Raw genomic sequence first — 72,089 nt, 5'->3', positions numbered from 1 at the left:
AAAAATGGAAATCAAAATTATGGCAACCAGGAAGCATACCACTCACAACTATAAAGATGGAAGTGTTGTTGCCCCTAGTCTTCCACAACCTATAAGGTTGACACCACAACAATTGGAAGAAAAAAGAGCAAAATGGCTTTGTTACAGTTGTGATAGCAAATACTCTAAAGGTCATAAGTGTTCTGAGAAGAAATTATTCTACATAGATTGTGAAGAGGAAGAAGAAAAGGAGCAAGAAAGGTCAAAAGAAGAGGATATACTCTAGGAATAAAGCCTAGATAAAGAAGAAATGAATCCGACCATATCTTGTAATGCATTGGCTGGAATTACCACTCCTTAAACCATCAAGATAAAATGACAAATCAAGAAGAAAAAGGTAATAGTGTTGATTGATTCAGGAAGTACACACAATTGTATTCATTGTAAGGTAGCAAAAGAATTGAATTGCTTCCTATATCCAACACCAGAGTGTCAAGTGATGGTTGCAAATGGAGGAACAATAAATTGCTCTAGAAAGTTCCATAATATAAAGCTATCCATGGGAGAATATGTATTGACTAGCCCAATGCTTTCCATTCCAATGGGAGGTGCTAATGTTGTACCAGGAGTCCAATGGCAACAATCCTTGGGTACAATAGCTTTTAATTTTCAAGAACTTTTCATGAAATTTTCTGTGGAAGGTAAGGAAGTTGAATTAAGGGGTATTTTAGGGAAACTAGGAAAGATAATCATTTCTAACAGTATGACAAAGCTTCTAAAAAAGGAACAAAGAGGTGTAATTGCACAATTATGTTCCCTAGATGTTTCCACATTGATATCATCTATTTCTCCAGATCTCCAAAAATTCTTCGACAACCATTCCAAGGTATTTGAGAATCCCAAAGGTCTCCCATCTATTTGTGATCATGATCATGCTATTCATCTGATTCCAGGAAGTGTTCCTCCAAACATCAGGTCTTACAGATATCCTTATGCCCAAAAGAGTGAAATTGAACATATGGTTGCAAAAATGCTAGAGGCTGGTATAAGTCAACCTAGTCAAAGCTCTTTCTCTACTCCAATAGCATTGGTGCACAAGAAGGATGGATCATGGCACGTGTCCAGATTATAGGGAGCTCAACAAGCTCACTATTAAAGATAAGTTTCCCATTCCTGTCATTGATGACTTACTGGATGAATTTCATGTATCAATTTACTTTACCAAGTTGGGTCTTCGTTCAAGATATCATCAAATTAGAAGGAAGACTGAAGATATTTCGAAAACAGCATTTAGAACTCATGAGGGTCATTATGAATTTTTGGTCATGCCTTTTGGCCTTACCAATGCACCTTCTACATTTAGAGGTTCGATGAATTCCATTTTCAAACCCTTCCTTAGAAAATTTGTGTTAGTATTTTTTGATGATATACTAATCTACAATAAGTCTTGGAAGGATCATGTTGAACATGTTGACAGGGTGCTACAACTATTGGAGGAGAAACAATTATATGCAAAAAGATCCAAATGTTTCTTTGTAGTATAAGAGGTGGAGTATCCAGGTCATATTGTATCCCATGAAGGAGTTAAGGTAGACCCTAGAAAATTTAAAGCCATTAAGGAATGGAAAATCCCCACATCCATAAAGCATCTGCGAGGATTTCTCCAGTTCACAGGGTATTATCACAAGTTTGTTAAGAATTATGGGAGAATAGCAGCACCTCTAACAACATTGTTGAAGAAAGATGCAATTTCATGGACTCCAGAAGCAACAAAGGCCTTCAAGCATCTTAAAGAGGCAATGTGCCAAGCACTGGTCTTAGCTACACTGGACTTCACAAAAACCTTTATTGTGGAATGTGATGCTTCAGGAAATGGAATTGGTGTTGTTTTAATGCAATATGAAAGACCCATTGCTTTTGAAAGTTGTCCAATCAAGGGAAAGTTTTAACATAAAACTATTTATGAGAAGGAAATGTTGGCAATACTACATGCACTTAAGAAATGGTGACCCTACCTAATGGGAAGACACTTCAAGGTAAAAACGGATCATGATAGCCTTAAATACTTTTTAGAGCAAAGATTAACCTCTGAAGAACAACAAAAGTGGGTCACAAAGATGTTGGGTTATGACTTTGAAATCATCTACAAGAAATGGAAGCAAAATGTGGTGGCAGATGCACTCTCAAGAAAGGATGAGGATGTGGAAGCATTGTTGTGCACCATTTCTATTATCCAACCAGATTGGATAAATGAAGCAAGGGAGGAATGGAAGAATGATGAAGAAGTGTGGGCACTTATTCGAAAGTTACAACAAGATTCCAGTACATCTGATACATTTAGCTGGCAAAATGATTCGTTATGGTACAAAGATCGCTTATACCTCTGTATGAATTCCCAACTCAAGCAAAAGATTCTTATGGAATTGCACACTTCTCCCTTAGGAGGGCAGTCAGGATTTTTAAAAACTTACCATAAGGTTAAAAGGAATTTTTTTGGGATGGCCTTAAATCGGATATTCAAAAGTTTGTGGTGGAATGTTTGGTTTTCCAACAGAATAAAGTTGAAACAATTTATACCCTGGGTCTATTACAACCTTTATCCATTCCAAGCCAATGTTAGGAGGAGGTTTCAATGGATTTTATCATAGGTTTACCCAAGTTTGAGGGAAAGAGTGTCATCATGGTGGTAGTTGACAGACTTACCAAGTATGCACACTTTTATGCATTATCACATCCACTTAAAGCTAGTACAGTTTCTACTGCATTTATGGAAACAATTCAAAAGCTACATGGAAACCCAAAGATTATTGTAAGTGACAAAGATCCCATTTTCACTGGAAATTTTTGGACATAATTATTTTCTTGTCATGGTACTCAGTTAGCTCATAGCTCATCTTATCATCCTCAATCTGATGGGAAAACTGAGATAGTAAACAAATGTTTGGAAGGATATCTTTGTTGCTTTGTATCTGATAAATAGACACAATGGATCAAATGGTTGCCTTTGGCTGGATGGTGGTATAACACGTCCTTCCATACAGCAACAAAAATGACCCTATTTATGGCACTTTATGGATATCAACCACCATCCATCACATCATATTTAAAAAAAAATTCTAAGGTTCAAGCAGTGGAACATCACATCGAGCATCAACAAGTCCTCCAACTCTTAAAGGATAACCTCGTGTTGGCGCAAAATAGAATGAAACAACAGGCAAATCAACATTGCAGTGAAAGAAGTTTTGATGTAGGTGATTGGGTATTCCTACAGCTACAACCAGATAAACAAATGTCCCTCAAGCAAGCTAAGAAGGATAATAAATTAACACCAAAGTATTATGGTCCATACAAGGTGTTGCAAAAGATTGGTACTATGGCATACAAGTTGGAGCTTCCTACAGCTTCTCGAGTGCACCCAGTTTTCCATGTTTCATGTTTAAATAAGGTTATAGGTGACAAGCTCCCAGTTCAAACAATATTGCTAGAACTTGATGAGGAAGGAAAAATTATATTGGAACTGGAAGCAGTCACAGAAGCAACAACTCGACAGCTACGAAATCGATCAATTTCAGAGCATCTCATTAAGTGGAAGAACTTATCCACTGAATATTCCACATGGGAGGATGAGAATTTTATACCAAAGCATCTAGAACTACTCAAGCGTTGAGGACAAAACTTTTTTGAAGGGGAGGGGCATGTTACGTCCCTATAATACTGGTGATTACCCCATTACTATTGTAGTTTAATCCCTTATTAATATTTTTGTGCCCCTATTGTCCCCATATTGTTATTACTATGCCCCATAGAATCCCTCTATTGTTTTTTTTGTGCCTTTATATTATTATTGTTAGGTCAGCTGGGTTATATTATGACTCCTTAGACTTATATATATAGAAAGGAGGTTTTTTCATTTGAATCATCAAGGAATCATTCATTTGTGTAATGTAAAGGAGGTTCCCCCCTCGAAGAGGCTGAATTCTAAGGCATTGATCTATCTTTTCTATCTTTTTGTGAGCTAGTTTCATAACGCCTAATCATCAGGATTGGGTGAATAACTGAAAATGATGTAAATAAATAATAGAGAATATGAATAGTCACCGAGAGATGAAATGAATAGTCTCTCCCTCATGTATATAATAAACACCAACCTAAATGAAATCAAGGAATTGTTTTGGGGAGTTACTACCTAGTCTGACATTTTAGTTATCCACGTTCTAACTCTCCTCTTTCTTGGATAGAATTCAGATAAATAGGGTTTCTTATTTCTAGTGTGGCCATTCAAGTCCAGGTTACACTTGCGAGTTTGGCATGGGTAATAAGTTTTTCCTTTCTAGCCTTCTACAGTTATTTATTTTCTTTTACTTATCTAGTGTTGGCAACAGTTGGTCCAATTCTATATCATGGCAACCTTTTGATTTACCTATTAATTGTGGTTTTCTTTTCAGGTATTGTCCAAGAAAATCATGGCTTTGTTCTCGATAGAGGTAAACCAGTGATTCCATTTAATTTTAATATGAATAATGACCAAATAATTTTCCATTATCAGTTTATTTTCTTGAATTTCATCTTACAAGTTTCTCTTATCTTCAACATCCTCATCACTCGCAGGTATGGAGAATGTTCTCTTGCTTTCATTCCTCCCTCTGTTCACCAATGTGCTAGTCTTCAACTTCTAATAGTCTAATACACTACCACTTATCAGTTGCACACCCCTACCTTCGTGAAGGAACATCCAAGTGTATTCTTATTGGGATTCTTCTTTAATGATTGGGATTCAATTATGATTGTATTTTAAGGCTTATGCCGACAAAATAATTTATGATCAATGAACATTAACCTTCCTATTCAATATTGTATTCCAATGTCGTGCACTATTTAACTTAGCATGATTTTTCTTGTCTAGCACAGCGCATTCATGAAGTTTTTGTTTTCCGAGGTCGTTGGTTAATATGTGTATTCATATCCTATTTTAATTAAAATTCTTGTTGCAAGATTCTAAATTATGGCCTTGTTTATATCGATAGTTGTTTGATATTTTTCTTAGTTTGAATTCCTTATAATTCCTACTATTTACTGCTCTTCACAGTGAATGTATTATCTCTAATAATAGGTTATGGCTTTTCTGTCTATCATAATATGGAAATGTGAACTTTTGTTTAAAAAATTGTATCAAAGAATACATAACACAATTAATGAGAACATGTAAAATTTAAATTAACTACAATGTTTCCTTGTGCATATTTTCTTATTTATCGTTGACTTTGTCTTACGTTTTTACCAAACAAATAACAGTCATTTTCGTCCATAAATTAAGTTTTGCGGTATAACTTCCTTTTGGATTGTGTATAATCCATTTTTGTAATAATTAATCATATAATGATCCAACACTAGTAAGAGTGGAAAAAGATCACTTAAGTTTATGTTTCATGACCTGAAATTTGTATAAGGTAGTTTACTATAAAACTTTGTTTTTGTTTTATATTAATTATTGGTCATTTTTGTATGATTGGAATTTGGAGCAAAGTCTCCTGATTTAGGACTTCTGGTTTCCCAATGTCTTCCTAGATTTCATCTTTATTGCTTGTGACTGGTGATATAGAACACTTTCCTAGATTATAACTTATCACTCGTCATTAATTCAAACACGTCATAATTATATTCCTTTTTCAACACGATCAAGTTTAGGTCATATTATTTTACACACTCTTTTTTATTGTAATGGATATACTGCACATTTTTCCTCTTACAGTAAGCATATAAGAAATTAAGTTAATTACATCTTGACCCTCCTTATGATTTGTTGTACAAGTAAAGTATAACTCGTCGGTAATCACCTGACAACTATTAATAAATGTATAGCTATGCGGTGAAGACTTAACATGACCATAAACAATAATTTCATATAGCAGAACATTTCTGCAACTCATTTCTAATTTCTTTTAGCACTTAATCAAACTTTATCAATTTTGAGCGTAGGATTCTCAATCCTACCTATCTATTATTCAATACTCTATTTGCGTAATTCAGTTAATACATGATCCACATAACTAGAAATCTATTGGATCTAAATGATTCAATACGAACAAACTCCATAAAATCTACAGTTATACTTCTTAAAAACTAATCTAAATATTTGAGCAATTTGCATGTATAACTTAATAAAAGCACTATCCATTCAAGAGACAAATATGACTCAATAATAACAATATTCACAACTAGAATTGTATAGAATAACATTCTCATCACATCAACTACAACAATAAGATTTCAGAGATATTAAACACCCCTCAAACAGAAATTATGATCGTAAGCAACCATATTAAATTGGAAATAACAACTTGCCACCTAACCATGAAGCATTACCTCTAGTTCTCCCCAAACTTGAGATATTTTTTCTCCTAGAATCAACTACCTATTGTAATTCTTAGTCAAGGTATTTATGCCTTGCTTTCCTAACAAACTTTCCTTAACATCGTCCTGCTTTTTAGGGTGTGCCAATCCCATAAGCTAGGATTTTTCCTTATTTTTTGAAAAAGTATCCTCCTTTTTCATTAAGTCCCACCTTTTTCTCTCGTGGTGCTTTATTCACCATTACTTAGTGCTCTTTCCTCACCAAGTGATTTAATAGATTTTTCTCTTCCAATCATATTAAATCTTAACAAACAACCCCCCTCAGATTTTTAGGAGTAGATTAAGGTAAGTATTGTTCAATTCTATCCATCCACATTAGATTCTAGATAGGAATAATAATATCATTAATTCAAACATTATTTTCCAAGTAAATCTTTCTTTTTATTATTATCAAATCTATTTATTTCATCATCATAGTTACTCCAAAGGTTCTACTATGGATTTCTTGCCATTCCTAAAAATAGTTCATTCTAATTAAAGAATATTTACATGAATATAGAGGGGTATTAAATCTCCCCCCTCTAAAAACGAACATCGTCCTCAGTGTTTATTCTTCTATCATCTCATCTAGGAATAGTGCTAGGTAGGTCTCTTTCATAATATCCTCACGTTCCCAAGTAGCCTCACCAGGTGTAAAGTTCCTCCAATGCACTTTAACACAATGAACGACTTGATATCAGAGCACAATCTCTTTCTGATCCAAGATAGAAAGTGGCTTTGGTAGAAAGTATCCTTCGAGCTCCACCTATATCAAATTTGAGTGAACTACATGAGAAGGATCATGAATACATTTTTTTAATAATGATACATGAAATAAATTATGAACTTTAATATGAATGGGTAGAGCCAGCTGATATGCCATTGGATCAACTCAGTCCAAAATTTGAAAAGGCCAACAAAATCATGTTGCGAGTTTGGCACAATCATCGGTTCTTAGAGTACTTTTCCTCAATTCTACTTGCAAGTACACATGATTCCCAACTTTGAATTATTCATTAGTCGTCTTCCTATTCGCATAACTATTTTTCCGGTCTTGTGCCATTTTAATGTTTTGTCTTATATTTAACACTATTATTTCCATTTCCTACAAAGCTTCAGGTCCCAATATTAACTTCTCTTTTGGTTTTCCATAGTTGAGTGGTGTATAATAGTTTCTGCAATATAATGATTCAAAAGGACTCCTTTTGATGGAGGCTTGGTAGTTATTATTATAGGAAAATTATGCTAAATGTAGAAAATCCTCCCACTTGGTAGGTCTATCCATGACATACATCCAAAGCATATATTCTAGGATATGATTTACCCTTTCATTTTGTCCATCCATTTGGGGATGGTAAGTAGTACTGAAATTTAATTGAGTCCCCAAATCCCCAAACAAAGCTCTCCAAAAATTTGAGGTAAATTTAGCATCTCTATCTGACACTATCATTTTTGGTATACTATGCAGTCGGAAAATATCTTTCATGAAAATGTTGGCAATATCTGTAGTTCCAAAAGTAGTTTGTACTGGTATAAAGTGTTATTCTTTAGTCAATTTGTCTATCACAACCATGATGGAATCATGTTGATACTTTTTTCTTGGTAAACCTATTATAAAATCTAGTGAGATCACCTCCAACTTCCATTCAGGAATGGGTAATGGATTTAGAAATCCTACAGGATGTTTGTGCTCCACTTTTACTTGTTGACACTCTAAGCATTTTCTTGAATATTCAACTACATGATTCTTCATACGTGTCCAAAACAATTTTTTCCTTAGTGTCGTTATCATGTTCTGCTATCATGGGTGACCAACATATGTTCTCTTATGGTATTCATCCAGTATCATTTGTTTCAACATAATCACATTAGGGATATACAATTTGTTTCACTAAGTTAATAATCCTTCCAAATTTTCGACATATCCGAGAACTTCCCTTTTATGTATTTGCAGTTGCATTTCCTAATATTTATGACCTTCTTGCAGTTCTTGTTTAACATCCTCCCCAAAATCTATTTTCATAATGCTTCGAGCACTTCCTAACAAGGAATGAGAATGTCTACTTAGTGCATCAACAATTTTTTTTCTTTTCCTTTTATGTGTTTTATATCAAATTAAAATTCACTAAGAAAGGCTAACCACCATGTTTGTCTAGCATTTAAGGTAGGATGACTAAAGACATATTTCAAACTGATATGATTGTTTACCAAGATGAATTTCTTTCCTAGTAAATAGTGCCTCCACATTTTTAGACTGCATATAAATGCTGCCAATTCTAGATCATATACATCATAATTTTGATCATGTTTTTCCAACATTTTTGATTCATAAGTTATTACAACATTTTCCTGCATCAACACATCCACAAGTCCTTCCAATCTAGTATCATTACACACAGTAAATTCCTTATTTGGATTTGAAATTTTTAAGATAGGGGTTGTTGTCAACAATTGCTTCAACCTTTCAAGGCTTTCTTGCCATTTAGCTATCCATTCAAACTTTATTCCCTTTTTCTGCAAGGAGGTAATGCGGTAATCTAATTTTGAAAATCATTCTACAAATCTTCGATAATATCTAGAAATCCCCATAAATGAGTGAACTGGTGATACATCTTTTGGTATAGGCCAATTCATGATAGAATTAACTTTTTCAGGGTCCAAGGCTAATCCTTCTTTGCAAATCATGTGGCCTAAATACTGAATTTTGTTTTTATAAAATTCGCATTTGCCAAATTTTGCATAAATCTGATGTTCTCTTAATGTTTGCAATATCAATTTGAGATGTTCGAAATGATACTCTTCAATTTTAGAGTACACTAGGATGTCATCTATGAATACTAACACAAATTTATCAAGATATTTGTGAAGGACACTATTCATTAGACACATGAAGGTTGCGGGTGCATTAGTGAGACTAAAGGGTAACACCATGAACTCATAATGTCCATATTGAGTTCTAAAGGTTGTCTTGTGGATATCTTCATCTTTTATTCGTAACTGATGATAACCAACCCTTAAATCAATTTTTGAAAAGACAATTTCTTCCCTTACTTGATCAAACAGGTCATCGATCCGGGGTAGTGGATATTTATTTTTAATAGTTAACTTATTCAACTACCTATATCCAATGCACATTCTTAATGTTCCATACCTTTTCTTGACAAATAACACTAAAGTTCCCCATAGAGATACACTCATTCTGATATAACCTTTTATCTAGTAGCTCTTGTAGTTGCATTTTTAACTCTAATAGATTTGGTATACTCATTCGATATAGGGATCTAGACACAAGGGTAGTACCTAGTACCAAATCAATCGATAAATCTATGCCTCTAAGAGGGGATAACTTGGGAATTTTCTCCTGGAAATTTTTCTTGAAACTCTCTTATCACTGATAAGGTTTGTAGTCTTTCTTTTTCTATTTGTTTCACATCCCTTTCCAAATGAACCATGTACACTTGACATCCTTTCCTTGAAGTTGTTTTTAGCTGTAAAGATGATATTTACCTGACTGAGACTGGTTTTGGATTTCCTCTAATTAATGTAGATTGTCCATTTTAATCTATACAACTTACAGTTTTCTATAAACAATTTATAACAACTCTATGCTTTTCTAACCAATCCATACCAATTAATATATCATGTGATTCCAAAGGAATGATGTTTAATTTTAGTTATGTGGAATGCCCATTCAATTCTGCATGACACTATCTTAATTTATGTGTTACTTTTTGTTTGGTACCATTGGCTAACTGTACCAACCATGCATTCTGAAATTTTTCTCACTGCAAGTTACATTTGTCCACAATTTGGGGGCTAGTATAGCTTAAACTAGCCCGAGGATCAATTAAGACAGACACATAATTGTTTTGGATAGTACCTTCGATCTCAGTCATAGTAGATCGATGCTCAGACCGCTGGTTGTTGTTCAGTATTAAGCACCTTTAATTGACTAACACTGCAACCATTTAATTATCAACCCAAGGTAGGTATGTTTATTTAAAAGGATTCTACACTATCTGTGCCGATACAAAACAACTAAGGATGAAAATGGAAAATACTAAAGAATTTCGTTGAATGAACCCTAGAAATTAACATTCATGCAGAAATTAAAAACACTCTACAAGAATGGAATCACACTTTGCATCTACCAGAACAAAGTCATGCCACACACTATACTGATAACTACACCAACTGGTCAACTACCATACTTCTTACCAAATTTATGTAACAATGTATCATAAATATAGAATTGAAGCAGATCTATTCTACAAATTATATAGCAACAACAAAAACTGTGCATATGCTCAAAGAAAGGAATAATAATATACAACTACTCTACCACTGTAGTCCCTGCTAAAGAGGAGGGCCCTTCCTCCCTATCAAGGCGCAGAAATGAACACAGACTTTGTTAAGAATTCAACTCATTACAATAACAACATCACCACAACATCTTGATATTAAAAATAATTAAAAATTAGAGGATTAGAGTAGCAATTCTCTCAGTGCCATCCCCCATACCCAAGGGATTTAGTTTCTCTTATATAAATTACATACCCAAAAATTAGGAACAGATCAGTCATGAGAATCTCATGATTCTGATGTTGATCAATAAAATAGAAATTGTTATAACAAGTTCCTAAATACAAGTTCTATTCAAATAAATTAGTTCGAATCATAACCACTTAGATCTGTCACTTTCTAAATAGGTAATTCGTCACTCTCCAACAATTGTCACGTGGAATATTACCCACAGCTTGCTAGCTATGATGTAACAGCATCTGGTGGTAAAAGAATAGTTTAGGATGTAGCAACAACATTTGGTAACAACAATGACTTGTAATGCCACCTAGAATATAACGACAACAATCTGTAAGAACAATGCGGTGTAACAACAAAGTTTGTGACAACAAAGTCTATGAAAACACACAAAGTGTAATAGAAATCAGTTTCATCATTCTCATAAATCAATCGATGTAGTTGTGCATTTCATAACCTTGCTCTCATGGGTAGCACCTAAAAAATAGGAAAGGAACCAAAAGACTTCTTCGAAGTTTGCCCCAGTTATCCAAAGAAAGGAATATTGCATCATTATATCTAGCAAAAATGGGAAAATAACATGATGGAAAAATATGTTGTTCATAATAAAGAAAGAGGCAATTAATATGAAACGTTTTGTAGGTTTAGGGGGAGAAATGTCAAAAACAGGGAAAGAAAGTATAGAAGATAGGTACAAAAGCTACACTCAACATCCCCCTCCCAATTGAAGTAATTAAATGTCCTGATGCAAAGCCTTAGTTTCCACTGCTATATCTCTGATGCAGATCTATAAATTTATAAGCACCGACAGTGTCTCCATTAGTAGACCTGTATCTCTGAGTAGCCATCAACTTTCATGGCCAAGGCTCCTCTTCATAATCCCACAAGTGGTAATGAGACTGGTACTCTCGCAGTGGCAACCAAATCATAGTGTATCTGAACCTAAGCCCGATCCAGAAGGCTCCTAGTGTTTTCACCACCTGGAATATTCTAGTACTCATGTAATAACAGTAAAAAAATCTCGGAACTCGAAAGCATCCCCTTCTTGTAATCTGGCACTGTGGGTTCTGTGCATTTGACGTGCCCTATTAGCATTCGACTTTTCATTTGTGCATAAATATTAAAGAAAAACCCCACAATCTTCTTTCTGTAGGTAGCTACCTAGTCCCTAATGTGTGGAGTACTTAAGATTAATTTGAACTCACGCCTCAATTCAGTGGCCATTCCCAGTTCTTCCCTAATCCACAATGTTTCTTTTTCCTCATTGGTTTCAACCAACTTCATGGCCAAGTTCCATTCAATTTGATTTCTCATAAAATAAATAAAGGCTCGCAACTACAAATCCCCCATATAAGAGAAAATAATTTCCACCATATTTATATTATCATATTCACAAATCATATTATGTAAAAAAAACTCACAGAGTAAGCTTTGTTCATCAAAGTTACAGGCACAAAAAATTTCTAGGAAAGTGCAGGTAGAAGTACCCATATATGGTTTGTTTTCAAGAACTGCTCTTAATTGAAACAAATAATATCGTTCCCATAGGAAAACTAGATATGATGGGGAAGGCATCCTGCAACCTAACAAGTTCAGGGCAAGCTCATAGATAATTTTCTTATCGTTTGTTAGGTCTAGAACCTGCCACTGTAGAAACTGAAATTTTTCTTCTTTCTTATTCATAACTTCATTAGTCCTCCATTCTTCCCATTCTTTCTCAATCTCCTTCTCGACCCACTTCTCCCAAAGTGAATTCATCATTTTTTGATGTGCCCTAAGTGAGATCACTCCCTCCTGTAGATTGAGTGCCTGTTGTTTCCACTTTTGCAATTTCGATATGAACAAAACTCTTTCCGAACACCATCCTTCATCGTGACCATGTGTTCTCTCGCATGGAATATCAACTAAATGTGTAATAGCCTCTTGAGGGTGGAGCTACTCAATTTGGGCTGCTAGTTCTTATGCAACATATTCTTCCTTTTCTCCTTAGTTAGCTTCTGCTTCTACTGCTGGTTCTTTTGTAACAACAGTGTCATCCACAAGTTCTTGTGTATCACCTACCAAGTTAATCTCTATGGAATGCTTCATTTCAGCTGCTAGTTCTTGTGTATCAATAACATCTTCACTGAGGTCTTGTGTGTTAGCTTCCGAGGGCTCAGTTTGTGTTTCCTTCGAAAATGTGCTCACCACACAGACTCGGTACCATGTTGCTGCTAGCCCTTTAGCACAGATTGTGCACATAGAACCCGAAACATTTTCCTCCCTAACCCTATTTACAACCTCAACCAAGGTATCTCACCCTAAGGCCCTTCCTTCCACCTTACTCTCTTCTAACTGTTGTCTTAACTTTTCATTTTCTCTCTCTAAATTTTCAATTTTAAGCAGCAACGATTGGGTCTCATCCTTACCTAGTGAGGGGGATCCCTCTGGCCAAGCCTAATCTTCTTCTTTATGCTTTTTTGCTTCCTTGCTCTTCTTAGATGCAGATGGGGGTTTTGGATTTCCACTAACCTTCACTCTATGCTTTAGCCACTTATCACCCATCGTCTTGTCAACTGGTCTCTTTTCACCCTTTACTTTCGAAGGGTGGGCCTATTCCTTAGTTCCCCCCTAATCTTCCTCAGAAGTCTCAGCTTTCTTTCTTTGGGAAGTCCTGGCCTTATTCCTTATGAACTCATCCCAGTTATTCCCTTGTTGACTCAAGGAATCTAGAACAATTAGCTTAAAAAGAATGTGGTTTGTGATGCAGTTCTTTGTATGTGTAGTTGTTTTCACCGCCGCAACCATATGCCTGATGTTCCCCAACATAAAATACGAGAGGTTTATCATTTGTTGATGTCAGACGAGATTCAACAATAGGAAGTGATAATTATGTATAGTTGTTGCCCTTCCCTCATAGGTGATGTACTTAATAAGGTAAAAGGAAACATATTCCCATGGCTGGGGAAGTGATAACCTATCAATTCTTCTTCCTCTCTTTTCCAGTCATTCTTCCCCTCAGAGAAAGTCCTTCAAACATGGTTCATTGATCTTTCTATTGAACTACCTCTTTCCTGCTATTGGCAATGTTGTCACATGAGAAATTACCTCCTCTATGATTTCTAGTTGTAACACCCTGACCTTCATTTGATACTCATTCAAATTCTTGGTAAATTCCATAGAAATGTCTTCAACCGATCCCTCCAGCCTTTGGAAAAATCCAAAACAACCTACATACTTGAAGAGTTGGCATGCTTTAGGACAATTTTCCAATGCCTTGGTTGAGTCTAGTTCATGTCAAATTGTCGCCCCACCCATCTCTGCACTGTTACAACGCATTGTTCTTATCCCTTATTTTATTTGAGAAAATATGAAGTAACGAGACAATTCTTTTTTGTTCTAGCTCTGCAAACTATTCCCCTCCACTTTTTTATGAGAGTTATGAATGAGAATACAACACTTTAGTGGCGGGTGATAGTAGGGTGACACAGTGAGGTTAAAGGCAGGAATTTCAAATCAGGGTTCGTACTGTGCAATATTACTTCCCTATTAATGCTGAGATATAGAGGATTTTTTCTAAGGTACAATTCCCTTTTCGACATGATTAGTCATAAAAGTTTATAATGGTGGTTATAAATGATAATGATTATGAAATCATCATTCTTTAAGTTTTAAAATTTGCAGGTCAAGCATAGGGCGTGATGTAATTCACCCTCCCCCCAGCTCAAGTGTGACGGTTGTCCTTGACCATAAAAAAATATCATGCTAAATTTCCATAATTGCTAAATAAAAGAGGATAGTGATATTACCACTCCATGACATACCTAGTACGACGTGGAAACAAGAAATTGGTGACGAGGTGCACTTAATTAATTTCAGCGATCATGAAAATTACTCTTGAATCATGGTGATGAATGTTGTATATTACGATGGATAGATTCACTTGGATCACAGTTTCTAAGTTGTTGGTTGTTACAGATGTAACATCCAAGTGAACTAGTGCACTCCTTTCCAAAAATTTATTATTAGTTTCCACAAAGATAAAAAAAATAAAGAACTAAAAATAGGCTTGTAACATCATTATTGTAAGATACGCATGAAATGACAAATGATGTTTCAATGAAAGTGTGTAACAATCGCCACAAAGTGGTTTTCAACTGTCATAAAAAATTGTCTGCCTGCACACCTAAAAAGAGGTTTTCATAGTGAGATTATTATTATTATTATTATTATTATTATTATTGTTCTTTTTTTCTAAACAGGTATAACACCTGCCAACTGAGGTTGGTTTTCAACTGTTACAGTTATTGGAAAATTTAAAATTTTGGCAGCACAGGGGGTTTTCCCCTACTCTTGTAATTTGAAGGTCCGAATCTATGAGAATGTTAACAAATGAATCCCTTGAAGCATGTTTATGATATAATCAAAGACGGTTCCCGTTAGGAAGTAATGGCATCCTCACACTATCAATGGTAACCAAATTCACATTCCCATCGTCAAAGACTACATCAAATTCCTAGGGACCTATCCATATAGTGCAGAGCTTACCCCTGAAATCCTAGAATCGAAAATCATATAAGAGAGCCCAATCTCCTTTCTGAAATTTCTTCTTTTTGATAAACTTGTCATACCACTTACCTCTCTATCGCTGGATAATCTATGTTTGCTGGATAACAGCCAGTCGTTTCTCCTCCAATTCATTTAGTTGGTTCAACTATTGTTTTTATGCTATAGCAAGATCCATATTTACCTACAATGTTGTTCTCAATGTCTTTATTTTGGACTCTATTATGAATAAGGAAATTTTACCATACACAAGTTCATATGGTTAGAATCTCGTAGTATTCCTCCATGTAGTTCTATGTGCCCACAACACTTTTGGGAGTTTATCAACCCAATTCATTCGGTGGCTAGCCACAGTCTTGGTAAGAATCCCCTCAATGACTTTTTTGGTGCTTTCCACTTGGCCCTTTTCTTGTGGGTCATAAGGTGAAGTGATTCTATGATGGATTTTATACTTTTCAACCAACTTCTGGATCAAGTGAGATGTAAATTGGGGCCCTCCATCTGTCACTATCTCCCCGGGTATTCCAAAATGGAAAAGGATATCTTCAAAGAAGAAGTTTGAAATAGCTTGCTCCATGGCTTTGGTTAGTGCTTTTGCCTCAACCCATTTTGTGACATAGTCTGTGCAGACTAAGATGTAGGAATTCTGTCAAGATGAAGGATTAATTGGTCCCATGAAATCCAAGGCCCATTTCTCAAATGGTTTTAGTAATATTTGAGGTTGCAATGTCATCTCATCTGATTGTAGCAGTTGGCCCATTCTTTGGCAGTTATCACACCCTTTCACAAACTTTCTAGCATCCTGAAATATTGTTGGCCAATAATATCCTATCGAGAGGACTTTGTATCTTGTTCGCTTGACTGTGAAGTTCCCTCCACAAGGTTCCTTGTGGAAAGCTTTAAGGATATCAAAAATCTCATCTTCGCTAACACAACGTCTGATCTAAAAATCTGGTCCAATGTGATAGTGATTCCCCTCTATGCGAGAATAAGTAGCACTTTGTTTTATGATCTTTCTCTTTTCCTTGGAGGATAAGTATTGTGGGAAATTTTCTATAGCAAGATAATTTGTTATGTCTACATACCATGGTAAGTGAGTAGAAATAACAAAAATATACTCATCAGGAAAAGAATCCTCAGTAGGAATGGAATCGACATTAATAGTTAACCTAGAAATAAAATCAACTACTACATTACATTTTCTAGTTTTTTCTAAGATTGCGATATCAAATTCCTGTAACATAAATAACCAGTGTGTAATCCTACCATTGGTATTTGACTTATTCATTAAAAGACAAATGGTAGAGTGGTCAATGTGTACAAATACTTGATACCCGGTGACGTAATGTCAAAAGTTGTTGATGGCATAAACTACTGCTAGGAATTCTTTCTCGGTCACTCTATAATTGAGCTCAGCTGGAGTCATGTTCTTGCTTATATAATAAATAGCGTAGGGTTTCCTATCTTCCAGATGGACCAAAACAACACCCACACCAATGTCAGTTGCATCTGTAGCTATGTGAAACGACTGTTTCCAATTTGCTGCATGCAAAATAGGGGATGCTGATACACAATATTTTAGCTTCAAAAAGGCCTGCTCATACTTTCTTGTCCACACAAATTCCACATATTTCATAAGTAAGGAGAACATAGGTGATGCAATTTTTGAAAAATTCTTTATAAACCTTCTATAATAGCCCGCATGCCCCAAGAAACTACGTACCTATTTTTTTGTCTTGGGTGTTAGGATTTTCAAGATTACCTCTATCTTAGCAGGGTCTACCTTGATCGTATCAATAGATATGAAGTGTCTCAGCACGATCCCCTCATTAATCATCATGTGACACTTTTCGATGCTCAAAGCAATTTTAGTCTATACACAAGGTTCCAATACTTTTTCTAGATTAACTAATGTTGTTTCAAATGCATCACCATAAGGTGTAAATTCATCCATGAATATTTCAAGATATTCATTCAATAGATCTGAGAAGATTCCTAGTATTTCGCTCTAGAAAGTTGTTGATGCATTGCAGAGTCCAAAAGGGAGAACTATGTATGAGAAAATTCCTTAAGGGAAAGTAAAGGTCGTTTTATCATGATCCTTTGGGGCAATCTGTATCTGATTGTAACCACTAAACCATCTAAGAATGAAAAAAATTTCTTCCCAGAGAGGGTTTCAAGGAACTGACCTATAAATGGTAGAGGAAAATGGTACTTTTAGGTGGCTTTGTTAAGTTCTCTATAATCCACACAGACTCTCCACTTGCCATTCTTCTTGGGAATGATGACAAGCAGAGACGCCCACTAACTGTAGGATATCAGATAAATGAAATTTGAATTTAGGAGTTTCTACAATTCTTCTTTCACTACCACCTTTAGTGTAGGTTTCATGCAGCGTTGTGGTTGTCGAACTAGATTACAACCATCTTTCAAATAAATGTGGTGAGTGTACAGGCCAGGATGAATCCCTTTCATATTTGTGTCGTCCCATGCAAATTCCTTTTTGTATTTATGTAACAGTGGTAATACCAGTTTATTTTTCTGAACAGTCAAGTTGGGATTGGTATTCAAATACTTCCCTAGTTCTATTTCAACTCGACTACTATCATTATGCGGGGTGGTTCTCATTTGTTCAAATATTACATAATCTACCACGTCTTCCTCCCTTGATTCTTTAATAGAAGTGATAGAAATTCAATTACTAATAAAGCCATTAATGATATCATCCTCTCTCATCCTTAAAATACTGGGATTTTCCAAGGGTAAGGAGTGGTAGGGAAAGATCTCACTTGGGTTCAAATTCATCCAACTAGGGATTGCTAAAATCCATAGTTGGTTTTATCGAAGGGTAAAGATTAAGGTTTTGTGTAGCCTGACCATATGAAATCATCATAAATCCATATTTGTACCCTATAAATCCATTTGTATTAGCTATAAAAGGCCTCCCTAAACTCAAAGGATGTCAGCCCTATTATCACTCCAAAATTCCTTTAGAGTTGTTGTGAAAGAAATGATAGAGTTAACCACAAACCTACTTTGGAGATTAGGATCTAGCCTTCCTAATGCTTAAAGAGGACTCTATCTTTATGATTTAACTTTTTTTAGTTAATTGATTTTGAGCTAGTTATGATTGTACTTGAGTTTTGATTTCGATTTGGTGGTGAGATCACTGGCTTAGATGGATAGAGTGATGTCTTTTACCATTGGGCTATTGGGTCAAGTGTCAAGAAAACAGGACTAGATCAAGTTCTACAGATAGTGTTTACAGGGCAAGGTAGCTGAGTAAATTCATATCTTAAGTCTGGGTGGTGAAGTGGTTTGCAATTGGATCCAGCGAGCAATTAAGGATTCCTTTAACCCAATAATGAAGGAAATGGTAGGGGTCAATCGAAAGTAAGGAGAAATGAAGGGTTCCTTAATATGGATATCAAAAGAAAACATTAAAATGATTAACTATTCAAGATAGAGTGTACTTAAGAAAATTTTGTAATATAATTCTAGTTAATTCATTCAATTTAGATAACATGCAAGTTTGTGAAACACTTAAGAAAATAACAAATTTGACAAAGAAATACTCCACTGAAGTAGCTCAACACATGAATCCTGTGATGCAATCTCTTTATTACTTAGTCCAGTCTGTTAACTTGAAAACTTGGTACAATGAACCCTCAGTTACGTATCAATACAACTATAGAAATGTATATAAATCCACCTTAATACTTCAAAAGCAAAAGTATTTATACAAAATCTACAAATTTTTTACAATAAATGCTATCTCTAATAGACATGACATTTTTACACTATAGATGAAGTAAAAAGCTCTAACTGTTGCAGATTAATAGTTCTGGTGGAATATGTTGTTCAAATGTTACTGTTGTGAAAGTCGGAGTAGGTAGGATGTGGACCCAAATTTGTGGTTGTGATGGCAGATGAACTAGAAGATGCAGATGTATCTCTCTTTTTCTTAGTAATTCACTGAATTGTTTGCTGATCCTTTCACTTGATAATTTGAGACTTCCCTCACTGATAGCTGCTCATATGACTGCCCTATTGTTTTATCATCCATTAGTGTCACAAAATATTTTGGAAAAAATATAATAATATATATATTTGAATAATATTTCCAAAATATTTTAAATGAAATTTATAATTAAATTTCTACAAAACCATGTGTTGTTTCCAATCTATGGTTTTGTTTTCTCTTTCCATGAATTCACAATACCATGTCTAGTTTTGCTCCTATTACTCCTTCCTCTGTAAATTCATTTTGTTTGTATGTAAATTCCTTTTACCCTTGTAGAATACCTGGATGGTTTTGCAAAACGATGTGTTGATTTGTATGGCTAGAAGTTTATTCTCACTTTACTCTTTTATTTTTACCTGCAACATGTTTTTACACGTGTAAATTGATTTCACCTTGTCTGTAAATTGATTTCATGTGAAATTTTCACTTTTATTTTCATTGGTAAATTCATGGCATCCGTGAATTTTATTTCATGTGTTGCTATAAAACCATTTTACCTTTGAATCTCATTCCATAACCTTTGTCTCATATTTCCTGTAGCTATGTAATTTTACCTCAAGTATGGTTTCACCCTTAGCTATGAAATATTACACTTAATCCACCCTATATTCCCATAACATTTATAAGATTTAAAACAAAAACAATTAATGGTTTATCGCACCACTTTTGAGTGGTAGGTGGTATTTTATTATAATGTGGGGCTGCCACGTAGTAAAAAGATGGGTTGGGATAACAACTAATATCGCGTGCTTTTTGAGTGTTAAGTGTTGGATGAGCTGAGCGTGCCATATGGAATTTTAACCACTCATTTATTTTTACCAATGTCTAAGGAAAATAAAAATGAAGGAGGTTTAATTCTCAGCGTGGAGTGGGCCATTGGTTGACTTTGCAGGGGGAAGAGGTAGTATGGACTTGCAGGGGGAAGAGGTAGTATAGGCTTGCAGGGAGAAATTAATATAAAGTCCAAATATATTAATAGGGTTTTGTGAAGTAAGAGGTGAAAATATGGATTCTACATGCATATTTTTGCTTTATACTTTATGGGATTTATCTCTGTTTTAACCATTACTACCTCTTGTAAATGATTTCTTCTTGCTTTGTGATAATTGTCTTTTCCTTCTGAATAAAGTGTTTGAATACATTTCCTTGCGAATATTGGAGTAAATAGGTTTTGGAACTAGTATCAAAATTGTTTGTCCAAGCTCCCATTCTGCTAATCAGCTGCAAAATAAAACAATCATTAATAAAGAATAGGTCTGCGGGGAAGGCAATCAATGGCTTTATTGAATTGCGATGTTTGTGGATAGAGTCAGATTGTGGATGGCTCGATTTTGTTTGAAAAAGGCTTTTCATTTATTCATTTTAAGCAGAGGTAAGTGAATGGTGGAATTTCATAGTGTAAAAACTATGTGATTTTTCAAATTGTGTAGGTGCGGTTAGATGGTTTACCGCACAAAAATGGATGATAGGGCCTCCGTGGATACACAGTGAAGCAGTCGGAGGAGGCTTTTAGGTAGGACGAGACAGTTGGAGGTCGGTCTTCTGAGGGGGCTGTCATGGAACGGGAGGTGGCTTTGTGTCATATCGCACCACTTTTGAGTGGAGGGTGGTACTTTTTTAGAGCATGCGATATAACGTGGGGTTGCCACGTAGCAAAAGGGTGCTCATGAAAAACCATGAATCTTGCATGCTTCTGGAATTTTAAATCTCGAATGATGGGACTGCGCGATATGGATATGGTCCATTTGATCTGGAGGTGGGAGATCAAAGGGTTATCGCGTGGTGGAGTTGCAAGGGCTGAGTCAGGGTGTGGTTGGCATGGCCCAGGGATAAATAATGTGGTTGTTTTAAATATATTTCAAAGGTTTAGTGAGGGTGGGGTTTTATAAAGTGGGCGGGGGTTTAAATATATAAATAAGAATTATTGTATGAATAATGTAAGGGTTAAGTTAAAAAGGGTATCGGGGAGGGTTTTTTGAATGGGATCCGGTACATTATTCACACTTAGGTTAAGGGGTTTTAGTGGGTTTTAAGGGAAAATGGAAACTAATAAGGGGGGAATAGTAAAATGAAGGGGTAGGGGTGATTTTTCAAGGGAAAATGAGTTTGGAAGGAATTTAGTGATATGAAAAGAGCCAATTCATGCTCTCCATGCTTTGTGAAAACTGCTTCTGCCTACCCATCATTTACTCTAACATTTTTTCTTCATTTATTGGGTGCATTTGAGCTTGCTAACCATCTTATTTTTCTCTGATAAGCTAACTATCTAATTCTAATCTTATAACATCTAATGGCCCAAATTAAACTGATGAGCACATTTATTCTCTACCTAACTAATGATCTACTAAGATTAGATGGTTTAGTTAGATCTTTATTCACTGTCTATCGACATGAAATTTAAAGCATGAATGAATCAAGATTAAACCGTTTGATCATCATGGATTGTGGCATTTTGACAAGCTGCACACAATCTTATTTGCAAAAAGTAAACTAAGAGTAGTGGCATTTGTATGTGCACACATTCATGATCTTTTTTATCCCTTTTTGGTGGGGTTCATATTTAATATTCTTTTTTGATCTTTGATTCCTTTTGTCCTCTGATTTTTCTTTTAGGACATACCGTCTTTTCACTTTTTAAATATGGGATAACATTTGCTGACCGCAAAGACATATATAAGATTACAAGATATACATGGTCCATTCAAAATTATGAACCCTATTATTATAGGAAACTAATAGTGGCTCCACTTGGGGATGGCATCTCTTTGTGAGATGTCAAGAACACCATTGACTAGTGGCCTGATCAGTTGGGCTGATCCCAAGCCTGCCTGCTTTGTTATATAATCTTTGTGACTAAAAATCTTGAACTGAAATCTTAACCTTTTCCGCAAACTGAAATCTGACACATGTTGTACTGAAATCGGATCTGAAATAAACTTGCTGCTGAAAAAATGAATTTAATCAAACTGAAATCCTACCTACTTACTCTAATCAATTGCCCAATTGTTGGTTAGGTAAAATGAAACATCCAATGCAACCATTCAACCATGATATACATTGGTGGATTTTGTTGCATTAGCTTGTTTGTGATCAAAACTGAGATTATAATACCCAATAGAAATTTGTCAACAAATGAAAAGATATGGAAATACTTGATTTCCTTTGTTGAATCTAAAAATTATACAAAAGGCTCTTCCAAAATATATACACTATTGTTCAACTAATTTAAGAAACTGTACAATTGTTCTGGATGGCCTCCATGCCATGAAACTAAAATATCATTTTTATCTTTATCCCCCTGCAAATTTTCAAACAAGCTTTGTGATGATATTTCTACTAATTGAAACATTTGATTGATGAAACTTTTATCATCTTGATCCTTAATCTCATAGTTAGTTAATGAAAAAATATTCTAATTGCATTCATTATCCAACATATCAGCTATTGGACCATAAAAAACTTGGAAGGATTGTTGCAACTTATTGCATATAGGTTTGAATGGAACTTCATAGATTTCTACAAGTTGCTCATCCTTTTCTTTAGAGATTTTATACCACATTTCCTTTAAAAACTGAAATGATTCAAAACATAGTGGTATAGAACTTTCATGTGTCATTTGATTAGGTGTTTCAATGAAATTTGATAACTGTAGTTGTGAAACTGAAGAATCTTGATCAAGAGTTTCATTGTCTTCTTTGTTATTAGTAACAATACCAAAAGACTACTGATTTTTTATTGCTTTAAAGTTTTCTCTGATGAACTGAAATGAAGCAAAACAAAGAGGCAAAGAACCTTCACTTATTTCCAAATTTTCTGCACTTCCTTTCTCATTCTCATATCTGATATGTATAGGCTGATCACTATATTTAATTTGCTGAAACTGATTTTCCTCATCCTCCAAACCAGTTATGATTTCTCTATAAAGCTATCTTGAGTTCGAATAACATAATTATCATCATACTGATCATACTTAGGCAAATCATTAAAAGAAGGAATGTCATAAAAAATACACATTAAATCAGTAGATTCCTCTTCCACATATTGATCTATAAATCCATGTTTTGATCTATGGTAGTTAGAATTTGTTCATGGCTATCAACCTCTTCTTTTTGTGAAATAAATGTGTCATGGTGATCTTGCACAAAACAATTATCTTGCCTAGTGATCTTCTGTATCATTTCCTTTGTTTTTCTTACCAAAATGTCGAGTTTTATCTCTGCAATGTTGTTCTTCTCTGCTTCTACTTTCAACTTTTGATTTTTAATCAACAAATGAACTTCTACATTTACTGCAATGTTTTTCATCTTTTCAACAGTTGTTGGGTTTATTTCTCTTAGCTAAAAGTATATTTCTAGATCAAATGCTTTTGGATAATGCAAGAGACATGAATTAGGAGGACGTCTTATATTTTCCGGCATTGAATAATAAACTTGATTAAATTTTCTAGAAAGTTGGTGTACTGTTTCATTTAGCTATCTTTTCAACTAATTATATTCTTCTATGATCTGAAAAAGATTGACTTTGATTATCCATCTATTAAGGAAAAATTTGACAAACTGTTGGAAATTTGAGATGCTTGTAATAGGTAAGTTCTTGAACCAACTCTTTACTTTATTTTGCAAAGAAAGAGCAAAAAGTCTGATTCTAACATCATCTTCATCAATCTCAAATAGGTCCAGATAATTCTCAAAGCCTTCAATATGTTTTTGGGTAGTGATACCATTCTATCCATCAAAATTGAGGAGATATTTGAAATAGTTATGAGGAAAATCATGGAGTATAGGAGTAACATGAGGGGCTTATATCTATCAAGAACTTTACAAGGTACAAGAATATGTACAGGGATTGTAAGATTAGTCTTGATTTCTTGAGGCTTCTCAATTGGAAAATGATCTTCAAAAGATTCAGAAAAAAGCTGCTTAAATGGATAAGGAGAATATATATTTACAATCTTCAAAGGAAATAATAATTTACAATCTAAAATACAATATGCATTGAAAAACCTTCTTAATCAGAAATAACATGATGTATTGGATAACAATCTAAGTTATAATCCCGATCTTCCCATATTTTTCTTTCAGGTTCATTTCTCCAGCGGAGTCTTGATTGTGAAATTGATTTGGAGCTGGAGTTGCCAGGTGGATTATTTTAACATTTGTGTGTCTGATCACTGTCCACCATCATAGATCAGATTTGATCTTTGTATAATCTTTTTGAGGAAATTTTTCTCTCCCAAGTATGGTCACCAGTATGTTATCACTCCAAAATTCCTCTAGAGTTGCTGTGAAAGAAATGACAGAGGTAACCACAAACCTAGTTTGAGATTAGGATCTAGCCTTCCTAATGATCAGAGAAGGCTCTCTCTTTATGATTTAACTTTGTTTAGTTAATTGATTTTAGGCTAGTTATGATTGTACCTAGATTTTGATTTTGATTTGGTGGTGGGACCACTGACTTAGATGGATAGAGTGATGTATTTTACCATTGGGCTATGGGGTCAAGTGTTAAGAAAACATGACTGGATCAACTTCTATAGATATTGTTTACAAGGCAAGGTAGCTGAGTAAATTTATATCTTAAGGCTGGATGGTGAAGTGGTTTTCAATCTGATACAAGGAGCAATTAAGGGTTCCTTAAACTAGATAATGAAGGAAATGGTAGGGGTCAATCAAAACTAAGGAGCAATGAAGGGTTCCCTAATCTGGATATTAGAAGAAAACACTAAAATGATTAACTGTTCAAGATAGAGTATACTTAAACAAATTATGTAATATAATTCCAGTTAATACATTCAATTTAGATAACATGCAAGTTTTGGAAACACATAATAAAATAACAAATTTGACAAAGAAATACTCCACTGAGGTAGCTCAACACATGAATCTTGCAATGTAATCTGTTTATTACCCAGTCTAGTTTGTCGACTTGAAAACTTAGTACAATGAACCCTCAGGTTACAGATTAATACAACTATAGAAATGTCTAGAAATCCACCTTAATACTTCAAAATCAGAAGTATTTATACAAAATTTACAAATTGTTTACATTAAATGTTTCTCTAACAGACAAGACATTTTTGGACTATAGATGAACTAAAAAGCTTTAACTGTTGTAGATTAATAGCGCTGGTGGAATGTGTTGTGAAAATGTTGCTGATGTGGAAGTGGGAGAAGGTAGGATGTGGACCCAAATTTGTGGCTATGCTGGCAGATGAACTAGCAGATGCAGATGTATCTCTCTTTTTCTTAGTAATTCTCTCAATTGTTTGCTGATTCTCTAACTTGATAATATGAGACTTCCGTCACTCATAGTTGATCCTGTGATTTCCCTGCTGTTTTATCACCCATTGGTGTCACAAAATATTTTGGAAAATATATAATAATATATATATTTGAATAATATTTCCAAAATATTTAAAATGAAATTAATAGTTAAATTTCTACAAAACCATGTGTTGTTTCCAATCTGTGGTTTTGTTTTCTCTTTCCATGAATTCACAAAACCATGTGTAGTTTTGTTCCTATTACTCCTTCCTCTGTAAATTCATTTTATTTGTATGTAAATTCCTTTTACCCTTGTAGAATATCTGGATGGTTTTGGAAAGCCATGTGTTGATTTGTATGGTTGGAAGAGTATTCTCACTTTATGTTGCAGGTAAAAGTAAAAGAGTAAAGTGAGAATATGAGAGAAAATAAAATGGGCGGGTGGTTTAAATATATAAAGCAGGATTATTGTATGAATAATATAAGGGTTAGTTTAGAAAAGGTATCAGGGAGGGTTTTTTGAATGGGACCCGATACATTATTCAAACTTAGGATAAGGGGTTTTAGTTGGTTTTAAGGGAAAATGGAAACTAATAAGGGGGAAATAGTAAAATGAAGCGGTAGGGGTGATTTTTCAATGGAACATGAGTTTGGAAGGAAGTTAGTGATATGAAATGAGCGAATTGATGCTCTCCATGCTTTGTGAAAACCGCTTTTGCCTACCCATCATTTACCGTAACATTTTTCTTCATTTATTAGGTGCATTTGAGCTTGTTGACCCTCTTAATTTTATTTGATAAGAAAACTATCTAACTCTAATCTTATAACATTCAATGGCCCAAATTGAATTGATGAGCACATTTATTCTCTACCTAACTAATGATATGATAATATTAAATGGTTTAGTGAGATCTTTATTCACTATCTATCAGCATGAAATTTAAAGCATGAATGAATCAAGATTAAACTATTTGATCATCATGGATTGTGAAATTTTGGCAAGCTGCACAAAATCTTATTTGCAAAAAGTAAACTAAGAGTAGTGGCATTTGAATGTGCACACTTTCATGATATTTTTTATCTCTTTTTGGTGGAGTTCATATTTAATATTCTTTTTTGATCTTTGTTTCTTTTTGTCCTTTTATTTTTCTTTTAGGACAGACCCTCTATTCATTTTCTAAATATGGGAAAACATTTACAGAAATCAAAGGTATGCATAATATTACAGGATATACATGGTCAATTCAAAATTATGAACCCTTTTATTATAGGAACCAAACAAGCCTAGGTTGGATTTGGTTTCCAAGATAAGAAGGTCAGCCAGATACTTCTAGGAATATACTGTGATGACTATGTCCTCCAATATCCCCTGGGGTTTAACATGAGACTGATCTACTAATTCAAGCATGGTAAGCGTATGTCTAAGCACATGTACCCCGAAGGTGGTAAAATGTCCTTTGTCATTACATTAACGGCCTCCCCTAGATCAATCAGTGTACTAGTCACGGGCTGGTCATTAATATAAATTGTAACTCTAGGGTTCCTTGGATCATTATTGTTGGCCGCGGGATGCCACAAGGACAATTTCGGGGCTAAGAGCCCAGATTTTGGTCCAATTTTGTAATTCCAATGTAAAGAGTCATAGGGTTATCTATCCAATTTTGTGGGCGCGAAGCACGTAGTTGGTAAAGAGTCATAGGGTTATCTGTCCTTATTTTGATAATGTAATGTTGGTTGTAGAAGACCTACCCATGGTATGCAGACCATGGGATTGTATAAACAGAGCTAAGCTCTAAGTAGTTTGATGACATGGGAATCTAAGATTGAATAATGAAGATGTATGCAAGATAGCTCTGAAGTGTAAGTCTATGTTTTAGGTTGTAGCATAGGTAGAGGCTCTGCAACTAAGTGCGCAGAGGCCTAGAATTCTGGAGCTGAGTGCGCGGACCACTGTAGCTGAGTGCGCAGGGCGAGTCGAGTATGTAATCATATGGAAGTATTAATAAAGAGAAGTTTTCAATCATTTTTGCGTATTTGTTTCCTGTTTATGCATCCATTATATTCAGTATGAATTTCACTTTTAATGCTTATATGATGCCCGAATGTGTATAACAATATTCGTTAAGTGAATGCAAGGAAGAATATCTATTTACATGAAGATAATTAAGATCTATCAATAAGATTAGTAAGATACTTATAATATTTTGGGAAATATCATAGTTCATTGCCCTAGTGGCATGAAAGCATCTTAGCCTCTGGTTAGGGCTGTGCGAAAGCTGATTATAACAAATTGCGAAGGTACTGAAGCGTGGAGTAGAGCCTGAAGTGACTTGCATGAAGGCAGGAATATTTGGAGTAAACCAACATCACAACCATCTCAAGGGTGTGAAACTGTTATGAAACCAGCTCACAAAAAGATAGAAAAGAGAGATCCACGCCTTAGAATTCAGCCCCTTCGAGGGGGCAACCTCCTTTACATTACATACATGAACAATTCTTGGATGATACAAATGAAAATACCTCCTTTCTATATATAGGAGTCTAAGTGGTCCCAATACAATCAAAGCCTACATAACAATAATATTGTAGGGCACAACAATAACAATAGTGGGCTTCTATATGGCACAATAGTAACAATATGGGCACTACATGGGTACATCAATATAAATAAGGGGTATAACTACAATAGTAATGGGGTAATCACTAGTATTATAGGGACCCAACATGCCCCTCTCCTTCAAAAAAGTGTTGTCCTCAACGCTTGAGTAGTTCAGGATACTTCTGCATAAAATTCTCATCCTCCCATGTGGAATCTTCAGCGGATAAGTTCTTCCACTTGATAAGGTACTCTGAAATTGATCGATTTCGTAGCTGTCGAGTTCTTGTTTCTATAACTGCTTCCGGTTCCAATATAATTTTTCCTTCTTCGTCAAGTTCTGGCAATATTGTTTGAATTGGGAGCTTGTCGCCTATAACCTTCTTTAAGCATGAAACATGGAAAACTGGGTGCAATCGAGAAGCTGCAGGAAGCTCCAATTTGTATGCCATAGTACCAATCTTTTGCAACACCTTGTACGGACCATAATACTTTGGTGATAATTTATTATCCTTCTTAGCTTGCTTGAGGGACATTTGCTTATATGGTTGTAGCCGTAGGAATACCCAATCACCTACATCAAAACTTCTTTCACTGCGATGTTGATCTGCCTGTTGTTTCATTCTATTCTGTGCCAACACGAGGTTATCCTTTAAGAGTTGGAGGACTTGTTGTTGATGTTCGATGTGATGTTCCACTGCCTGAACCTTAGAATTTTCTCTTAAATATGATGTGATGGATGGTGGTTGATACCCATAAAGTGCCATAAATGGGGTCATTTTTGTTGCTGTATGAAAGGAAGTGTTATACCACCATTCAGCCAGAGGCAACCATTTGACCCATTGTGTCTGTTTATCAGATACAAAGCAACGAAGATATCCTTCCAAACATTTGTTTACTATCTCAGTTTGCCCATCAGATTGAGGATGATAAGATGAGCTATGAGCTAACTGAGTACCAAGACAAGAAAATAATTCTGTCCAAAAATTTCCAGTGAAAATGGGATCTCTGTCACTTACAATAATCTTTGGGTTTCCATGTAGCTTTTGAATTGTTTCCATAAATGCAGTAGAAACTGTACTGGCTTTAAATGGATGTGATAATGCACAAAAGTGTGCATACTTGGTAAGTCTGTCAACTACCACCATGATGACACTCTTTCCCTCAGACTTGGGTAAACCTGTGATAAAATCCATTGAAACCTCCTCCCAACGTTGGCTTGGAATGGATAAAGGTTGTAATAGACCCGGTGTCTTAATTGTTTCAACTTTATTTTGTTGGCAAACCAAACATTCTGCCACAAACTTTTGAATATCTGATTTAAGGCCATCCCAAAAAAATTCCTTCTTAACCCTGTGGTAAGTTTTTAAAAATCCTGAGTGCCCTCCTAAGGGAGAAGTGTGCAATTCCATAAGAATCTTTTGTTTTAGCTGGGAATTCTTACAGAGGTATAAGCGATCTTTGTACCATAACGAATCATTTTTCCAGCTAAATGTATCAGACGTACTGGAATCTTGTTGTAGCTTTCGAATAAGTGCCCACACTTCTTCGTCATTCTTCCATTCCTCCCTTGCTTCATTTATCCAATCTGGTTGGATAATAGAAATGGCGCACAACAATGCTTCCACATCCTCATCCTTTCTTGAGAGTGCATCTGCCACCACATTTTGCTTCCCTTTTTTGTAGATGATTTCAAAGTCATAACCCAACATCTTTGTGACCCACTTTTGTTGCTCTTCAGAGGATAATCTTTGTTCTAAAAAGTATTTAAGGCTATCATGATCCGTTTTTACCTTGAAGTGTCTTCCCATTAGGTAGGGTCGCCATTTCTTAAGTGCATGGAGTATTGCCAACATTTCCTTCTCATAAATAGCTTTTCTTAAAAACTTTCCCTTGATTGGACGACTTTCAAAAGCAATGGGTCTTTCATCTTGCATTAGAACAGCACCAATTCCATTTCCTGAAGCATCACATTCCACAATAAAGGTTTTTGTGAAGTCCGGTGTAGCTAAGACCGGTGCTTGGCACATTGCCTCTTTAAGATGTTCAAAGGCCTTTGTTGCTTCCGGAGTCCATGAAAATGCATCTTTCTTCAATAATGTTGTTAGAGGTGCTGCTATTCTCCCATAATTCTTAACAAACTTGCGATAATACCCTGTCAACCCAAGAAATCCTCGCAGATGCTTTATGGATGTGGGGATTTTCCATTCCTTAATGGCTTTAATTTTGCTAGGGTCTACCTTAACTCCTTCATGAGATACAATATGACCCAAATATTCCACCTCCTGGACTCCAAAGAAACATTTGGATCTTTTTGCATATAATTGTTTCTCCTCCAATAGTTGTAGCACCCTGTCAACATGTTCAACATGATCCTTCCAAGACTTGCTGTAGATTAGTATATCATCAAAAAATACTAACACAAATTTTCTAAGGAATGGTTTGAAAATTGAATTCATCAAACCTTGAAATGTTGAAGGTGCATTGGTAAGGCCAAAAGGCATGACCAAAAATTCATAATGACCCTCATGAGTTCTAAATGCTGTTTTCGGAATGTCTTCAATCTTCATTCTGATTTGATGATATCCTGAACGAAGATCCAACTTGGTGAAGTAAATTGATCCATGCAATTCATCCAGTAATTCATCAATGACAGGAATGGGGAACTTATCTTTAATAGTGAGCTTGTTGAGCTCCCTATAATCCGGACACATGCGCCATGATCCATCCTTCTTGTGCACCAATACTACTGGAGCAGAGAAAGAACTTTGACTCGGTTGAATTATACCAGCCTCTAGCATTTCTGCAACCATACGTTCAATTTCACTTTTTTGGACATAGGGATATCTGTACGGCCTGATGTTTGGAGGAACACTTCCTGGAATCAGATGAATAGCATGATCATGATCACGCATAGGTGGGAGACCTTTGGGAGTCTCAAATACCTTGGAATGATTGTCCAGGACTTTTTGGAGATCTGGAGAAATAGATGATTCCAATGTGGAAACATCTAGCGAACATAATTGTGCAATTACACCTCTTTGCTCCTTTTTTAGAAGCTTTGTCATACCATTAGAGCTGATTATCTTTCCTGGTTTCCCTGCAATACCCCTTAATTCAACTTCCTTTCCTTCCACAGAAAATTTCATGAAAAGTTCTTGAAAATTAAAAGCTATTGTACCCAAGGATTGTAGCCATTGGACTCCTAGTACAACATCAGCACCTCCCATTGGAATGGAAAGCATTGGGCTAGTCAATACATATTCTCCCATGGATAGCTTGATATTATGGCACTTTCCAGAGCAATTTATTGTTCCTCCATTTGCAATCATCACTTGACACTCTGGTGCTGGATATAGGAAGCAATTCAATTCTTTTGCTACCCTACAATGAATAAAATTGTGGGTGCTTCCTGAATCAATCAACACTATTACCTTTTTCTTCTTGATTTGTCCTTCTATCTTGATGGTTTGAGGAGTGGTAATTCCCGCCAATGCATTACAAGATATGGTCGGATTTATTTGTTCTTCATCTAGGCTTTGTTCCTGGAGTATATCCTCTTCTTTTGACCTTTCTTGCTCCTTTTCTTCTTCCTCTTCACAATCTATGTAGAATAATTTCTTCTCAGCACACTTATGACCCTTTGTGTATTTGCTATCACAATTGTAACAAAGCCCTTTTGCTCTTTTTTCTTCCAATTGTTGTGGTGTCAACCTTGTAGGTTGTGGAAGACTATGGGCAACAACACTTCCATCTTTATAGTTGTGAATGGTATGCTTCCTAGTTGCCATAATTTTGCTTTCCATTTTTCTTGCTAACCTGAATGCCTTCTCTAATGAATCAGGTTCCCAAAGGCGAACATCATGTTGGATATTATCCTTTAAAGACCCTATGAACACATCAATCCTATGCTCCTCTGGAATATCTTTTACCCTTATGTTCAATTTTTGGAACTCCTCAATGTGCTCCATTATTGAACCCTTTTGTTTGAGACTTATCAATTGGCTAAAAAAAGTGTTGCTTTTTGTATCCTCATAATGTGCTATCAATTCTTCCGTAAAAATTGCCCAAGTGATAAATTGTTTACGAGAGCAAAGCCATTGATACCATACAAACTGATTTGGTTCCAAATATAAAGTTGCCATACGTACCTTTTGTGTGTTTTGCACATTATTGAGATCGAAGAATTGCTCCATCTGTAATATCCATGTGGCGGGATCCTTGCCATCAAACTTCCTCATATCGATTTTTGGAATATGGTGGGTCTTCGATCCAACATTAGAGTCTATGGAATCATGATTAACATTTCTTTTGTTCACATCATGAGTTTCCTTTACAACCTTTTCACCATTAGTAAGTATCTCTTGTAGAAAATTTGTCAAATCTATCTTCATATCTGCCATGTCTATCTTCAAATCTGTCTTCAAACTTGCCATGTATTTCTTCAAATATGTCTTCAAATCAGTCTTCAAATCATCCATCTTAGATTCCATGCCCTTTATCTTAGCATCTGTTAGCTTTTGTGAGCGTGACATTTGTTGCACTTGTTCTTGTAATTTTGATATATCATGTAGCATTTCTTCCTCTTCTTCATGAGTCATGCTAGAGCTTTCAGGTTCCTTACTAGGTGTTTGCATTTTCTTTCCTCGGGGCATCGATTACCGATAATAATGCTTTACTATGCCCTTTGAATTCCTTCAAACCAAGCTTATGCAAAAATAAAAAAAAAAACTACACACCTTTTTTTTACTTTGTAGAAGCCTGATATTGAATCTGATGTACCTCTGTAATTTCGAATCATCCAATTCTGAAATTGTGATCTGTAGTAGCTTTCTGTGTCCTCTTTCCAATGCCACTAGTCTGAACCAAATTGGATTCTCCAAGAAAGAGTTATGCACAATCTCCCACAGTGACCTGATTATAGACTGTTTCAGTAGAGCGAACTTGTATGAAGTGCCACGTGTCACTGTTTCAACCTTTGACTCTGAAAAATATATAAACGAAAACTAAAGTTCGTCCTCTTTCTGTACCTTCTTACGAAATTTCAATCCGATGCTCAGAAAGAAAGTTATGACGATTTTCCCCAGGTCACCTGTTTTGAATGTAATTCAGGAGTCTGCAAAAAGACCAACTTCCTCAGATCATATCTCCGAAAATATTGCGCGAAAAGATCTGAAATTCAGACCCAAGGTTCAGCGCCAATTCTTCTCAAATGGGTTTTTTTTTGCGACTTCTGAAACGTCACAGAAAAAAAGTTATAGCGAAAATGTCACGATGACCTGTTTGGAGCAGCGAAACCCTAGAATCCAAAGCTCTGATACCAAATGTTATGAAACCAGCTCACAAAAAGATAGAAAAGAGAGATCCACGCCTTAGAATTCAGCCTCTTCGAGGGGGAAACCTCCTTTACATTACATAAATGAACAATTCTTGGATGATACAAATGAAAATACCTCCTTTCTATATATAGGAGTCTAAGTGGTCCCAATACAATCAAAGCCTACATAACAATAATATTGTAGGGCACAACAATAACAATAGTGGGCTTCTATGTGGCACAATAGTAACAATATGGGCACTACATGGGTACATCAATATAAATAAGGGGTATAACTACAATAGTAATGGGGTAATCACTAGTATTATAGGGACCCAACAGAAACTTGGTTCCAGTATCCTCCCATACTGCTTCGGGTGAGACTTCAGCCCGCGCTCCGCGGGTTGATGCCTAAAGGGTGAGTGGTATAGGGATTTGTTTTACTAACTAACGCTGAACCTGGGTCAAGCCTCCATAAGCCAACAAATGGTTTTGTTTCCGGGACCGGAATCTACATAGAGATGTGTGATTTTGTATCATTGGAATCCAACTAAGAATGAAATTGAAGGCTAGTTGGACAAAATAATTCACGAGTTCACGGCGCAGGAGAACATAAACTCATGATTGTCAAAAGAAGAGTGGTTAGACAGCTACATGTATACAGAGATCCATGAAATATTTTTTGCATCCTTCCCTACTGAGTTATATGAGTGGATTGGGAAGCTAGAAGATAGCTAAGGAAGGTGGAAACTTGATGGTCTTATTGTGTGGACCCTAGAGCTAGTGTGAAGATTGGGAGCATCGAAGGATAATATCATGCATCCCATCGATCATTAGCTTAATTTCATTATAGGAGGATTTGTTACTGAGTTCGCGGTCGACACCTTAGTTAGCTACAGCGAGCCAGAGCAATTCTTTCTCAAAGGACCGCGAGGTAAGTACGTAAAATCTTTGAATAGATGGATTAAAATGATGTTGTGAAAAAAGTGGGTTATGTAGTTACCTTGATGTTCAGGGCTATGCAAAGTGGAAAGTTTTACAGGAATGAAGGAAATAAGGGTCTAGAAAATATCCCCCTTGATTTCACCTCCACGAAGAGAGGAGGAAGAGCTTGCGAAGGTCTCTCCATGAAGTGTTATTCATTTGATAAGACAAATAATTCTGTGAATCCCACCTCTGCCCACACCACCACTCACATCACTACCATCACCTCCATCTTTTCCTGTACCAACTCCACCACCACTATGACTCAGTATGGAAAACACAGTATGTTTCTTGTGTTCAAAGGTTTGGGAAGTCAAGATCAAGGCTAGGTCTGGTTCATTGTAAGGGTTGTATGGGAAGCACAAGGTGTTACAAATGACCATATAAAGAAAGTGACATTGGTTAGTGCCCTACAAGATCGCTCGCTGACCTGGTATATTAAGTGCTCCAATGATAATCCGAATGTGAGAGTCGCAGATATCCAAATAGCACTAATTAGAGAATTTAACAAGCCTAAATCTGAAGTGCAGTCGATCATTGGATTTTGTAATATCCCTCCCCTTATTAATAAATTATAAATAATAAATAATATAAATAATAAATAATAATATAAATAATATATCACTTAAATAATAAAAATAATAAATCATAAATGATATTAAAAATATATACAAAATAATAAAAAAAAAGTTAATAATAATAATAAAAATAAAAATGGTTATTCTCTAAATAAGAATAAATAGAAATAACACAAGAAAAGCGGGAAAAAGAAGAAAATAAAACAAGAAAGCTAAAGAAAAGGAAATAAATAAAACAAGAAAAATAAAACATCAAAAGAAGAGTAAAGAAAGCTAAAAATCAAAGTCACATGTAGACACATGGAGTGTGTGCATGTGGTTCCCCATCAAATGTTTGCTCTATTTATTAGAGGGTGAGGAGGATGGGAGGCATGCCATATTTCCAATTTTCTATCTTTCATTCTCTTGGGAGAATGGCTTTCTAAGACCTAGGAGTCACTGGTAGTAGTACATTGTTTGAGGGCTCAGCGGTGGCCAGTTGTAGCAAATCCTTGCACAATTGAGCCTACGGTTGGGTGGAGAGTCGTCCCCAAAACCTTGTTGTCATCTGGAAGACTTCGATCACAGGTAATATAGGTATGTGCTTATTTGTTTGATTATGATTTTAATTAGGAAATTAACTTTATATTTACTTTGGAATATTACATATGGTATCAGAGCAGGGCTCAACCCTTAGGGCCTATGGGCATCTAAAAGAAAAATTTATTTTTTCGGAATATTTAACTTGACTTGTTTTTTTTGAAAGTCACAGGATGCTTATTTTCCTATGAGTAATTTCCACGGCAACTGAACTTTGGAATCAAGGTTTCTAGATTTCCGCAATTTTGATTTGTTTTCATTAATTCGTTAGCCATTGTTTGCAGGCTCATTTTTGTCCGGGAATTTTTTTTATTTTGTTTGTTTGTCAAGAATCCTGTTCAGTCTCTCCCTCAAATTCTTATAAGGAAGAGTAGAGTTTGGATGAATGGGCTAGTCCGAGTCACACAACCACTGCCTTGCATGATGTACACAAATCTGAAAGGCATCCTTGTGTGAAATAGTTGCATTAGGTGGCCTCGATGTCATAAATGATCCAATCATTGATTATGCATCAATATCTTCTTCTCGGTGATGATCTGTAGCATCCTCCATGACATTGAATAATTTTGAAAAATACAAAACCTTCAAGAGGTATACAATGGTAATTATATCGAGAGAGCCATAATTATTTCCTGTCCCATGAGCTCCTCATGTAATGTGAGACCAAAAACACCAAGTCTCTGAACACTCACACTAAGTGCATCTAACTCTTAATCTTGTTCTTTTATGAGAAAAACTTATATATCTGATTCTGATGTAAGAAATTCATCATTATATGAGGTCATAACTCGATTTGGTTTTGCACCCGGATGATCATCTGACAACCTTAGAAGCTTCTGGCACATGCCATTCAAACTGATATTAGTTTGAACATATTTTCTCAGTGTCCCAATATATGTTTGGATCCGCTCGGTATTATAATTACACAAAAGACATTACTCCACTGCAGAACTCTCCTCGTGGCCCTTTCTTGACTCTTCGAAGCATCCATTTGTCATAATTCCTTTTCCGTTAGAATACTCATTATTTAAGCCTCCATCATTGGGGAAGCTGTGTTCTTTATCAGTTATAGAACTATATTCCTTACCATTTGTAGAGCCATCATCTTCATTTGGTCTCTTGAGAACAGAATCCATGAATCCCCTCTCCTGTTCTACAAGCTCTTCCCTGAGAGCATTACTCAAAGGTTGTTTCAACTTCTCCAATTGATCAATAAGAACTACTATCCTTGTAGCTTTAAAGAAATGAATGAACTGGTTTTGTATTCACACCCAAATTTCAATTGTCTTTGATGATGGTCTTCAATACTTTAGAGTGGCTTTGACGATGGAGCGCGTCTATCGCCTTTTGGGTCTTCTAGCGAGCGAGACAAAAAAGAAAGTGAAAAATGTGATATGTAATGTGTGCATCCGTATCTGATTACAATGACTTCATCACTCTGGAAAATACCATTAAGACTATAGAAATGCTTCCGTCCATTTTTTCGTTCTGGTATGGCGATGTTAGAAGATTTGTTATTACTTTCCCTCGGCCTACAATCATATTGAAATTATTTGAGTTTTCCCCTTTCACGTAAGGTCTGTATCCATATTTGTTGTAGACCTCCCACACATTATGCTATCTTGATCAATAAACATTGGCCATCGTTGTGCAATATGACCCCTAATTCTATGCTTTCAATCGAGCATTTCTCATTCAGGCGAGCATCGTGTTCGTTTATGAGATATTAGAAGTTGGCAGATATACCAGGTGTATCAACTATAGTAGCAGATATGTTGCACCCTTGTCTGCGTTTAATATAATGTATTGGGTTTCTGTACACATGCAAGCAATTTTATGTCTTAGCCAAGAAATTAATATGGCTAAATGAATTGTAATTTAAGGGATTTGATATGGTGTTGCCTTTGCGGGTGCACTTGCAGGCAAGCCATATAATTAATAAAATGATTTTATTTTGTGTTGGGGAGGGATAACCTTCCCAGTCATCCGATCTAGTTCTGGGTCGGGTGGCAGTGTCTCTTCTTGTTATGGTGTGGAATATTTCTTTGATGGTTTGATTTCATAAATTTTCTTAGAATAGTCATAAGAATCTCAAGATACACTTGTTTAACAATTTATTTTAAAACAATCCATTTTTTTTTTTACATAAGTAATGATTGCATAAATAGATACTTAACACAACATTTCAATTTATCTTTATCCTTAAAGTCATGAATCTGTAGAATTAATATTATTGTGACATATAATGTTTCTTTCCAAAATTCAATACCTTCTTAACACAATAATGCCACCAATATTCTTAAGCTTTACTCATTCGAATTTTGTTTTATTTTACATTGATCCAATTCTCTAAGTTTTATTCTGACAATATTATTTCTTTCTAACTCATGTTTCTATACTACGAAATTTGTGATAATTTATGGTTTAAGTATTGTAATTCAATTGAGTAACTAAATGTATATTTTAAATTTGGACATATTCTAAATTTATTGTAGCTTTTGGCATATGAGTAAGAAGGTAATGTATAATTTAATTGAATATCACAGGGTAGGTCATGGCTCCTAAATGTCGAAGACGAACCCGAAACAACCCTGAGGTGGAAACGCCACCTCTCGCCACTTCAGAGATAGGAACCCTAGCTAAGCAAGCTATATTACATTCCCTTGGGGAAATGACCAATATCTTTAAGGATTGGGTCTCAAGCCAAGGACAAGATCAAGGAATTGTGTAAAGCGAATTGGAACAAAAACAGAGACAAGACCTAAATTCTCAATTCAATGCCAAATATGGACAAGCAACACTTGATATTATGAAAGAAGTCCAAAAATCAAAATTACCAGAGTTTACGGTCTAGAATAGGGTTCAAAAGTAGAAGCATGGGTAATGGGTGTCAAAAGAGCACTTAGTTTTAAGGCATACACTTCTAGGGAAAAGGCCTAGATATCAATGATTCTACTAAAAGGAGATGCCTTATTGTGGTGGGTAAATGAAGAAATGAAGATGCAAGTCGCCCCAGTGCAAATTACTTGGGAAATTTTTGAGGAAGCCTTCTGAACTAGGTACCTATAAGAAGAGTACAAACACCAACATGTAGGTGCTTTCCATGAAATACGACAAAATGGTAGATCTATCGAGGACTATGAAGCTGAATTTTATTCGTTGGTCCATCATGTGGACTATATGGTTGATGATGAACGTCAAGTTGAAAGATTCTTGCATGGACTTGACCCCTTAGTCCGAGCAGAAGTCACCATGTGAAAACCCACCACTCTGGCAACAACCACTAGTTTAGCCAAACAAGTCCTGAGGAAGATAAATATGAAGAAGCAAGTGGTGGTTGATGAAAATTCAGGAAAGGAACATTCCACAATGAGGCTAAATAAACCTAGGGGGCAACCATATAGATTCCAGGGAAGACAAAACACTATTTCTCGAATCGCTAACGCAACTTCTCGACTGCCTCCAGGAAGACATAAGGGTCAGCCTTACTTGAATAGTGGGTGGGGTAGAAGATTTGGTGGCCAAGGACAAGTACAACGTAAGAAGCAAGAACAAGTAGAATGTTGGCAATGTAAAGGTCCACATTATAGAAAATATTGTCCAAGCTATCAAACAGGGATTAAACAACAAGAATACAAAGCAAGAAGAGGAAGACAACAAAACCCACATCGAATTCTTGTAGCCACAAACCATCGCCATGCTGAGTACCAAGCCATTGTAGTAGAGTCTACAGGTATGATCAATAACATCCCTCTATCTGTGTTAATTGATCCAGGTGCCACTAATAGTTTTATTTCACCTTCAACAATACTTAGATGTGGATTGACAGCTCATGAGCAAAGTAACTTTAGAATGGTAGAAATGGCATCAGGCTCTTAGCAATCAGTAGGGTCAATGGTAAGAGATTGTAGTGTTAACATTGGGGGGTGTGATACCAAGATGAACCTATATAGTACGACTCTAGGGACGTATGACTTAATTGTGGGAATGGATTAGCTTGAATCCCATCAAGCTATACTAGATTGCTATAATAAGATATTTCTCATAAAAAATCACCAAGGAGAAACCAAAGTAATGAACGGGATTAGACATGATGTTATGTTGTGCCTCATATCAGCCACGAAATTTAATAAGTGTATGAGGAAAGGGTGCAAGATTTATGTGGTAGAAATGGTTCCTACCAACGAGAAGTCCTCGGATAAGTTGCACCCACTACTTTCTGAATTTGCAGATGTATTCCCTCTAGAGCTACTAGGTTTTCCTCCAATTCGAGAAATTGATTTCTCCATAACTTTGAAACCAGAAGTGGAACCCATATCCAAAACACCTTATCGAATGACTGTTCGAGAGCTTAATGAATTGAGTATACAACTCAAAGAACTTCTTGATCAAGGTTTTATACGACCCAATGTGTCACCTTGGGGTACACCAATGATCTTTGTAAAGAAGAAGGATGGAACTCTTAGGTTATGTATTGATTACCGAGATCTAAACAAGGCCACCATTCGGAACAAGTACCCCATCCCTCAAATAGATGACCTCTTTGACCAACTAAAAGGAGCTTCAATATTCTCCAAGAAAGACTTACGGTCAGGTTATCATCAACTAAGAATCAAAGAGGAAGACATACCTAGGATGACATTTAGAATGAGATATGGACACTATGAGTTTATTGTTATGCCATTTGGTTTGACCAATGCCCCTGAAACCTTCATGAACTTGATGAATAGTGCGTTCCAAAAATATCTGGTCCGCTTTGTTCAAGTGTTCTTGGATGACATCCTCATTTATTCCCGCAATGAGAAAGAGCATCTAGAACACTTGAGATTGGTACTACAATGCCTTAGAGAACATAAGCTATATGGAAAACTTTCTAAATGTTCCTTCTTTGAGAAAGAAATTCAATATCTAGGCCATACCATTAGTGGGAAAGGCAATGCAGTGGATTACAATAAGATTGAAACTATAATATCTTGGCCCACTCCTTCGAGTGTCAAAGAAGTACGTAGCTTTATGGGATTGGCAGGCTACTATAGAAGGTTTGTAGAAAGGTTCTCGCAGATATCTAATCCCATCACCCACCCCCAAAGGAAAGGCGTTAACTTTGAATGGACAAGTGAGTGTGAGAAAGCATTTAATGAGCTAAAACATTGACTAACAATGGCTCCAATATTAAAAGTACTCAACATGGACAAAGAATTTCTTGTATGCACGAATGCATTAGAAGAAGGATTAGGTGCAGTCTTGATGCAAGATGAAGGGATTATCACTTATGCTTCAAAAAAACTCAAGAACCATGAAATCAATTACGTGACTCATGATCTGGAATTAGCGGCAATTGTAATGGCCTTGAAATTGTGGAGACATTCTCTAGTGGGGTGTCAATTTGAATTAAGAACATATCATAAAAGTTTTGAGTATATCTTCACACAAAAGGACCTTAATGCTCGACAACGATGCTAGAGTGAGCTATTTAGTGATTATGATTTCAAGATATCCTATATAAAGGGAAAAGAGAATAAAGTTATAGATGCATTAAGCAGGAGACCTAGACTTCATTCAATATCATCATTAAAGATAGACTTGAGAAGCCAGATTCTAAATCATCTAGTAGGGGACCCACATACCAGCAAATAAAATTTTCCTTACAATAAGGTACCTGTGGTGGCCAAGTGGGAGGAATAAACCTTAGAAAATGATGGATTTATATGATATAAGGGTAGGGTTTACATCCCAAAAGATGATGATATTCAGAATTTAATAATGAAGGAAGCCCATCAAGCTCCATATGCTGCACATCCAGGAGTCCATAAAATGTATGTAGACTTAAAACAACTACTTTTCTGGACAGGAATGAAAAAAGATATAACAAAGTTTGTGGGCCGATGTCTAGAATGTCAACAGGTTAAAGCTCAACATCGTCACCCAGCAAGGCTTTTACAACCCCATGATATACCAGAAACTAAGTGGGAAGTTGTTTCGCTGGATTTTGTTGGAGGCTTACCTATGACATCCCAAAGACATGACTGTATTATGGTTGTGGTTGATAAATTAACTAAGAGTGCTCACTTCATTCCAGTCAAGACCACCTTTGAAGCATCAACCATCGCTCAAATTTTCCTAAAAGAAATAATTCGCCTTCATGGAGTACCATGAAAGATAATATCTAACAGAGACGCATGTTTTACTCCCAGATTTTGGAAAAGTCTATTACAATCTATGGGAACACAACTATTTTTCAGTACAACATATCACCTAGAGACAGATGGTCAAACAGAAAGAGTAAACCAAGTGTTGGAGGACATGCTAAGAATGCATGTCATGGATCAACAAAACCAATGGGAGAAATACCTTCCCTTATTGGAGTTTGCATACAGCAATAGTTACCACAGTTCAATACAAGAAGCTCCCTTCGAAATCTTGTATGGAAGACCATGTCATACTCCATTAAGTTGGGATAGATTAGAGGATCGAGTCATGTTGGGACCTGAAATTCTCCAAGAAATGGAAGAACAAATGGCCACAATTAAACAAAGACTAAAAGAAGCCAGGGATCGCCAGAAAAGCTATGCTGATGCAAAGAGAACTGATAGAAACTTTGAGGAAGGAAGCCAAGTTTTATTTAGAATCAAACCCTTTAAAAGTCCCTTTAGGATGGGTAAGGGAATAAATCTATCCCCTAGATTTTTTGGGCCTTCACAATCCTAGAGAGGATTGGACCAGTTGGTTACAAGCTCAAGTTGCCATTCCATCTAAGAAGGATGCATGATGTGGTTCATGTTTCTATGCTTAGAAAATATGTACCCAACCCGTCCCATGTTTTGAAATTTGAAAAATTGCAAGTTTCCAAGGAAGGAGTCCTTCAGGTAGAACCATTGTGTATACTGGACCACCGAGTTCGTCGACTTAGGAACCATGAGTTTTAGAAAGTCAAGGTCCAATGGGACCAATATAGCCTAGGGTCAGCTACCTAGGAGGATTCAGATGCTATTTTTCAAGACTTTCGTTATTTACTTGATTAAAATGTGTGGAAATGCTTACTTAGTTAAGACAGATACTTGACTGATATGATATAATGATGCACATGTGGTTCTTATAGTGATAATGTATCCTTATGATTTGCATAGGATTTATGATGCTACAATATGAGGTTTATTGACATGTGGTTCATCTATTATGTAAAGTCATGATACATCTTTGATGCAATATGTCCATATCACAATTTAAAATGGTGAAGCATGTAATAATTGCATACAAATGACATGCATGAGCACGCAGTTTGTTATTTTGTAATTAACAATGATGAATATTCCCCTGATGACATGCCAAACTTGGCATGTGGATTATTTTCTATGATACTATGATGGTATAATGAATGCATTGTTGCATGTTGAGATGTAATGATCGACAAGACTCCACATTGGGCCATGAGGGCCGGTTTATTTGATGATCTCATGTGAGCCCATACGCATGAGGGAGAATAAGTAACACCGTATGTGTTGGGGACAAAACTCAATCAACACTACATATGCTAGTGGTTCCTTTGTCTTATGTATAGCTCTTGATGGACAGCTCATGAAGAGATATGGAACCATCTTGAGGAGGCCAAGTGCCTGATGTTCTAGGCTAGGTGCCTGTTATTGGATTAGGATGCCGAAGTCTGGAAGGGATGTAAAGGTCTTCAATGCCTGGGGCTGTGTGCCTTAGTAGTTGTGGAGGGAGTGGGCCAGCCTTGCGAGATGCCCGAGGTCATTGAGTACAGGATAGGATTCCTGCCTTAGGGCAGATGAGGTCTAAGTCAGGTGCGAGCCTTGGGGCCAGCCTTGGACTAGGATACAGACCAGGTCAGGCTTATGCCTGGTGCTGAAAGTGGGAAAAAGGATAGAGATTCCTTGAGATTTCCTAGGGTGTTGGGGGCTTTCGATGCCTGCTGGTTATACTAGTTCAGCAGAGGGTGTTGGCAACATGAAGTGAATAAAAATAAATAATAAATAATAAATAATAATAAAAACATAACTTAGGGACAAAGTTCCTTAAAGCGGGAGAGTATGTAATATCCCTCCCCTTAATAATAAATAATAAATAAATAAAAAACTAAATAATAAAAATCATAAATCGTAAATGATATTAAAAATATATACAACAAAATAATAATAATAATAAAAATAAAAATGGTTATTCTCTAAATAAGAATAAATAGAAATAACACAAGAAAAGCAGGAAAAAGAAGAAAATAGAAAGGAAAAGAAATAAAACAAGAAAACTAAAACATCAAGAGAAAAGTAAAGAAAGCTAAAAATCAAAGTCACATGTAGACACATGGAGTGTGTGCATGCGGTTCCCCATCCAATGTTTGCTCTATTTATTAGAGGGTGAGGAGGATGGGAGGCATGCCATCTTTCCGAGTTTCTATCTTTCATTCTCTTGGGAGAATGGAGTTCTAAGATCTAAGAGTCACTGGCAGTAGTATGTTGATTGAGAGCTCGGGGGTGGCTAGTAGTAGCAAATCCTTGCACAATTGAGCCTACGGTTGGGTGGGGAGTCGTCCCCAAAACCTTTTTGTCATCTGGTAGACTTTGATCACAGGTAATATAGGTATGTGCTTATTTGTTTGATTATGATTTTAATTAGGAAATTAAATTTATATTTACTTTGGACTGTTACAGATTCAAAGATATCACAATGCTACTGGGCAAGACTCCTTGGTAGTTGGATCATAGGCTGAAATGTATGATTCATGAAGCCAATATGAATATGACAGATGGACAACATCGTGAGTGGTTTGTAGCTTCGCTACTGCCACATTTGAGGAGTGCGCTATCGCAGCAGAAGATAACAACTTAGGCAGAAGTCTTAGAGATTCCTATGAGGCTACACGAAAACCTGATGTAGGATCCTAACCTAGGAGTTCAGCAGATCCATGCACAGCTGAAGAATCTGTGCCTTGAGATGAAGAGTCTGAAACAGGACAAGCCAGTTCAACTAGAAGTGCGCGAAGAAGTATGGTGCGTGAAATGCAAGAGTCGGGGCCATGACAAAGACCACTACTCGATCTTTAAAAATTACCTTGTAGGAGGAGGACCAATGCCTTTAAGGCTGAAAGCTGAAGCAGGACCTAGCGCAACACCTGCTTTGTGGTGTGTAATGTGTCAAATAACTGAAAAGCATGCCATGGACAATTGTCACTTGATACAAAAGTATAGGCAAACATCGCAACAATTGTTCTGCAACTTTTGTAGGTCAGTGGGACATGAAGAGCATACTTGCAAAAGCTATGAATTGATGATGGATAGAACGCCCACCTACAAAGTTTAGGCCAAAATGCATCCTCTTGACCAGAATGCAGGAATGGCATGAACATGATTTCGAGGGCATGGACAAGGCCGAGGCAGAGGAGGACCTGGTAGAGGTCACGGACAATTGATTTGCTACAATTACGGAGGACCAGGACATTATGCTCACGATTGCACTAATCCAACATGCCTATCATGCAAGTATTACACGTTGTTTGATCATGAGACAAAAGATTTTCCTATGTTGATAGCTAGGATATGCGACAAAGGAGTGCTACCGCCTTCCCCGACTCATAACCTGCAAATGATGAGGTCTGTGCCGCACGAGGAAGATCCGAATGTAAACATTGTGCTCAGAAGTAGAATTGTGATAGGAGATGACAAAGGGAAACAACCAGAAGACAGTATTTGGGTTCACAAAGCCCTAATGAAAGAAGCTGAGTTTGATTTGGAGCACGCTCGAGAAACCTTCATGGATGCTAAGAAGAGCTTCACTGAGGCCTCCACTTTAGGAATCAAGGATAAGCCTGAGCAGGAGATGGATCCCTCCATGCTCATGAATTTCCTGGAAACCTATATGAAGTTATTGTTTGACAGTAAGGTTGTCAAAGGGTTTCTTGAACTCATCAACAGATGCACTAGGACCACACTAGGAGAACCATGCATAGTCTAGAAGATTGGAAAACATAAGACAAGAATGGGATGAGAAATGAGACTAACTGTGCACATTAGAGAATACAAAATGGATCAAGTCATTCTAGATTTGGGATCCGATGCCAATATTATTCCAAAATAGACATGGGGGAAAATGGGGAGATCTGGGCTGCAATGGTCTCCAATTCAGTTAAGAATGGCAAATCAACAAAAAATCATACCCATGGGGAAATTCAAGGTAATAACTGTGGATATTGAGGGAGCCACTGCACTGGCAGATTTTGAAGTAATAGAGACTGTTGATGAAAACAATCCCTACCATGTGCTCTTGGGAATTAACTAGGCTACTGATATGAATGGGGTAATCAATATGAAGATTTGAAAAATGATCTTTGAAAGGTAATCACTGTGCATAACAATACCCCTGGATCCTGCTGAAGGATCGCGTTATATGGAACCGATCTGTGACTATGAAAGTGATGATGATCTGGACTGTATCTATAAGATAATAGCACGAGACCAAGATTGGGTGAATCCCACCATGGATGGGTATATGACATGGGAGCGCAAGAGTTCCTGCACTTCAGACTCTGACGAAGAGATAGAATGACGATAGACTCGGTTACATGAGGTAACTACACTAAATTGCAATATGATGACCAGGTCACTACACTGCATGTCAAGATAAGCAAGAGATCTGCCAACTTATGATGGTCTAAATGAGGTAGATACCTTCTTAGATGCGCTTGAAAGGGAGGTGTTGGAAAAGTAATGATTCCAGGCCTTGGACTAGGTACTGAGCACTATGCCCACAAGATGGTGGGGTACGAACAAAGGGAGTTTTGATGATTGGCATGAATGTAGGAGAATGATGTGAATATGATTTGGGAATCATAAGATGGGACTGAAAGACAAGTATGATGGACATGATGACCTACGCATGCATCTGGTCAAGTGGACGCAAGCCTATGGAGAAAAGCCACAACCTGAGTGGGTGCACCTATTCTGTCATACCCTAGATGTTATACCAATGAACTGGTATATAGAAATAGAGCTTCACCATGGGATATCTTGTCCGAAGGATTCATGATGACCTTCAGTTTTGAGGATGGGTGGGACAATATAGATGAAGCGCTAGAAGAGGTAAAAGCAGCCATTTTTAGGACACCACAGGGGCCTTTAGACCTAATTCAGCCTGAATGGGATACTTAGCTGAGTCACGCGCTGGAATATAATAATGTAACTGTTGAAGAAGAGGATGAAGATCCGTGGAATATTAACATTCAAGAGACAGAAGGCCACCACAAGGTTCAAGGACCATAGATTGAGAACCCTGATATAAACACGCTGGTGAAAACTAAGCAGGTGAACATTGGTATGGAGGCAGAACCAAAATTTGCAAAGATCAGAGACTATTGGGATGACGTGATGATGGATAAGGTTGTTGATTAGGACTTATTCCTGACAAAGTTTTTGGACTTGAAAGGAATAATCATAGATTTAGGAGTAGTGAAGATCATGTTAAAACATGATGCAAATCCAGTTAAGCAGAGGTCATATCGCTTAAATTTGAAATATAAGGAGAGGGTCCGTGTAGAACTAGACAAAATGATCACAACAAGAATCATTGTGCCTTTAGAAGAATCCGATTGGGTAATCCCAATGGTGGTGCAAGAGAAGAAGCATAAGGATGAGATAAGGATATCATAGATCTCAGAAAATTGAATGATGCTAGTGTGCATGATCCATTCCAAACTTCATTCACGGATGAAGTGTTGGAAAATGTAGGTGGCCATGAAGCATATTCTTTCACTGAGGGATTCTTAGGGTACCACCAGATCAAAATCGCGCTGGAGAATTGAAGACAACCTTCGCGACTAAGTTGGGTTGCTTTCAATATACTGTCATGCTATTTGGATTGAAGAATGCGTCGGCCATCCTATCGAACGTGGTTGTTGCAGCATTTAAGGAATATATTCAAAGGTTCTTGGAGGTCTATTTTGATGAACGGAATGTATTTGAGCTGGTTAAGCACCATGTAGTAAACTTGTGCTTGATGTTGGATACTTGTTGAAGATACCAAATTGCACTTAACTTATAGAAGTGTCTGTTTCTCATTCCTTTTGGGAACCTATTGGGGCACATGGTTTGCAGACAAGGGCTAATGGTAGACCCCACAAAGATCATAGTAATTCTGAACTTGAAAGTGCTGAGAAGTGTGAAATAGCTACACGCTACTTTGGGACATACAGGGTATTACAGAAAGTTTATCGAAGGCTATGCCCAGATCGCCGCATCGATGGAAAAATTGTTGAAAAAGGATGTCATGTCCTGTTGGAATGATGACTATAAGAAAATCCTGGATATATAGAAAGAAAAGATGGTTACCATGCCAATTCATGTCTTCCCGAACTGGAAGAGAGATTTTCATGTCCATGTTGACATGTCATGTATAGTGCTAGGGGCAGTACTAACACAGGGTGGTGGATAAGGCTTGGATCACCCTATCGCGTTCGCAAGTTGTAGATTATCCAAAGCAGAGAAGAACTATTCCACCACTGAGCGTGAGGGGCTAGCTATGTTATATGTGCTCTAGAAATATCGACACTACTTGCTAGGAGGCGACTTTAAGATGTATACATACCATTCCGTGCAAAATTTCCTGGTCAATAAGCCTGTGTTGGGGGGGCGCATTTGCAGATGGATTTTATTATTCCAAGAATATGATTTTGAAGTTGTTGTGAAGCCTAGATGATTGAACACGGGACCAGATCACTTGTTGCGCATCAAGATAGGGGAGGAACCTAGTAGTTTGGAGGAAGGATTACCCGATGTCCATCCCTTTGTTGTGCATGTAGCAGATGGACATTTTGAAGATATAATACACTTTCTAACAACTCGAACTGCGCCGGAATGATACTCTATCCAAAGAAAGAAGGAATTAGTGGTGCGTGTGGAAAATTTTTCTGTCATTGTTGGGCATCTATACAAGATGGGGAATGATGAAATACTGTGAAGATATGTACCTGAATTTGAACAAAGCAACATCCTTGTGGATGCTCATGGGGGCACAGTAGGAGGACATTATGGAGGAAGAGAAACTGCACAGAAGATTCTACATGGAGGGTTTTGGTGGCCAACCCTTCATCATGATTCAAAAGCATATTTCAAGGCATGTGATTTATGTCAATGAACATGCAGGCCATTGCGGAGGGACAAGATGCCTTCGAATCCACAAACGATCATCGCACTAATAAACGAATTTCAGTTGTATTACCAGAAGAGCACACCTTATCACCCAAAGGCTAATGGGATAGTGGAGGCATTCAAAAAAGTTCTTGAAAACATGCTGACCAAGGTATGCAATGTGGAACGAATTGATTGGTACCTACGCATACCTGTAGTGTTATGGGCTTATCGAATGACATGCAAGAAGCTGATAGGATAGACACCTTTTAGGCTTGTCTATGGAGTGGAAGCAGTAATTCCTATAGAATACATCATGCCTAGTCTACGCATAGCAGCGCTCACAGGTATGATGGATAGAGGAGCCTTGGAGGAGAGGCTCGTGTAGTTGGATGAGCTTGAAGAAGAAAGATTTTTGGCTGGATTTCACCAGCAGGTCCAAAAGCAGTGTGAAAAGGCATGGCACAACTGACACATCAAGTTGTGCACATTCAAGGTAAATGATCTAGTTTTGTTGTATGATAGTAAGTTTGATAAATTCCATGGAAAGCTTAGAATGTACTAATTGGGGTTGTATGCTATTAAGGAAATTACTGATGGTGGCATGATCTAGTTGGTTAAGTTGAATGGAGATCGCTTGCAAGGAAAGGTAAATGGCAGTCACTTGAAGCCATACACCGGTGATCCAGTGATGTGACTATATGAAAGTGACAGAGTCTTAGTGCTCCAGGTAGCTAAAAGAAGGCACAGGACTATAAACTACTCCGCCCAGGAACTGCGTGATGTTAGGACTGCGTGGAGTAGTGAAGTGCCTTAGGGTCTGCAATAGCGTGAGGACAGCTGCGCTGGCACGCAGGTTTGACTGGAAAGTGACCACTAAAGTCACTATTCACAATTTAATGCTTGGTTTGAGGCCAAATGGAGTGGGCGACAAGCATTTAAGGTGAACTTTGTGGGCTAGATTCTTGAAAATCTGTCGCCAATATATCATTAATGGACCGAATTTGGGGGGAATGATTGAATTAAAATTGAAAAGGCACTATAAATTACAAGTGGTTGTCCAGTGAACAACACTTGCCATTTTGAGAATTGAGCTCTTTCGCTATCAACTGTTCAAACTTTCAAGATTTTAGAGTAAGATTAGTGTTTGAAACATTGTTGAAGGAGACACAGGACCTCCTTACTAGAATGATGGCAGCATCTAAAGAAGCCATGGACATAGGAGTAGTGACAGCCGAGGAAGATGCGCAAGAAATTACGGAAGTGGAAGCCATAGAGAGCATCAAAGTAATTGCAGAGATCCCTAAATCACCCCACACATAGAGACCTAAGAAGGACAAGCATGCCATCATATCAGTGCGCGTCTTTCCTCGAAATCCACTGAGGACCAAGCTCACATTGGACGAAAAGGGGTAGGCCATTAATATGGAGGCCAATGAGGAGGAAGAGTTTGAAGAAATCTTGGTGGAGGAGGAGGATGTAGAGATGTGTTGAAGGCTCAAAAAATTGGGACTCTAGCAAGGGGGATAACCACCCAGTCTGGACCTTAGAATAGCTCATTTTCCATTTGGGATAGTGGCTCTGAATGGGGATGATGGGACCAATTTCCCAATCTATTTGTAATGTTTATGCTAATGGGGTGATTTTTTCTTTTCTAGTTTTATGGGGTGAATACTTACTCTAAACTTAATATATCTTCTAACTATCATATGCATCTATTATAATCAAAGAAAACATCTAACTTTAAAACTATCCTGGGAGTAACATTTATATATGCGATTTAAAATGATTTCTAAAAGTAATTGATAATGAAGATCATTCAATCATGATAAGAAAATAATTCATTCAATAATGATCATTTCATACAAAAAGTTAGCCGAAATGATATGAGAATATATCGCATAAAGAATCATTCATATATTCAACATAAAGAATAAATCATCATCATACAAAAGTATAATAATGATAACTAATAATTTAAGATTTCATACATAAATAACTGAAAATAATTTATTGCATAGTACATAAGTAATAAGCATTAAAAGATAGAAGTACCATTTGTAAAACGCCATACTCATGTGCTCCAGCAATATAGATCTACCTTCAAATCACTTAACATCAACTAAGAGTGCAAGCGTGCAATTTCAATAAAAAATGCTAAATTCAAGTAGAAAATAAATCTCGTTCCATTAATTTTACCAAAACCTCCTCAATGGGGGGTAGAAGTGCACGTTCTGAAGAATGTTCTTGATAAAATTTCTGGACCACTCTCTAAATACATGAGAGGGGTTTAAATACTAATCTATGAAACTCAAAAATAGAAATTACAAAAATAGACGAGGAGGTTTAAATGACTTGCCTCATTTTAGCGAAAATAAACAAAAACAAAAATAAAATATGATTAATTTTGCATCTGGTCCTTAAGATCGCAAAAATCTAGCATCGGTTTTAGAAGTGTCGGTTTGCCGACTTCAGCTTTCAGTTGTCCTATAAAGACGACATTGGTGAGTGTTGGCACTATTTTCTCAGTGACAATAATTAAACATTTGAGAGTCATCCATTGACTACGTGGTTTTACTAAGTATTACCAATAGGCTTCCTAGTTTAACCTGTTTACTTTTCTAATCACCTCTACCCTTTCTTTCACTGTCTGTTTCCATACCTCTTGAAGTTGTTGTGCTTTTGGAAGAAAGCTAGGGGTGGTTTCTGCCACTAAATTAGCATTTTTCATATTTTCATTTATAGATTCAATGAAGCTGTTCGTTGCTGCTACTGCATCCTCCATTGCATGCTCTGCTTCTTTGATTCTAGAATCCCATTTCGCAAATAAAATTTCTTTGTGCGAATCATCTATTTTAGGCATAGCTTCTCTTTTCCCATCTTCAGATTTCTGCCAGTTTAAGAAGTCTGAAACCTTCTTAAAAATTGAATCATATTCAAGTCGTAATTCTGCAACTTGATTTCTTATGTTATCAAATATTTCACACTGAGAATTCCACTGTGAAATCTTCTGGCATAATAATTCTTCTTGGTGTAACAGATGGGAATTGAGGCCTAGTGCTTCTGTGACAAAATGTTCAATTTTGGGATCATCTTTGTGCAGTTCTATTATGTTCTGCAATTGTGCTTCTTTATTAGCTAGACTACTCTGATGTGCAAACTACATTTGTTGAAATTCTTGCTGAAGCTGAGCAAACTGTATTTCTGCTTGTTGGTTGATGCTGACCTGCTATAACTGTTGTTCTAATAACAAAATCCTATATTTTTTTCTTTAAGCAGAAGTTGTACTTCTGCTGCTTTAATAATGGTTGCTGAGGCATACGCACCTATGACCTGTGAGAGTCTAGTGAGATTTGCTGAAGGATCTGTAGATGGGTCTTTCCAAAGAACATCCAGAGGTTCATCCTCAGGAGCAAGTACAGAATCCAACTTTCTTTTCTTTCTTTGCCTTCTAACGATGGCTTTATGTTGGGGGCTATAAAATACATCTAGAGGAGGAATTTCCTCCATTCTTAATACAATCTCAAAAGTGGGAGCAATTGGAATATGCTCTATTTCTTGAGTATTAACAACTCTTTCTATTACTATTTTTGCAGTTGTTTCTTGTGTATTTGTTGGTGGTTCTGTATTTTGTTCCTCTGTGTTGAGTATTTTATTGAAATTTTCCCATTCTTCCTCTAGATCAATTACAAGCGGCTTTGTTTGCTCTAAAAGGGGAGTTGAAAATTTGACCTGCTTTATAAATGGAGTCTGTTGATCAGACTTTGCTAGGGACTGGGCTGTATCTTTTATTGATTATTCACTCTTGTTGGGTTCATTTTCTGATGTTCTTTTGGATTTATCACCAGATTTTTCTGCGGATTCATTTTCAGAACTTGTTTTAGATTTTTCTTTTGAATCTCCACTTAGGCTTACACTGGGTGTAGGCTCTCTTTCTAGCTCAATGATTAATTGGTCCAATGCGACCTTAGATAACCTCTCTCTTCTATAGCTATCAAAATTTTGTAGACCTTCTTGGTCAAAAAGAATTTGTGCCATGTGATGTACTTCTCTGAAGGTGTTTTTCTGTAGAAAAACATCGTCAAAAGGATCTTTTTCATCGGTAAATACCCTTATTTTAACCATTGTGGTAAAATCATTTACAACGCCAAAGGAATCATATTCCCTTCCTTGGAATTTGGGGAGTTGGAAAGATAGCATATTATCCAATTCTCTAAAAGCATGTCCTAAGTCATGCAATGCGAATACTCCACATGTTACAGGAAATTGAGGCAAAATGCCCTTCTTGGAGTCTTTCAGAATATTGCTCATCCCTCCTTCATTGCATGTTTCATAGGCTATCTGCCTAGCCATCAGTTTGTCCGGGACATAAAAAGGTAGAACATGGTGTGAGGCAATACTGCCAAATACTCTGATATATGTGAATAATTCTTCCCTGAACCATCTAGCTACGGGGAGAATATCTACCTCATATTCTTGTGAAAACCTTGGGGCATCTCGATTGTAAATTTTCTTGTGGATCGGGAGCATAAATCCTTGACAAATTTTGAAAAAACGTGGAACGAAATTTGATTCCCACATGACTTTGTGAAATATCTTAATGGGAAGTGGATTTTTAGTAGTCCACTTCCATCCCATAATAGGGAATTTGAAACCAAAACAAATGGCATCCATAACATAAGAACTCATAAAAAATGGAGGGTAAACCATTGAAGCAATACTCCTTTTTCTTCTATATTCTAAAAATGTAGTGGCTAACTTATCTGACAAGATTTGGACCCAATTCATTATTGTAGCATTGATAGCTGCATCTACTAGGGGTAACCATTCTGATGAAAATTTGTTGATGTTTGGCTTACCAAACAATCTACATAACATAGCGACAACATAACAGAAAGGGGAACTAAGAGAACCAGTGGTGTATGTACCGTTTTTATCTTTCTTGAACCTTTCTTCATTATTTGACCAATTTTTTCTGCATTCTGCCAAGTCTTCATTTTCCTTGGTGAACTTCTCGATGAACTGTCTGTTGTAGATGGCCTACGGCTCTGACAAATGGTACATGAGCCTCAGGTTGTCTGCAGTAAACAACCCTATCAATTATTTGTGTGCTGTCTTGAATTCTCTATCTGAGATTTCTGCATCATCTATAATCCACTTAATGATGTCAGTATAAGGGACTATTTTTGGTCTTGCAGCAATGCGGTGCAAGAATGAACATGCAAGTTCGGTTAAAGAAGCATCAAAAGAACCGTGTCCATCAACTATAATAGTTTCTTCCATAATTCTCAGTTGTTCTTCTTCTAACATGTGATACATGGTTTCCCATGTCGATGCCCTGGCATCTCGATTACAAGTGGTGTCCTTAAGTAGGGGTTTCTTTTTTGTCTTCTCAGAAGCGAGTGCCTTTTCTTTCTTCACCATTTCTTCAGATGTTCTGCTCTGTGTATTTTTCTTGAAAGTTGCAAGCAGAAAATGGAATAGGATAAAAATGCTAGTGAATGCAGCAATAAGAAATAGAAGGATGAAAATAAGGTGACGAAGGATATTTAATTCAAAATCACTGTAAAAGTTATCAACTTTCATCAAATGGCCTTTCACAAGTAATCATAATCATTTTAATAAAGGTTCACTAATGAACCGTTATGCTTTGAATTAATGTTCATAACTTCACATTGAAAGTTGGGAAGTAATTTTCTAGAACTATGAGCCCTTTGAGTTGCGATAAAAGTGATTTTGTGATTTGTTTTCGCAATATTGTAGATCACTATATCATAAAAAATTGTTTTTGTTAAGACTTACTGCCACAAGAGTTGATGCGATATGTGATATGCAAGAAGCCATCACATTTCATAATGTCTACATACATTTTATCGATTAGTGCTGCATGATTGAAACTATGATGTGAGAAGATTGTAAGAGTCTTTTTAAGATTTCGCATTTTGTGGATATGAGATAATTTTTATAAGAGAGGTCCGTCACAATCATTTTTGCGATGTGACAATAGTCTTAAAAGTGGGTATTTTTCAAGGTTTATTCTAATATTCAAGACTTTCCATGCATAAAGTTATTCTTAAGCTTTTTTATCATATGGTGCCTATTTAAAGAATTCGTCGTTGATGAAGTTTTAAACACTTAAAGTATGAAAAGGTGAATTTTTTATGATTTAGGAAGTTCCACTTTGATATCTTATTTTATTCTAAAAATAAAAAAGGCATGACTATATACTAGGATTGATTTTTTGGAAGGGTCCCCATTTATTAATGTTATTACTAACACTAATACATGGGGGGTTGTTGATAAGCATAACAATTGGCGATTCAATTGGTAGAACCAGTTATCTCTGAGGGTTTTTTGAATTTTTTAAGACTTCTAAAATAGAGATGATTTTGAAAATGAAACTACATTGTCTGATATATAAGGTAAATAGTGCTATTTCTTAACAACATTTCGTTCTAGCTATCTTTATTCTTATTATTTTCTTCTCAGAATTAGCCCTTTTACTCACATCAGTCATTACTAGGTTGTAAATATAAAACAAAAGGATCTCATTAGATCAGTTTTGGTTAACTCATTTGTCATAGGTAGAGCCATTATTGCCAGCAGGAATTCATAGCCTCGACAGGGTTACCTATTATCCAGTAATGATCCAGTGTCCCACTTTGAGAAGACTACAATTTTCAAAGATAAATCCTCATATATACTTATTACTTTTTCTTTTATTTCTTAAAGAACAATGTCTTGGTTTGGTGGCCAAAATTGACAGTGCCATTCACTTGATTTATAACTAACTAAACAAGTTGTCTCTTCATGAGACCCCTTGTCTTTTGATTCAAACAATCTCGAGCCATTACCTTGTTTTGATATTCAGTATGGCAATGCCAGTTAGTTATAATAATTATGATCATGATAAGTCGGCTCTTGATGAGACCTCTTATTCTTTAAGTTTTAAAGCATATAATTGGATTACTCCTTGAATATTTCAAACTTCTTGAGTGGGGAGGAAGTCATTGGTTCCTTAAGAATTTTCCTAGATAAAAATTGTAGAGTTTAAAATAGCTTCTCCGCAGAGAGTCTTTTTTTTTTTTTTATTAATACCTTTTGTGACTGATGTAAGGAAAACTTTTTCCTAAGGTTGATTCTAACCAAAACTCAAATAATTGAAATGGAAGAACAAGAAATTTTTTTCATGATAATAGAACTTAACCATATGTTTCATAAATGGAGAATAATTTTTGTAACCACTTCTTCTTATACAAGTGAAAAAACAAAATTGAACTGAAAAACTACTCTTTTTGTGAAACCAAAAGTGAACATTCTCAAGTTGTTTTATTATCAAAAGAAATCTAAACTAAAACTATAATTTGCAGAAAAATAGAAGAGATCATCTTCTATGGAAAATATTTCTTTAGGATCTATCCATTAACAGGTAAAGATTCCCTTTTTTATGCTAAATCCTGTAACATGAAAGTTGATGGGCAAATGAGTTTGACAATCTAGAATGGTCCAACTCACATCCATTGGAATATAGTATGATTGCCTTTCTCTTCATGGGCTTTATCCCATTTTAATACTAAGTCTCGAAGTTCAAAATATTCTCTATACACTGAGTTTGAATCAAAAGAGGCTTTCACTAATTGTTGATGATGCGCGTGGGTAATTCTTGCCTTTTCTCGTTCCCCTTCAAGTTTAAGAATTTGTAACTGTCTTAATTGCATGGATGAGGAAGGAGTTTCTTCAATGAATTGAACTAAGGCCAATGAAGGAGTAGCTAGATTTGTTGGTAAGACTACTTCTTTCCCATAAAGTAAATTAAAAGGAGAAGTGCCAATGGAGGTTTTTTTGAGTTTCCCTATTTTCCCAAAGGGAATTCATTAAAGACTTATGAAAGTTTCTTTGATTTTGATCAATGGTCCGTTTAATAATTCTAATAAGGTTTCTGTTTTTTGATTCGGCTAATCCATTTTCTTGTGGATAATAATTAGAAAAATATTTGAGTTTGAAACCTCTTTTGAGAGCAAATTCTGTCATGGAATTGCCTAAGAAATAGGATGAATTATCAAACATTAAGGCAGAAGGTAAGCCAAACCTAGTGATGGTAAATTGATCTATAAATTCAATGATATTCTTAGAGTTGGATGTCTTCAATGGAACGCTTCTACCCATGTAAAGTAGTCAGTAGCTGTAAGGATGTATTTATGCTGCTTAGAAGAGTGAGGAATGATTTGACCTATTATATCTAATCCCCATTGTTCAAATGGTTGATCAATGTTCACTGGCTGTAATGGAAACGATGGTTTCTTTTGTCTTCCAGTAGCAGTTTGGCAAATTTTACATGTCCTTACATAACTGTTTGCATCTTTAAATAGAGTTGGCCAGTAGTAGATAGCACGTAGGATTTTGTGAGCTATTGTGTCTCGTGCATAGTGTCCGCCTGCTGGTCCATTGTGGAGTTCCTACAATACTCTTTCTGCTTCAGATTTCTCAAGACATCTAAGGAGAACAGAATCATAATTCATTCTAAACAATACATCATTAACGATTTGATATTGTTTAGCTTTTAGCCTTAGGGCTCTTTTCTTGGTGTAATTCAAATGTGAAGGCATATCCATTTTTTAAGTAGAAAGTGATATCAACATATCGCAATTCAAAGTCATTTAGGCTTACCTCGTAAAGTTGTAATTCACTATTTGGAGATTGCAACTCTGATATGTTCGATGCTCCTGCCAACAACCTGCAAAAACCTTGACACTTTACGATATTTGCTGGTCTAATTTCAACATCATATTCTTGTAGGGTTGTGATCCAATTTGCTCTCTTTTTGACCACGTCTTTCTGTACCAAAAGATTTCTTACTGCTCAGAATGGTACTATTATTTTGGTGTTAGACTTGAGATGGAAAGGTCTAAAGTATTTAACTGCTTTGAAAATAGCATAAGCTTGTTTCTCAACATCAGAGTATTTTAATTTAGCTCCTTGTATATTTGTACTAAGGAAAGCAATTGGAGCTTCAGATTTCTCTTGATTTTCTTGTGTGAGTATGGCATCATATGATTTCCCGAAGGCGAATGTATATAGAGTAAAGGGATTGGAAAAATTTGGCGTTGCTAAAGATGGGGTATTTATAATTGCTTGTTTTATCAAGTTGAATGCTTCATGTTCCAAATGACCCTATTTGAAAAGAGATTTTTCCTTTATCATGGCTTGGAGAGGTGACACAATTCTTGAGAAGTTAGGGACAAATCTCTTAACAATGTTGATCTGACCAATGAAAAAATACATTGCTTTCTTATTATGGGTTAAAGATATCTCAGAAATTTCCTTGATTCTATCTGGGTCAATATGGATTCCTGATTTGGATGCTATGAATCCAAGAAGTTTTCCTTCACTTAATGCAAAAAAAAAAAAAAATTGTGGTTAAGCGAGATTCCATATTTTTGACATCGTTGAAAGATTTTTTCAAGTCTTTGAGATGCTTACTACGTTTTTTGGAATATAATGTTATATCGTCTAAATAGATTACCACTATTTAATAATCCTTTAAATGCAATGTCCATTGCTATTTGAAACATGGCACCAGCATTGATTAGCCCAAATGACATCTTTTGATAAGAATAAGTGCCCCATTTTGTTCTGAATGTAATTTTCAATTGATCATCTAGATGGACTAAGATTTGATTATACCCTGAAAATCCATCCAAAAAGGACATTAATTCAGACCCTACAACTGATTGTAATCTTTATTCCATGGGAGGCAATGGAAAATTGTCCTTTTGGCAAGCCTTATTAAGGTTGTGAAAATCTATACAAATCTGTATATCACCATTTTTATTTCTAAATGGGACGAGATTAGAGACACATCTGGAGTGTCTGACAGGAAAAATAATCTTAGCTCTTAATAATTTGTTTAACTCAGATTTAATTTGGCTTTCCAAATTAGGATGTGTCTTCCTTAATTTCTGTTGAATGAGTTTTTCATCAGAGATCATAGGAATAGTATGTTGTATAATTGAAGTGTCGTAGGTTTTAAGATCATCGTAATTCCAAGTGAAGATACTCTTGCATTGTTTTAGCAATCAAATAAAAGCTGATTTCTCCTCAGAAGTCAGGCCAACACCTAAATTGATGTTTTGTGGTTTCATGTCTGTCATGAGATTGATTAATTCATATCTCAGAGTTGAACTTTGGAGTTCTAAATTGGTGGATCATTTAAATTTGTCTTTTAAGTCATATAGGTCCATTAATTTGACTATGGATTTTGGTATAGTGTTTTTGTTATTTTCTTGTTCCAGTTGTTTGTTGTGTTGATCTTCTTCAATTATCTAAACATTGTAAGAACCTTCTGAAGTGAGAAAATTCATAATATCATGGTCATTGTTGAAAACTCTCTGGTTGGTAATGTTATTAGGAATAGAGGGTCTAAATATCAATTCAATCGAGAATCTATCTGGGTTGTAGTCATCTGATGGAATAAGCTTGGAAGCTACATTAGCAAGAAGATCAACGCTAGCATTTTGGAGTCTTGGAATAGATGAAATATTAAATGTTATAAAGTGTGAAGTCAAATCTTGTACTAAGGATTGATAGTGTTTCAAATGGACCGACAAATAGTGTATAGTATTCCTTATTTTTCTAATGACGATCTCAAAATCTCCAAATACTTGAAGGTATTTGATATCAACTTCGATTGCTTTGTATAATCCTTGAACTAATGCTTCATATTTAGCGGTGTACATGCTAACATGGTTTTCTCTCCTTTTGGACTAACTAATATGCAACCTGCTTCTGCTCCATTGTTGGATTTAGAACTATCGAAAGATAATTTCCAAAACAAGGTTTTATTTACAGGTTTATCTATATAATTGATGCATCTAGAAGTGTCAGTTTGAGAAAAAAAATTCTATCTGACATAAAATGGAATTCTTCAAAAAAAGGTGAAGGGTGAGCATTGAAATTTCCTAAGAATGACTCAACAGAATAATTTCTGATTATGTTGTTGCTATATGCTACAGGCTCATTTTCTCCTTCTAACTATGTTACTATATACTTCTGATGTTTCTCTCATTCAACTTTAATTTGATTTGGTTTACCATTGCAGGGGAGCCACATATGAGACCAATTGGTTGCAAAGTAACCATGAAGCTTTTCCAACCAATCCCTACTAAGGATTAGGCCATAAAATTTAGGAATTTCAGCCACTAGTATCTCAATGACTTGACATACCTTTGGGTTCAATGAAAGTCTTATGGTTACTTGATTCAGTTCTCTGACTACTTTGACTTGAGACCAATCTAGCTGTACTATTCATACTGTAGATTTTTGAGGCTGAACATTTAGCTTAGTGCAAACTGTCTTAAGTAAAATATTAGATGATGATGCACCAGAATCAACTAGATAGTTGTGAAAATTTTTATTGAAAACATCAAAAGTAAGGAGAAATGGTGGAGTATGGGATTTGGATCTTCCACCAATTAGAGCAATATGAGTTGGATCGATTTTATTTGCGATGCTAGTTGGAGGTCTTCCCATTTCATGAGTGTCTTGCGATATCATAGCAGCGGGAAGAGGAGTAGTAGGTATTGCATTGAGTTCTTTCAAAAGTAATTTTTGTTGATGTTTTAACTTACTGAGTTCATGAAGAGTAATGTTTGGTCTGGTTTTCTTCATACCTTCAAAAATGTTGTATTCCATTTCATCTGAGATGATAAGCATTTTGGAGAAATATGTCGAATTAAATTGAATTGGATTTGTTTGAGTAGACTTTGGTGAGGAATTTTTACCTATGATTTTATCCTTGGGAGGTGGAATTGGGTTCTTTTGTTTTGTACTAGACTGTGGAGGGTCAAGTTGATTTCTACTTCTAGTAGCAACAGGTAATGCTTCTTGATCTTCTTCGTTCAGAAGAATGAAGTCCCACTTTCCTTTTAGTTCTATGATTTCTTCATCATCGGTTTGTTCCTCATTTGAAACTTCGTCCTCTTCTCCTTCTAATTCAGCATTTGTTATAACATTTGGAGGTTTTGGATCAGTTGAAGGATTTCTTTTAAAGGGTCTAAAAGGTTTCTTGGAAGAGGTTTCTGCTACTTGTTTCTTTATATCTACCATTTCATTAGACATGGTCTTCAAAACTTTTTGCAACCCTTCCAGGTCGAAAGGGTCTTTCGATTGTTTCTTCTTAGAATCATCTCTAAAAGACACTTTTTTAGACTTTCTTTCCTCTACAATGTTTTTCTTTTCTAGAGCTAGGATACGCTTCTCAACCGCTCTTGCCTCTTTCATTTTTTTTTTCTAAGGTTGGCTTGGCAGCTCTGTCTACAAAGATGGTTGAATTTGAAGGTAAAGCAGAAATATATCATTCATTTTGAACTTCATTGCTAGGCTTAGATGTTATTGGTATTTTGTTCAATAATTTATAAAAGTGAGAATTGAAATATTTAATTGGCTCCTTTGGTTCGGCTTTCAAATTGGAGAGATCATTTGTTAAGGTTGTTGTAGACCTATCATCCCCAAATTTTGTTAAAAAATGATCTTGAAACATATACTAGTTATTTGTGGAGCCAGATGGTAATGAAAAATACCATGATCCTGCTGGTCCTTGTAAATTATAGGTGAATAATCTTACAATTGTGTCCTCTTTTGTTACTTCATTCAAATTGATAGATAGCATAAGATTATTTATGTGTTATTCGGCTAATATGCCATTGTCAGGATTGAATTTGGGCAACCATTTCTCTGGATGAGTAGGTAATTGAGATAAAGGTGCAGGCATCGTTACAGCTCCCTGATTGAACCATGGCATTACTGGTGGATTTCCTGCCATTGTCGGGGTATGACTAGAAGAAGGTGAGGCAATAGATGAAGGTGATTGGGTAGAGGAGAATGTTACTCTTGTACCTGTGTGAACCACGATCTAGAGTTGGGGGATGGATTGTTATAGGGAAAAGTGTCTACTCAGAACTGCTTATCCCACTAAGGTGTGATAGCTACCTTAGAAACAAACACAGTAAAGCTACTTTTGTTTTTCCTTTATAAAGTATAGATAGAGAGGAACCAAGAAGACCAACCTCTGTCTTGCGCTAATCTCTTGGTTTGATTCCTCCCTTCTTTGATAGTCTTTCGCTACTTGTTCCCTTGCACGCCCAGCTTCACAGAGTACCTGTAAGATCACAGTAGCATAACACTATACAAAGACATGGATCTATAACCATAAACAAGCTAGGATCAGATGTAAATTGACCATACAAATGCAACAAACATAAATGACACAAGAGTATGGAGGAAAACTTGAATAGCTTTTATTGATAAACAAGAAAAAGCCAAAAGGAGTTACAACCAGTTGTTCTGACCCAGCATCAACCTCTCAGCAAGGAAGCCCCTCTTCACCTCATACAAAGCTTAGATCACCCAACAATCTGATGTTTGTCTCAAGAAACCAACAACAATTCCTTACAATATGCAAAATTCCAGCCTCTGGATCTTTGGGATGAGGGATCCATATATAGATATCTATAATGGAGATGAGTCAACTTATGATTTGATTAGTGTCTTCTCTCTGATAGTTCTTGCTTCCACTTGGATATTGATGATCTCTTACTCATCCTTGGTCGAATTCAGAGAGGTAAGTGTCACAGGAGAAGTTTTTGGAAGCTTCCATTGCCTCTCCACCTCGTAGAAAGACACTGCCATTTGTCATTTCTCGCCCATCGCACCCCATAGAAGGGCTTTTTGAAATGAAACGCACCCTCACAGTGTACTTAGGTGAGATGCAACGCACTTGGCCTGTGGAGAAGCTGAAATGATCCTGTTTTGACGAATTCTGATCAGTTTTTCATGGAGAACTTCTGAGAGAAGCTGTAATCAGTTGACCTTGTTCCTTTAGGGGTTAGAACAACACTTTTAGGGACTTAGGAGCCCTTGGTTTATAGACATTTCATGCTTGGGGTTGCAGTGCCCAAAAATGTCTATAACAGTTGCCCCCTAAAGCATGAGGTCGTTAATCTTTTGATGTCGGGTGAAATGCTTTATTATGAGGATCCGAAGTTCTTTCAAGCTGGGAGGAGACCTGTAATAAGTTACAATACAATACATTATCTTCATAATATTTTCATGATCTAGCTAAGGCGGGCATTCCCATGCTCTGCTTTATAAATTCATTTTCATGTACATACGACAGACAATCATCTGAGTGTAGACTGATGATTCTGATAGAGCCATCATCCCTTTGATTGGATGATTATCTATGCAGCAATGATGTACATTTGATGTCTTTATTTTCCATAATATATATCACATCCCAGATGGATGAAACTAGATCCGGGGTCTTCAATCTCGTTCGATCTTCACCTGAAGTACAAGTCTATCCATGTGAGAGATGTTATGGAGTCGAACATGGAAAGACATCGCTTGATTACCAGCCAATGATATAAGCTGTTAACAAGCACGAGAGGACTCATCGATAATGATAATGACCCTCAAGGTACTGCAGTACAATTCACGTGGTGTGAATAAAGGACTTGGCGTCGAACACCATGCAAAATCTTTTGGTCGAAGGTCATTGATGTAAACTTGTCGCCAGAAGTGAGAAACTTGCCATTGAGGCATGCAAGCTTCAAAGTACTGAATGGGGTGTTCCTAGATCAACTTCTTGGATAATGAGCTAATGTCGACAAGAAGTGATCCGTCACAGGAGGGCCTTAACGAATCCCACATCAATGACACAGAATGGAGCAAATGATTTTAACGGAGGTGAAAACGATCTGGTGATATAAGGTTCAGGGTGGTGGTCATGAAAGAATGGAGTATAAATGTATTGTAGTGGGTGAGACACAGGTGAATCCTCTGAATGACTTCTCTTGAACATATCGGCGACACTCATGTGATGGATTGGTAGCATTAACCCCGAATGTGGATGGTATGATGGGACCATGGTGATGTGACCGGTGAATGAAACAACCCAACCCGACTCGGATGCAGAGTGAAAGTGTCATGTTCAAGAGCGACTTGCTACCAACAAAGTTTCTTCAAGTTTTCTTCCCAATTTTTCCCCAGTCATTGCTGACCAGTACCTCTTTATTTTTATCAAGCTTGAGGAGGATAACATATGCTTGTTCTATAATTTTCCCTTCGGGCAAACCCATCGCTATGTTTTAACGAGCCTAGCGATAGTGAAACTCGTTCTCGCTATAGACAAGTTTGTCGCTATTAAACTTTTAACGAGTTTAACGACAAAGATAACTCGGTCCTTTTCAATTTTAGAGAGTCTGAAAAGGAACGTAAAGGAAACTCCAAAATTCCTTTTTCGTCATCTAATCCCTTAAGTCCGAAAAAGTATAAAACAATACAGAAGGGATGAATTTTCAATACTTTTAACGAGCCGAACAAAACAAGCGCACGATCTTTTTGTGTAATAATCCCTCAGGTCCAAAAAGATTAAAATTTAGAGGAGGGATAGCACTTCCGGTCCCTTTAACGAGCTGGAGAGGCCAATGGCTCGACAATATTTTCATATTTTACGAGTTAATTGAAAAGAGCTTAAAGGAGACTCGTCTTTTGAGGAACGAGTGATAAAATGGGTAGCAACTGATTCCAGGTAAGGTTTGGAATTTTCAAATCACGGCAGTGTTACAAGGATGGCTAGTGAGATCACTCTTCGTAGCTGTTCCTCAAAATGGGTAGACAATCAAATGGAGGTGAATGATCGGCCAATGCAAAAGTGGAGGTGATAGTGCAAACACGACCAAGGCTTTAAAGGCTGAAGTATTACATTCACGATGGTTATTTACAGGAAATTGGTTCATTTTTTAATGAGGTTAAACTCTGGAGGAACATGTGCTCATTGCTTATGTTTATTTTCTAATGAGCATGAAGTCTGCGCTAAAACTGCTCGATTAATCTAGTCGTGTGATAAGAATGTATCATATATAAAAACGACAACTTTTAGAGTTTTGCCCCACATCCTTTCTTTATGCAAGTTAGGAAACGGCCAATCCTACGAGTTTAAAGGGTTAGAGGACCTAAAAATTTAAAAAAATAAATAGTCGCTCTTCGCTTGCATGCCAAAAGGTTTGCATGCCCCCAGGTATAAAACAGAGTTTTAAGGTTACCCATTCTTCCTTCCGTTAAAAAATTTGCTCTACCGGGAGAGGTCTACCTCTTACAGGTTACCAAAGATTGTTCTATTTACTATGTAAACAAAACACTTCTTCGGCGATGTTTATCGAAATAAACAAAGGTGAGTGGCGATGCTTGCCAACCCACATAACTTTGACAAGAGAATCTTATTCCAGAATAACCCCCTCTTCCAATCACGGACGGGAGTACAAACTAGTCATATTTTCTCGTGGAAACCTACCCTATACCCGAAGTTTTCCTGCCGAAGTAGGCCAGGGTGCATGCCCCCTGGGTTTCAGTCATGTCCCCCGAATCACTCGCGCTCATCAGGCGGACGGACTGGAGGTTGAGACATTTCTTGCGTGAAAAGACCATTTAGGGATGGTATATGACTATTTGCTCTGTGTGATCCGGGAAATGAAAGTTGGTCTACGAGCTTGACCACTCTTCCTTCGTGTGGAAAACACATTACTCTAAAGAGTGAGGAGACAACCGCTCCCATGCAATAAATATAGTCTCGTCTATGGAGTAGATTATAATCCAGGGGTCCTTGAACTACCATTACGTTCATTTGAACGGTTTTTCCTCTCAATGTTATGGGTACATTGGGAAGGATCCCTAACGGTTGACTGGTTCCTTTATCAAAGCCTGTTAGATTTCTCATCTCAGGCAAAAGCGATGGCGAACCAAGCGCTTTCCAAGCAGTCGAGGAAAGGATACTCACAGAAGCCCCTTCATCTATGATGGTACCAGCCATAACCATTCTATATATTTGAACAATGATTCGGAATGGTATACTAGCTGGTAAACGGGGTCTGCCTAGTTGATTCCAATCAAAGGAGACAACTAGGTTGCTTGGAGGTGGGACCGAATAGACGGCCGGGTATGACTCTGACGAACTTCCTTCCTGCGGTAAAGGAATAGGTAAATTGCCCCCATGTTCATTGGAGTCTGTGCTTACGAAAAGAATTTGGACAGTGTCGTCCTTATTCTCTTCGGTGACTGTATCATCTAAAGCTGGAACCTCTAAAGGCAAGACCGGGTCAACTGCCGCCTTGACCTTTTGACTTTCGTCTAGTATGGGTTCAGATGGTTTGTCTTCAATGATAGATACTTTAGCTGACCACCTGAGCGGGCCAGCCAGATTTTCAACTAGTGACGGACTCAGCAAGAGTTTTTTATATCTAGGAGGAAGTCGTAACGGTGAAACCGGACGTTCGTCCAAAACTCTTTTAGCCTCGTCTAAGAAGGGACAATGGTGGACGGCATGATCACCTTTGCACAGTTTACAAGGAAATCTATATTTTCCTTTTTTTCCTGGGGCTTCACTTTCACTAGTCGACGGTGTGTTTTCAACATGATCACCAGAGGTTGACGACACCGGGTTGTGCAAACAAGGAGACCAGTACCTTAAGATCCGAGGGATGCAAGGACAATCTCTATGATAGTGGTCTCCTTTGCAAAGGAAATTTAGGCCTGGTTGGTGCGGTGTGTGGATTTTCGCTAGACGACGCTCGTTTGCCCCCATTCGCTTTTGGCTCCTTCTTCTTCTTCTCTTTCTTATTCTTTTCCTTCTTCTTCTCAGGTACTTGACTTTTGGCTTTACCAGCCCCATCAAGCAAAGAGGAAGGAGGAGAGGAAGAATTGGAGGAAGTAGAAGGTTGGTGGGTAATTCTAGAATCGTCTAGTTGCTGACTCGATTGTTAAGGAATTGTGGTGTTCTGAATGACAAAGGTTGAGAAGAGCCATATAGGCAAGCCGATCGGCAGTCCTGGAAGCGACAATGTGGCCATATGGGGTGCACCAACATCTCCCCAAGAGGAGAAGGGACTAGGATTTCCTCCAAGGGGAATTCCTTGGTTGGTGGATTCCATTTTCTCAACCCAAGATCAGCGTAGGAAAGGGTAATGAATATTCCGTTTAAAATAAATTTTAGACGCTTTGACACAACTTGTTTTTTCAATTTTTAAGAGTTGAGAAAAAACAAAAGATGACTCTAGTCTCCTTCAATTTTTAATGAGTCTGAAGTGACAAGTGCTCAGATGGACCTTTTCTGTTAAGGAGTCTAAAAAGGAATGAAAGGGACTGCTCTGGAAATCTAGGTAGAGGGATTACCAAACCAATCGAAAAATTGTAGAATACTTTTTACGGTACGGCAGTCAATCTTCTCGAATGCTGTGTTCAGTGCATTGCGATTGATAGGGCGGAAGACACCGCTTCCTATGGATAAAGGATTAAGCCTATTGTGGTCTCCCAAAATATACTCGACGGTACGTGGGAGCACAAGTCCGTACTAGCACTTATCGTCTCAAAGTGGAGGAATCACCCAACCATCAGTGAGAACAACAGTTACCAGGCTTTACGATGCCGGAATACGTCTCTAGCCTAGACTTCTAAATGTTGTGCATTAGGTTCCAAAGCATTGTTAGATTCATTGAATTTATTTTATAGTTGATCTTGTCTATGAAGTTTGCCTTTCAGGTTCACCGCGAGATGTAGATGTAATTCCTAAAATGCAATCTAAGATGATAAACAATCTTTTTATCTTCTTTGTGCAATGAAAATCCTAGCTACTAAGGAAAGAAAGACAAAATTCTTTCACAAAGAGCAAAGAGCACACTCTAAATGCACTTTCCTAAATCAAACCAATCAGACTGTCTAAATGCAAATGCACATGCATGTATTTGTTTTCGAGTTTCTTAGTATATGAATGATAAGAAGAAAGTTGATGCACAAACCTGAATTTCTTTTCAAGCGAAAAATATCAACAAGTTTCTTTTCGAAATAAAAGATGGAGACGATTACAACACCTTATGATTTTGAAATGAATACTTGTTTTTGACACTAGAAAAATTACAAATTCAGACCAAAAACAATAGTAACAGGATAATCGACTATCAACAACAATCAAACTCTTTCCTATGATTGAAATCGACACTTGCAACACTTTCAAATCAAAGGACGACAGTACGATTATGCTACTTTTGCAAAGGAGAACTGCAAATGACTCAACAAACACAGAAAAACATTTACAGTTCTTTTCTACAAAGGAGGCGGAAAAACAGCAAGGAAAAGGGGTTTCAAACAGACATATACTGATCACAAGCAACAAAATTCATGAATAGAACTGGAAAGAATGAATCACAGAAACCAAAACTGCACAAAGCCTAGCTTGATCAGCACACCTGTAACACAGGGAATTTGAAATGCAGTGCACATTCTACACTCGAGAAGTGCGCTGAATTTCAGATTCTCATAACAGTACCTACGCTGGGCCAGAAATGAGACTTTGCTTGGGTTCCGGGTCACAGTTTGCAGTTCAGTTCATGGTTTTTGTCCGAGCAAAAGGTAATCAGTAATTCAAAAATCAGGGGTAGATCTAAGGAGGATCTAAGAGCTATCACAAGGGCAATCAGAGAGTTTGTGAATCAGTTGTTTAAATCATAAACAGATCCCAGAGATGGACTGAAGTGGCATTTATCTACCTTGCATTTGCTATGGCAAATGCAATTCGAATGCTACCTGGCACAACTTTAGACTCCGTCTGTAAGTTTATGAAATAGACAACAAGGAAGATAAACAAACAAACTAATTCGTCCCCAGCGGAGTCACCATTTTGTTACAGGGAAAAGTGTCTACTCAGAACTGCTTATCCCACTAAGGTGTGATAGCTACCTTAGAAACAAACACAGTAAAGCTACTTTCATTTTTCCTTTATAAAGTATATATAGAGAGGAACCAAGAAGACCAAGCTCTGTCTTGTGCTAATCTCCTGGTTTGATTCCTCCCTTCTTTGATATTCTTTCGCTACTTGTTCCCTTGCATGTCCAGCTTCACAGAGTACCTGTAAGATCACAGTAGCATAACACTATACAAAGACATGGATCTATAATCATAAACAATCTAGGATCAGATGTAAATTGACCATACAAATGCAGCAAACATAAATGACACAAGAGTATGGAGGAAAACTTGAATAGCTTCTATTGATAAACAAGAAAAATCCAAGAGGAGTTACAACCAGTTGTTCTGACCCAACATCAACCTCTCAGCAAGGAATCCCCTCTTCACCTCATACAAAGCTTAGATCACCCAACAATCTGATGTTTGTCTCAAGAAACCAACAACAATTCCTTACAATATGCAAAATTCCATCCTCTGGATATCTCGGATGAGGGATCCATATATAGATATCTGTAATGGAGATGAGTCAGCTTATGATTTGATTAGTTTCTTCTCTCTGATAGTTATTGCTTCCACTTGTAGATTGATGATCTCTTACTCATCCTTGGTCGAATTCAGAGAGGCAAGTGTCACAGGGGAAGTTTCTGGAAGCTTCCATTGCCTCTCCACCTCGCGGAATGACACTGCCATTTGTCATTTCTCACCCATCGCACCCCATAGAAGGGCTTTTTGAAATGCAACGCACCCTCACAGTGTTCTTAGGTGAGATGCAACGCACTTGGCCTGTGGAGCAGCTGAAATGATCCTGTTTTGACCAATTCTGAGCAGTTTTTCATGGAGAACTTCTGGGAGAAGCTGTAATCAGTTGACCTTGTCCCTTTAGGGGTTAGAACAACACTTTTAGGGACTTAGGAACCCTTGGTTTATAGACATTTCATGCTTGGGGTTGCAGTGCCCAAAAATGTCTATAACATGGATGAGTGTTCTTATGATCATATGGATGGGATGGTGGAAGAAAATGATGTCAGAACCTCACTATGAGATTTTGCGAGTGTTTTTCTTGCTTTCTTATGACTCGGTTGAGGAAACTCAACTGGTGGGATTCCTAGTTTTCCCTTTGTGCTCTAGTCAATCATTGAGATGGTGTTTGATGAGAAGTGACACTACCTTGGGAAAACTCAAATTCTTCTTGAGATAATGAAATCCCCTGTAACTTATGGATTAAATTTTGTAATTTAGGGGGATCAGAAGAAGAATGATCTGGCTTGTTTGGGATTTTAGTAATGTGCTCTGTATTTTTTTTTTCAACTTTTGGTTCTGAGATAAAAGATTTACTATGCAAACGAGAAGTTGAGGGTGATGGTGAGGGAGTTTTACTCTTAGAATGGTGTGAGGATGTAGATTTACTTGCCATTCATAGTTAAGCCCTCCTTATAGCTCCAAATATGTTGAAGGCTCAAAAAATCGGGGCTCCAACAAGGGGGATAACCACCCGGTCTAGACCTTAGAACATCTCCTTTTCCGTTTGGGATAGTGGCTCCGACTGGGGATGATGGGACTAGTTTCCCAATCTATTTGTAATGGTAATGGGATGATGTTTTTCTTTTCTAGTTTTATGGGGTGAATACTTACTTTAAACTTAATTTATCTTCTAACTATCATATGCATCTATTATAATCAAAGAAAACATCTAACTTTCAAAATATCCTGGGAGTAACATTTATATAAGCGATCTAAAATGATTTATGAAAGTAATTGATAATGAAGATCATTCAATCACGATAAGAAAAGAATTCATTCAATAGTGATCGTTTCGTATAAAAATTGAGCTGAAACAATATGAAAAATATATCGCATAAAGAATCATTCATATATTCAGCATAAAGAATAAATCATAATCATACAAAAGTGAAATAATGATAACTAATAATTTTAACTTTCATACATAAATAACTGAAAATAATTTACCACCTGATACATAAGTAATAAGCATTAAAATATAAAAGTACCATTTGTAAAACGTCCTACTTATGTATTCCAACAGTATAGATCTACCTTCAAATCACTTAACATCAACTAAGAGTGCAAGAGTGCAATTTCAGTAGCAAATGCTAAACTCAAGTAGAAAATAAATCTCGTTCCATTAATTTTACCAAAACCTCCTTAGCGGGGGGCAGAAGTGCATTTTCTGAAGAATTTTTTTGATAAAATTTCTAGACCACCCTCTAAACACATGAGAGGGGTTTAAATACTAATCTATGAAACTTAAAAATATAAATTACAAAAATAGACGAGGATGTTTAAACGACCTTCCTCATTTTAGTGAAAATAAACAAAAACAAAAATAAAATATGATTAATTCTACATCTGGTCCTTAAGATCGCAAATATCTAGCATTGGTTTTAGAAGCGTCAGTTAGCTGACTTCATCATTCAATTGTCCTATGAAGATTGCATTATTGAGTGTTGGCACTATTTTCTCGGTGGCAGTAATTAAGAATTTGAGAGTCATCCATTGACTGTTTGGTTTTACTAAGTATTGCCAGTAGGCTTCCCATTTAGCCTGTTTACTTGTCTAATCGCCTCTGCTCTTTCTTCCGCTATCTATTTCCATACCGCTTGAAATTGTTGCGCTTTTGGAAGAAAGCCAGGGGTGGTTTCTGCCACTAAATTAGCATTGTGTAGATTTTCATTTACAGATTCATTGACACTGTTCGTTGCTGCTGCCACATCCTCCATTGCCTGCTCTACTTCTTTGATTCTAGAATCCCATTTCGCAAATAAAATTTCTTTGTGTGATTCACCTATTTTAAGCATAACTGCTCTTTTCCCATCTTCAAATTTCTGCCAGTTTAAGAAATCTGAAACCTTATTAAAAATTGAATCATATTCAAGTTGTAATTCTACAACTTGATTTGTTATGTTATCAGCTATTTCCCATTGAGAATTCCATTGTGAAATCTTCTGTCATAATAATTCTTTTTGGTGTAACAGCTGGGAATTGAGCCCTAGTGCTTCTGTGACTAATTATTCGATTTTGGGATCATCTTTGTGCAATTTTGTTATGTTCTACAACTGTGCTTCTTTATTAGCTAGACTGCTCTGATGTGCCAATTACATTTGTTGAAATTCTTGTTGAAGCTAAGCCAACTGTATTTCTTCCTATTGGTTGATGTTGACCTATTGTAAATGTTGTTCTAATAACAAAATCCTATCTTATTTTTCTTTAAGCAGAAGTTGTACTTCCACTTCTTTATTAATGGTTGTTGAGGCTACGCACCTGTGACTTGTGAGAGATTTGCTGAAGGATCTATAGATGGGTCTTTCCAAAGAACATCCAAAGGTTCATCCTTAGGGTCAAGTACAAAA

Source organism: Pinus tabuliformis, chromosome 5_1 (genome assembly GCF_031772625.1).
Source record: "Pinus tabuliformis cultivar Carrire ecotype Pingquan chromosome 5_1, CPIR1, whole genome shotgun sequence".
NCBI classification, from domain to species: Eukaryota; Viridiplantae; Streptophyta; class Pinopsida; order Pinales; family Pinaceae; genus Pinus; species Pinus tabuliformis.
The sequence above is the reverse complement of the archived record's forward strand: the minus strand, read 5'-3'. Positions refer to the sequence as shown.